This window comes from Macaca mulatta, chromosome 11 (assembly GCF_049350105.2).
Source record: "Macaca mulatta isolate MMU2019108-1 chromosome 11, T2T-MMU8v2.0, whole genome shotgun sequence".
Classification (NCBI taxonomy): domain Eukaryota; kingdom Metazoa; phylum Chordata; class Mammalia; order Primates; family Cercopithecidae; genus Macaca; species Macaca mulatta.
This window is the reverse complement of record NC_133416.1, coordinates 93,938,150-94,010,238: the sequence shown is the minus strand read 5'-3', so window position 1 is coordinate 94,010,238 and position 72,089 is coordinate 93,938,150. Positions and strand designations below refer to the sequence as shown.

General features: G+C 34.6%; 1 long non-coding RNA gene and 1 other non-coding gene across 2 annotated transcripts; both read left to right on the top strand.

Moving 5' to 3' along the window:
• Positions 1–26,459: 26,459 nt before the first annotated feature.
• LOC144332703 (uncharacterized) lies at positions 26,460–52,138 on the top strand. Its single transcript, XR_013400686.1, has 3 exons — positions 26,460–26,511; positions 48,538–48,570; positions 52,068–52,138. It is a non-coding gene; the product is annotated as an uncharacterized LOC144332703 (long non-coding RNA).
• MIR3059 (microRNA mir-3059) lies at positions 28,113–28,171 on the top strand. Its single transcript, NR_128333.1, has one exon. It is a non-coding gene; the product is annotated as a microRNA mir-3059 (primary transcript).
• Positions 52,139–72,089: the final 19,951 nt, after the last annotated feature.

The window sequence follows — 72,089 nt, the reverse complement described above, 5'->3', positions numbered from 1 at the left end:
TTTTACTTCCCCTGTTAAGTTATAAAATAGTTGAAGGGTAACATGATATCTTAAATTTATTCTTCATATCAACTTACAATGAACCTCATACATGGAAATGTTTATACAAATTTAAGCCAAAAAGAAAAATAAAAACTGTTATGAGTGTTCTAATTCACCTTTAACTTTTAGTAACATTAAATTAATACAATGTTTTATAAATAAATACTCAAATGCAATATATTCAAAACTATTTTTTTATCTTTCCCATTTCTGCTCTCTGAAACAGACTCTTTCAAAATGTCCTACCATGGCAAGTACTTCCATTGTCAATGGTCCCTGAGCCAAAACACATTTAATCTTATATTGGCTTATTTCAGCCAACTCTCACATCTACCCAATCATCAAGCTCTATAGATTTTACTCTATTAATATCTTTGTATTAGTTCCAGATTCTCACTCTCACCACTTTAGTTCAGGTATTTATAAAATAAACACTTGAACAAATAAACAAAAGTGCCATTGATTTTATATGCAAAGTTCTGAACTTTTAAGAGTCCTAAGTTACTCATTCAGTCAAATTTTTACGGATTATTCTCTTGAAATGTTTTGCAAATAAATCTATTGTGCAATATAAAGGAAAAAAATAAAATCTCATGGTTAATAATGACTCAAGTAATTACAAATATATATAAATTTCAGGGTAATAAAGAAAAAAGAAATAAGTGAAGTTTAGAAAATAGAAATAAGTGAAGATTCAGAAATAGTAAATTATTTGGTCTAGCAAATGATAAGATTGTGCATTTGAGCACCAATATCCTTTTTCTTTCAAGGGTTACTATCCATGTGGTAAATAAATACCAGTGATTCTATGAGACCTTTCTCTTAACCCCCTTCAAAAATGTTAACTTCCCCTTCCTCCTTCCTGTAGCACTTTCACATACCATTTTGATAGCATTTATAAAACTTTAGTTTATTTATTTGCTCATATGTCTGACATCTGCATGAGACCTTCACCTCCTGGCAAGTCAAGACAATGCCTTTGTACTAGATACTTAGCAAACATAATTTTTAAATAGTTAAATAATTATATATGCATTTATTGATATTTTAATTATATATCATACATCATATATGCATTGCTTGTATAATACATAGCATTGTTATCTATGTTAAATATATATATGATTTTAAAAATGGATGGATGTACTTATGTTTATCCACATGGCTTTATGTTAAGTTTTAGAGTTTTATACTATGTTCAGCAGGATGGTAAATGCTTTGTAAACATGTCCAAGTTAAAGACACAGAGAAGTGACTCACCAGGTTGCTAATCCACAGGAGACTGAGAGATTGTGTCTGTGCCTGTGTGCAAAGCATTTTAAAGAATCAGTTGCAATGTCCATTTCATGGCTCTTTTTACTAAATAGGAAAATCCACTTACTAAACGCCTGCTGCTTTTTATTATGCAATGTATATGTTTTTAAAAGACAAGACTTTGGTATATTTACAAAATTAGCCACTAAACAATTATTTCTGCTTAATAATACTTGACCTACAGATAATCTATTACATTGATTCTTTTCTCTCAAATAGTTCTCTTTTAAATTTCCAAGAATTGGTTGCCTTTGTGTGTTACTTTGTCACATAATGAAGTACTCATGAGACCTCATTATAGAACCAACTCTATTTTCAATCATTAAATTAGTGCTCTTATTAAGATGAAGTATGAAACTGCCTGAATTGCTGCTTTATTCAAAATGCTTTTTAAAATATTTAAAATCCTTTTGAATGGTAAATTAAAATCTTTTATAGTAATAAAGAATCATATTTACAGGTTAAGGAAAGCTAATTGTAATTAAATGGATAAATGCAGTGAATTATTTTATATACAAACTGCACTGATGCAAACATGATTTCTTTTCTACAGGAGAAAAACATGAGAATAGGATAATTATAGTCATTTGAGAATGCAGCCAAGCCAAACAGTGAGACAGATAACTTTTCAAATAAATATATCAAATATACCCATATTAACTGATTTCCTTTCACCTATGTTTAGGCGCATGGTGAACAGGAAAGAAAGAAATAAAAGATAGAAAGAAAGAGAGAAAGAGGAAGGAAGGAAGGGTGGGAGGGAGGGAAGGAAGGAAGGAAGGAAGGAAGGAAGGAAGGGTGGGAGGGAGGGAAGGAAGGAAGGAAGGAAGGAAGGAAGGAAGGAAGGAAGGAAGGAAGGAAGGAAGGGAGAGGGGGGAAAGAGAGAAAGAAAGAACCTTACTTTTTAAGGCTGACTGGGCGTGGTGGCTCACACCTGTAATCCCAGCACTTTAGGAGGCCGAGGTGGACAGATCACTCGAGGTCAGGAGTTCAAGACCAGCCTGGCCAACATAGTGAAATCTGATGTCTACTAAAAATGCAAAAATTAACAGAGCATGATGGTGCACACCCATAGTCCCAGCTGCTTGGGACTCTGAGGCAAGAGAACTGCTCAAACCCAAAAGGCAGAGGTTGCAGTAAGCCCAGGTCATGCCACTGCATTTCAGCCTGGGTAACAAAGTGAGAATCCCACTCAAAAAAAAAGAAAAAAAGATACTTTTAAAAAATGTGAATCTGTTAAACTGACATGTTTGTTTTGGCTAAATAGAATTAATGTAAAATAATCTATACATAAGTATTTTATATAAACTTATACAATGTGGAAACTTTATATAATACACAACATTATATATAAGTACAAGTAAGAGTTTAAAAATACCCTATCCATGAAAGAGCTCAAAATAAAAAGTACACAAATATACACACACACATGCACACACACATACATACACCAGTTACTTTATAAATAATTGGTTAAGATATATGAATATAAATTATTAGATTTATTATACAGTGGAATGATATGCCCTGTGGTGCCTATAAATGTCAAATTTTCTATTTCCTTCCTAGTCAGCAGTAGGAAAATAGGAAGATAGGAAAATATTAATTCCTCAGTAGGAAAATATTAAGAAGTTTTTTGTTTCTTTGTTTGTGTCAGTTGCCTTCTATATTAGTTTACTAGGGTTGCCATAACAAAGTACTACAGACTAGTGGCTTAAAAAGTATAAATTTATTTTCTCACATTTTGAGGGTTGTAAGTTCAAGATCAGGTGTCAACAGGGTAAGTTCTTTCTGAGGGCCAAAAGGGAAGACTTTTTCCCTGGCTTACAGATGGCTGTCTTCTCCCTGTGTTTTTGTATCATCTTCCCTCTGTAGATGTTGTTATGTCTATATTTACTCTTTTAATAAGGACACCAGTCATAGCGGACTGCCTACCTTAATGAGCTTATTTTAAGACATCGGTCATGTTGGATTAGGATCTACCCCAAATAACTCATTTTAACTTACTTATATCTGTACAGTGATATCAAATATAGTCACATTCTGGGGTAATAGGGATTAAGGCTGCAACATATGAATTGGAAGGGGCAATAATTCAGCCCACAGCACGTTGTGCTCTGCCCCCCATAAATGTATGCCTTTCTCACATGCAAAATACTTTCACCCCATCACAGCAGCCCCTAGTCTTAACTCATTCCAGAATCAACTCTAAGTCACAAATCTCATTTAAATGCCAGGTGTGGGTGAGACTCCAGGTATGATTCATCCTGAGGCAAAATTCCTCTCCAGCTATGAACTTGTGAAACCAGACAAGTTATCTTCTTTCAAAATACAGTGGTGGGATAGTAATTGGATGTACATTCCAATTTCAAAAGGAAGAAAACAGAAACAAAAGGGTTATGCATTTCAAGCAAGTCCAAAACCTAGTAGGGAAAATTCTATCAGATTTTAAATTTTAAAATTTATCCTCTTTGACTCCTTTGGAGCCAAATATTATATACTCTGGGCCTATCATGGTAGCAGTCCTATTCTTTGGAGCCTCCCAGGGTGGCAGCCTCATCTCCTCAGCCTTAGGTGGCAGTGGCCTCTTCCTTTGAATCTTTAGAGGAGGCCTTGCCATTTAGAACCCAGGAGGAGGCAGACTTACTCGTAGGCCTGTTGTAGTGGCAGAAATGCCAACATCCACACTGCCTGCAAGGTCATTCAGTCTTTTTTATTAAAGGATAATGCACATTTACAGCCAATTAATCTATAATGCACATTTACAGCCAATTAATCTATTTTTCCATCCTGTAGAATTTTGTTCCATCCATTTATTTTGTTCCACCTCTATTTTTTTCAGTACAAGCTGGGTGTGTTTCAGCATGTATCAAATTCTCAAAAAACTTTTCTGGCCTACCACGCAATTCACAGCGGTCCAAGCCTTCAAACATAAGGACAGTTCAAGGGGATCCTTCACAGGTCTTTCCTGGATAACCACATCTTCACTCCCAGCTTCTGGTGAGATGGTTGAATAGACCCATGAGCCACACATAGTCTCTTTAGCAAATGGTCATTCAGCGACAACCTTGCTGTTTCCTCCAGAACAGACTTTCTGATTTTTTGCAATATGGATAGGTTGAGGATTTTCCATATCTTTAAATATCGGTTCCTTTTTGTTTAGCAATTCTTTCTTCCATTTATCTCTCTCCTTTAGTATTTTGCCATAAGCAACAAGGAGAAGGAATACTATCAATACTTTTTATAAAAAATACAAATCTTCTCAGCTAAATATCCAAATTTATAAAAGTTCTATTTTCCACAAAACACTAGAACACAATTTGGCTAAACTTTGCATTACTGTATAACAAAGGTCATTTTTCCTCCAGTTTCAGTAATGTTGCTGTTTTCTCTCTAATATCTTACCAAAGCATCTTTAACATTCTACCAACATTCATACATATATATATAATATACGTATACACACACATATATACACACACATATATACACACACATATATACACACACATATATACACACATATATATACACACATACACACAAACACACACACACATATATATACACTTTTTTTTTTTTTACATAAACTAATTAGTCTCAAACTCCTGGCTTCAAGTAATCCTCCCACCTTGGCCTCCCAAAGTCTGGGATTACAGGCATCAACTACCATGCCCATCTTTACTTACATTCTATACACAATGATATTTGTATTTTCTAAGAGGATAGAGACTTTTTCTACAGCACTCTTGTTTTTCTGAGTCTTTACCAGAGATTCCTTCAATGACCATATTTCTACCATGAATCTTTCCAAGGAAATGTAGACTCTTTCTAACATACATTTTACAACTCTTCCAGCCTCCACACAAAACCTAATTCCAAAGCCACTTTCATATTTTTCAATGTGTGTTATAGTAGCACCCTACTTCTCAATGCCAAAATCTATATTATTTTGTCTAGGGTTGCTTTGACAAAGTGCCTCAGAATGAGTGGCTTAAACATCAGAAATTTGTGTACAATTCTGTAGGCTAAGAGTCTGAGATCATGGTGGTGACAGGAATGGTTTATTCAGAGACCCATGAGGAAAGGACATGGTCCAGGCCTCTTTCCTTAGCTTGAAGATGGCTGTCTTATCTCCAGGTCTTCATATCATCTCTCTATAGAACTGTACCTAAATTACCTCTTCTTATAAGGATACCAGTCATATTGAATTAGGACTCACCCTAATGACCTCATATTAAATTAATAGTCTCTGTAAAGACGCTATCTCAAAATACAATTACATTCTGAAGTATTGACAGTTGTGAATTCAACATATGAGTTTGGGGAAGGAGACACAATTCAACCCACAACACCTTCCTTCAAGCTCATGTCATATTTATAATCATATATCTCGTAACTAAAGATTTCTAGAAAAATAACTTAAAATTTATACACTCAATTCCAAAATTATCATTTTTTCCCTTTCTCTAATTTGACACCTAAATTTCAAATAGGGAAGATTAAGATTATTAACTATATTTGAGAATAAAACTTTGGTCCTCATGTTGAAAGAATTCATACATAAATTAATCCTTATGGTGTTTAACATATATTCCAGAATCATCTGAAATTCATTACCATTTTCTATGATTACTACATTATCTATGTAAAAACACAGCCAACAATTATTTTTAAATTGTCTTTTAGCTTCCTTCTGCAATTCCAGTTCTATGGATCATGTGTAATGTTTGGTACGTTTTGAGAGGCCTAACATATACATAAAGCAGAAATAATGGGAAACCATTGTACAATGTTTCTTGAAACACTTGATTATTTAACAAAATACAAACAACAGAATGGTATTGATTAGCTATTATTTAATAGTCACTACTCTCTAGTATTGTTCTAGTACTGGGAAATAAAAAGATTAATTCATATAAATAATACATATATTTTCAAACAGTTTAAAGTCTGTATTCATAGAAATTTGATATACCAGGCATATAATTACGGTTACTGCACCATATCTACACCATTGCTGTCACCATAAATTGATATTTATATTAAAACTGCTGTTTCTGCCTAACTGTTCATAGAATACTAACCTTCTATGAAAAAAAAAATAGTCTCTGTTTCTGAGTATAGGCTAAATCATCCTCATCAGATCATAAGAATTGACATCAAATACTAAGCTTTAGATTACAAAATTTTTAATAGAATAAAGCTAATAATGTCATTCTTAACTGTATTCTAGATATAGAGAGCTCAGCTAAATCCTAGGTGAAATGATCCGTAAGTGTAATTTTAACTACCAATTATAGAACAACTATTATGTGTCAGGAATTCTGCAGTTACACCATACATGACACACACATACACCCACACACACACACACACACCCCCACACACATTTATGTATGTGTTATTGAGTTCAGTTGTGTATGTTGTTCCCTATACCAATAAAAAATTAATCCAAAGATTACAAAATGCTCAAAATAATGTGCAATATTGTGATTGGTTTTAGTGAAATTATCTACTGAGTCATTATGAATTATTTTTGGATAGTATTCAAAGCATAGATATGGACATTGGTGACACAAATATGTATAAAATGATTTCTGCTTTCTAGTTGTTTATAAATTGAGTACATAATATAAATAAAGAAAACTAATATCCAGTGAAACACATTAATATGATATCAAATGAGCACTGTATTCCACAGTATACATAGGTTTAGGTATGGTTGCAGTAACATGAAAAAAAATATTGCATATGAATGCAGATCTGAAAGGAGTAAAGTGGGGAAGTTTTACCCTATCTAGTTTTCAATATACCTTCGTAAAGGCAAAGTGAATTAAGAATAGCAGAATAGATTCATAATTTTGTTTATAAGCCAGAGAGATAATTCACACTTTTGACATTCCCCTTGTCACTTACATACAATTTGAGTCACACTTAACATTTTTTCTCTTGATAATTTATCTTTATGATTTCAAGTAAAATAAAACAGGAACATGAAGTTTTGCTTCATTATGTTCTTTCTACACCAATGACAAAGCCCTAAGATATGCTTATTGTGTTAGATTTTGTTCCTTCTCAAAATATCAGAAAATCAATAAGGTACATTTTGTAACAAAATGTCTTGAAGAAGCATAAATCCCATGGAGAACAGAAACATATGTCATAACGTGGTATCTGATTTATATTGAACACCTGCAGACTAGAGTTTCTTGTGTTTGCTTTTCATTTGAAAATGGCAGAAAGGAGCATTGAGCATCATCAATGTGGCTCTTTTATTTGTCTGTTTTGAACCTGCTACTGCTTTATGATGACATGTTTCTCTACTTTGAAAATGTGTTTATTGCTTATTTGTTAACAAGTGAAAAGTAAAGCCTTTAAAATAGGACAAAATGTTTTTAAATGTCAAAAATATATTCAAAGGGCTTCTGCTTTTTCTTAAAACATGTAAAGAAAATATTCAATGTGTTTTTCATTACTTACTTAACCAGGGGAAAATGCTGAGGGACACAGAACTAAGGTTATTTAAGATACCAGCACAGTGATGCAAGAAATTGTCTCTTGGCTAGCCAATTTTCCCAGCACCATTTATTAAATAGGGAATCCTTTCCCCATTTCTTGTTTCTCTCAGGTTTGTCAAAGATCAAATGGCTGTAGATGTGTGGTATTATTTCTGAGGACTCTGTTCTGTTCCATTGGTCTATATCTCTGTTTTGGTACCAGTACCATGCTGTTTTGGTTACTGTAGCCTTGTAGTATAGTTTGAAGTCAGGTAGCGTGATGCCTCCAGCTTTGTTCTTTTGACTTAGGATTGTCTTGGAGATGCGGGCTCTTTTTTGGTTCCATATGAACTTTAAAGCAGTTTTTTCCAATTCTGTGAAGAAACTCATTGGTAGCTTGATGGGGATGGCATTGAATCTATAAATTACCTTGGGCAGTATGGCCATTTTCACGATATTGATTCTTCCTATCCATGAGCATGGTATGTTGTTCCATTTGTTTGTGTCCTCTTTTATTTCACTGAGCAGTGGTTTGTAGTTGTCCTTGAAGAGGTCCTTTACATCCCTTGTAAGTTGGATTCCTAGGTATTTGATTCTCTTTGAAGCAATTGTGAATGGAAAGCTAGCCATAAGTAGAAAGCTGAAACTGGATCCTTTCCTTACTCCTTATACGAAAATTAATTCAAGATGGATTAGAGACTTAAATGTTAGACCTAATACCCTAAAAATCCTAGAGGAAAACCTAGGTAGTACCATTCAGGACATAGGCATGGGCAAAGACTTCATGTCTAAAACACCAAAAGCAACGGCAGCAAAAGCCAAAATTGACAAATGGGATCTCATTAAACTAAAGAGCTTCTTCACAGCAAAAGAAACTACCATCAGAGTGAACAGGCAACCTACAGAATGGGAGAAAATTTTTGCAATCTACTCATCTGACAAAGGGCTAATATCCAGAACCTACAAAGAACTTAAACAAATTTACAAGAAAAAAACAAACAACCCCATCAAAAAGTGGGCAAAGGATATGAACAGACAGTTCTCAAAAGAAGACATTCATACAGCCAACAGACACATGAAAAAATGCTCATCATCACTGGCCATCAGAGAAATGCAAATCAAAACCACAATGAGATACCATCTCACACCAGTTAGAATGGCGATCATTAAAAAGTCAGGAAACAACAGGTGCTGGAGAGGATGTGGAGAAATAGGAACACTTTTACACTGTTGGTGGGACTGTAAACTAGTTCAACCGTTATGGAAAACAGTATGGCGATTCCTCAAGGATCTAGAACTAGATGTACCATATGACCCAGCCATCCCATTACTGGGTATATACCCAAAGGATTATAAATTATGCTGCTATAAAGACACATGCACATGTATGTTTATTGCAGCACTATTCACAATAGCAAAGACTTAGAATCAACCCAAATGTCCATCAGTGACAGATTGGATTAAGAAAATGTGGCACATATACACCATGGACTACTATGCAGCCATCAAAAAGGATGAGTTTGAGTCCTTTGTAGGGACTTGGATGCAGCTGGAATCCATCATTCTTAGCAAACTATCACAAGAACAGAAAACCAAACACCGCATGTTCTCACTCATAGGTGGGAACTGAACAATGAGATTACTCAGACTCAGGAAGGGGAACATCACACACCGGGGCCTATCATGGGGAGGGGGGAGGGGGGAGGGATTGCATTGGGAGTTATGCCTGATGTAAATGACGAGTTGATGAGTGCAGCACAGCAACATGGCACAAGTATACATATGTAACAAACCTGCACGTTATGCACATGTACCCTACAACTTAACGTATAATAATAATAAATTTAAAAAAAGTCAACATTCAGTAAGTAAATCCTAAAAAATAAAATAAAATAAATCAACAATGTAATACATGAGGACAGTGACTACTATAATATAATATAAATTGCATATAATTAATAAAAAAAAAAAAAAAAAGAAATTGTCTCTTGGTTTGAAAGTTTAAGCAGCGGGCCGGGCATGGTGTCTCACGCCTGTAATCCCAGCACTTTGGGAGGCCGAGGCGGTCAGATCACAAGGTCAGGAGATTGAGACCACGGTGAAACCCTGTCTCTACTAAACATACAAAAAAATTAGCCGGGCGCGGTGGTGGGCGCCTGTAGTCCCAGCTATTGGGGAGGCTGAGGCAGGAGAATGGCTTGAACCCGGGAGGCGGAACTGGCAGTGAGCCGAGATTGCGCTACTGCACTCCAGCCTGGGCGACAGAGCGAGACTCCATCTCAAAAAAAAAAAAAAAAAAAAGAAAGTTTAACTGGTTGTATGAGAGAGCCGTATTACTCGGTCCTGAAGGCAGCTTTTAACAATGAACAGTGGCTCTCTGACCCGACAGCCAATAAGAAATGAGACCTCAGTTGCATAGTCTTAATTCTGTCAACTACCTGAATGAGTTTGGGAAAGGACCTTAAGCCCCCTATAAGAGTGTAGCCTCAGGGCCAGGCAAGGTGGCTCACTCCTGTAATCCCAGAGCTTTGGGAGACTGAGGCAAGCAGATTGCTTGAGTCCAGGAGTATGATACAAACCTGGGAAACATAGTGAAACCCAATGTCTACAAAAAATACAAAAATTAGCAGGTGTGGTGGCTCATGCCTGCAGTCCCAGCTACTCAGGAGACTGAACTGGGAGGAATGCTTAAGCTCCGTGGGTTAAAGCTGCAGTGAGCCATGATCATGCCACTGCACTCCAGCCTGGGCAACAAAGAAAGACCCTATCTAAGAAAAACAAAACAAAAAATGCAGTCCTAGCCCTCAGCATTATTTCAGCCTGCTAAGACCCTGAGCAGAGGACTCAGCTAACCAGTTGTTGTAGGCTAAATAATGCCCCGCCAACAAAGATATCATGTCCTAATCCCGAAAAACTATGAATATTATTCTATATGCCAAAGAGACTTTGCAGAGGAGTTTTAAGAATTTTAAGAAGATATATTATTTTGAATTATTTTGTGGGACACTAGATTCTATCACAAAGGTCCTTAAGAAAGAGAAGCAAAAAGTTCAAGAGAATAGCCATCAACATGAAGATGGAAGCAGAGGTTGCAGGGATGCACTCCAAAGACGGAGGAAGTAGCCACAAGCCAAGGAATACAGGTGGCCACTAAAAGTTGCCACTAAAGAGGCAAGAAAATGAATTCTTCCGTGAGACCATCCGAAAGGAACCAGCCTTCTCCTGACCAGCCTGACTACTGATATATTTAATTCAACTTAATAAAACTAATTTTAGACTTCTAATCTCCAGAAATATAAGAGGATAGATTTGTGTTGTTTTAAGCAACTAAGTTTGTGTTTATTTGTTACAGTCATAACAGGAAATTAATACACCCATACCTGGACTCCTGATCTATGGAAACCACAAAATAATGAATTTGCATTGTATTATTCCACCTTTTTTGTGGCAATATGAAAAAAATACAATGTCTTGTCAATAATTACACTCAACCCATAAAAATATTTAGCTTCCAACTACCTCAGTAATCTCACAATGACCCAAATTAACCAATATTCAAGCCAAAGGCATCAAGTTACAGTCCTCCCAAAATCCTTAGCTTACTTGCCTGGTATTTGGAGTATTCATCAAAGAAAGGCTGGCCTTTTATTTCATTTTCTTTTACTAAATGCTAACATGCCATGGAGGACAATCACAAAACTCAACTTTCTAAAACGTTATGCCTAAATCAGCAATTTCTTGGTTTTATTGAGGTATAATTGAATTCTATAAAATATACATATTTCAAGTATACATTATATGTTTTGGCACATTTATACACCTGTGAAACTGAACAAAATTAAGATAGTGAACATACCTATCACCTCCAAAAGTTACCTTGTATCTTTGAGTTATCTCTTCCTACAAATTCTTCCCAGAATGTGATCACTGATATTTTATCAATATAAATGAGTTTGCATTTTCTAGTTTTACATAAGTGAAATTATATACCACATACATTTTTTATCTGGCTTCTTTCATTCCACATAATTACTTTGAGATTCGTTTGTGTTGTTGTAGGTGTAGTCTTCTCCCCGGACCTGAGATTACTCTCAGCAAAGTCTTTTTATATAAGGGCATTTTTAGAACTTCAGTTGAATACCCGTTTTCTTTTCTATGCCTTGGACATTCTACCAAGGCAGTGAGCTGGGACATTGTGGGACTCACCATATTGTTTCTTATTTCTCTAGGATCACTATCCTTTCTTGCCTGGTGCCCTTAAAGTTGTTTCATTACATATTGTGTATATATTTTTTGTTTTTTTGTTCTTTTCTTCAGTTGTTTCAGGCAATAAAATCATTTATTACTCCATCTTGAGAGGAAGTGGAAGCCTCAAACAGTTGTGCATTCTCATAGAATTTGAATCATTCATTTTACATTTGGTATTTGCTACTTGGAAAAGCTACTTATCCAAAAAAGAAACCACCACCACCACCACCACCAACAACAACAACAACAAATCCATGCCTAAGTTAATGTCATGGAGCTTTCTTCCAGTTTTTTCTAGTGATTTGATACTTTTAAGACTTACATTGAGATCTTTAATACATTCTGAGTTAATTTTTGCATATGGTGAGACATAAGGGTCTACTTTCATTCTTCTGCATGAGTATATATAGTTTTCCCAGCACCGTTTTTTGAAGAGGCTGTCTTTTCCCCATTGTGAATACTTGGGTACTTTTGTCAAAATTGATTGACTATAGATGTGTGAGTTTATTTGTGGTCTTTATATTACTCCTACTGTATGTATCTGTTTTTATTCCAGTACCATGAAGATAGGTGGTGTAGTGCCATCGGTTTTGTTATTTTTGCTCAGAATTGTTTTGGCTATTTGTGGTCTTTTGTGGTTCCATTGAATTCCAGCAAACAAAAGTAAATATTCACAGATGAGATTCCATAAAACTAAAACATTTTACAAATCAAAGCAATCAACAGAGAAAAGAGACAACCTACAGAATGAAAGAATATATTTGCAAACTCTACATTTGATAAAATATTAACATTCAATATATAAGGAAGTTAAATAATTCAACAGCAACACACATACAAAAAAAATGTTTTTTAATGAGCAAAATACCTGAATAGATATTTCTCTGAAGAAGAAATACACATGGATATAAGAAAACATGATCACTAATCATCAGGGGAATGCAAATCAAACTAAAATGAGATATGACCTTACTCCAGTAATAATAGCTACTATTCAAAAATGAAAGATAGCAAGTGTTAGTAAGGATGTGGAGAAAAGGGAACTTTATGTACTTCTGGTGGGAATCTAAATTAGTACAACTATTCTGTAAAACAGTAAGGAGGTTCCTCAGATAATTAAAAGTAGAACTACAGTGTGATCCAGCAGTCATACAATTTGATATGTATCCAAAGGATATGTATCCACAAATGAGTGGATAAAAAAACACCATGGTATATGCACACAATGGAATACTATTCTGCCATCAAAATAATGAAATTATGACAGTTACAGCATCATGAATGAAACTTAAGGCCATTTAAGTTACATTAAATAAGCTAGGCACAGAAAGACAAATACCACATGATCTTACTCACATGTAGAATCTAAAAGTTGTTCTCATAGAAGTAGACAAAATAACAGTAGTTACCAGAGGTAGGGAAGGGAGTGGGGAGGGAGGATGATGAGAGATTGTCAACAGGTGCAAAGCTAGAGTTAGATAGGAAGAATAGCCTGTGATGTTCTGTTGAATAGTAGGATGAGTAGAGTTAACAATAATGTAGTATATATTTCAAAATAGGCAGAAGAGAGGTTTTTAATGTTCTAGTATAAATAAATAAAATGAAAAATGTTCAAGGTGATGAATACTCTAATTGACCCAATTCGATCATTACACAATGCATCCATGTATCAAAACAGCATGTTTTATTCCATATATGTGTTTGTGGACGTTTGTGAGGTGTTCCTTAGAGTTACCAATTTTGCATAATAAAATAACTACCATATATAAATTTAAATATAATTCAACTTTTCATTCATGACTCACTATATTCATTTCAATATGAATATGGTTATATGCAGAAACCTATGAAGCCAGAGTGACTGTGTTTGAATTTTTATTTTGGCACTTACCTGAATAATATAAGAAATTTGCTAAGTGTTTTGTGCCTTAGTGTTCTTATCTATAAAGGGAAGAGAAAAGTCATAAATGTATTTTTCTCAAAAAGTTAGGCAAGGACTTAATGAGTTAATAAAAACATACAGTAATAAGAATTGTACCTAAGAATTGTGCTAAGTAAAAACTAAACAATGTCAGGGATTTTTTTAAAGGATTCAGACATAAAAATATGCTCCCTAGCTTTATTTTCTAACATTTTGCAGCTTATCAAAATTCTTTTGATTTATCTTTATCCAAATATGTGCTTCTGTGGTAACCTGCCAGCTTGGTCTAATAAAACCTTTACTGGTATATGATTGCAAAGTTTTATAGCAATTTATTTTTGTGACACCAGTGTAAGGCCAAAGGAACTTTGGGTAATTGAAATGCAGTTTGTTGAGTTTCAGTAGAAGCTCATGATATAAGATCTCAATCAACAGCTCTGTCACCTATCATAAGAAAAATGTAAAGCGTCCCATGGATTGTGCTCAATATAATATGTTCTTTGGACAATTTTGAAAAGAATCTGTTAGAGAAAGACATTTCCTGACTTACTTTTTCAGCTCACCCTCGGGGTACTATATGTGATATCCATTGGTTCAACTGTTAAAATTGAGGTGAGGCTACGGTTTTAGCTGAACTGGAAACTGAATTACTACTTACTGTTAGACAAAATGGTTATCTTTCAGTGCCTTGAGGTTAAAGTCAGTGGGAAGGCACAAATCTAGGGTTCTGTATTGTTGGGAGCTGTCTCTACTGTGGTAGGCGTATAGTCCCATTGTGACAACCCTTTACATTTTTAAGCATAAATATCTATTCTAAGAAGAACAAAAATCCACATATTGAAAATATTAAACTCTATGCAGGTATCACCTGGAACAAACATTTTCAAATCACTCAGGTAGCATGAAAAAACTAAGCTTTCCATGGGGATGTCTCACGGAGAAATGGATGAAGTGAATACAAATCCAGACCCCAGCATTTACACACACACATCTCTGCTTTACAGTATTGTCTTTACTTCAGGTGAAAAAATATATGCTACTTAATTCAATGCACAAAGTACGTTTTCAGCTATTTTTAATATAGTAATTGATATAGAATTTTTTGTATTATACTTTCAGTTCTGGGGTACGTGTGCAGAACGTGCAGTTTTGTTACATAGGTATACACGTGGCATGATGGTTTGCTGTACCCATCAACCTGTCACCTACATTAGGTCTTTCTCCTAATGTTATCCCTCCCCTAGTCCCCTAACTCCCAATAGGCCCCGGTGTGTGATGTTCCCCTTCCTTTATCCATGTGTTCTCATTGTTCTACTCCCACTTATGCGTGAGAACATGCAGTGTTTGGTTTTCTGTTCTTGTGATAGTTTGCTGAGAATGATGGTTTCTAGCTTCATCCATGTCCCTGCAAAGGACATAGACTCATCATTTTTTTATGACTGTAATTTATATAGAATTTTAAAGATATATTCTAACTTTTAAATAAACGGTAACAATTTTAATATAATTTAATTTGATTTGAGAAAGGCTTATTATGATTATGTTATACATTTGAAGTAAAGTAACTTTTCCTCCCATTGGAAACCTAGCTGCTGCTTAGATTTAGGAAGTTATCTTTCAGGGTTTTGAGGGCAAAGTCAGTAGACATGCCAGAACCAAGGACCTTATGTTGCACCTGCCCTTATACTATGTACTCCATACAGATATATCATCGTTTTATGAATTCGAAGATGTTGTTAGGGAATGTGGTGTGGCAAAATAAGAATAGTGCACCAACTTAGAAAGAAATAGTTCCTGTTTCTGCTATGACAGTTGTGCTGGAAGTCATGTAACTTTTTAGTTTTAGTGTATTTCCCTCCTATGAAATATAGTGATATGCTATTCAGTTTATACTTGATACAGCAGCCGTTAAAATTAAATGAGACAAAATATGCGAGACTATTTTAAGAAATGTAGAATTCCAAGGAAAATCAGTTATTAGTGTTATTTAGAGGGGAGCATATCGCTGTGGATTGAATTATGCCCCCAACTCAAAAAGAAAATCCTATGTTGCAGGCCTAATTCCCTATGTAATGTAATGATATTAGAAGACAGAGGCCTTTGGCTGGTAACTATGGTTAGATGAGGTCATGTAGGCGGGACTCACATGATGTGATCAGTTCCTTTATAAGAAGGGATACCAGAGAGCTTGATCCTGCTGTCGCTCTCTGTGTGAACTCACCAAGGAAAAACCTTGTGAACACACAGAAAGAAGGTGGCTATTCATAAGCTCCAACGAGAACACTTTGAAACAATGGCCAGCCTTGATCTTTGACTTCTGGCCTCTGGAACTGTGAGAAATAGATTTCTGTGTTTAAACTGCCCAGACTATGGTATTATATTATGGCAACCCAAACTGACTAATACATATATTTTAAGATAAGATGAAATAAAACATTAAAAACAATTAAAATTATAAATATATTTTTAAATATTACTGATTATGATTATATTAAAATAATCACGAAAATAGTTTACTAGACCTGGCACAGTGGCTCACGTCTGTAGCTCCAACACTTTGGGAGCCCAAAGCTGGCCAATTGCTTGAGTCCAGGCGTTTGTGGCCAAACTGGGCAACATAATGAAACCCCATCTCTACAAAAACTACAAAAACCCTAGCAGGGCATGGTGGCAAATGCCCTTAGTCCAAGCTACTCAGAGGCTGTGGCCAGAGAGTCACCTGAGCCAGGGAGGTTGAGGCTGTTGTCACCAGTGATGGCACCACTGCACTCCAGCCTGGGTAACCAGAGTGAGACCCTGAAAAAAAAAAGGAAGGAAGGAAGGAAGGAAGGAAGGAAGGAAGGAAGGAAGGAAGGAAGGAAGGAAGGAGAGAAGGAAGGAGAAAGAGGGCGAGAGAAATAAAAACAGAGAGAGAAAGAAAGAAAAAAGAAAGGAAAGAAAAGAAAGAAAGAAAGGAAAGAAAGAAAGAAAGAAAGAAAGAAAGAAAGAAAGAAAGAAAGAAAGAAGGAAAGAAAGGAAGGAAGGAAGGAAGGAAGGAAGGAAGGAAGGAAGGAAGGGAGGGAAAAGAAAAGAAAGGAAAGAAGAAAGAGAAAAGAAAGAAAGAGAGAAAGAAAGAGAAAGAAAGGAAAGAAAGAAAGAAAGAAAGAAAGAAAGAAAGAAAGAAAGGGAAGGAAGGAAGGAAGGAAGGAAGGAAGGAAGGAAGGAAGGAAGGAAGGAAGGAAGGAAGGAAGGAAGGAGGGAGAGAAGGAAGGAGAAAGAGGGCGAGAGAAATAAAAACAGAGAGAGAAAGAAAGAAAAAAGAAAGGAAAGAAAAGAAAGAAAGAAAGGAAAGAAAGAAAGAAAGAAAGAAAGAAAGAAAGAAAGAAAGAAAGAAAGAAAGAAAGAAAGAAAGAAAGAAGGAAAGAAAGGAAGGAAGGAAGGAAGGAAGGGAGGGAAAAGAAAAGAAAGGAAAGAAGAAAGAGAAAAGAAAGAAAGAGAGAAAGAAAGAGAAAGAAAGGAAAGAAAGAAAGAAAGAAAGAAAGAAAGAAAGAAAGAAAGAAAGAAAGAAAGAAAGAAAGGGAAGGAAGGAAGGAAGGAAGGAAGGAAGGAAGGAAGGAAGGAAGGAAGGAAGGAAGGAAAAAGAAAAGAAAGAAAGGAAAGAAGAAAGAGAAAAGAAAGAAAGAGAGAAAGAAAGAAAGAAAGAGAAAGAAAGAAAGAAAGAGAGAAAGAAAGAAAGAAAGAAAGAAAGGCAAAGAAAATAGTTCACTAAGTGTTAATTAAAATGTTATTAGTTTTGGAGTGAGAAAATTAGAGTGTCATAGTTCAGGAAATCAGGAATGATATTTCTCTGCATAGTAAATCTGTGAAATCATGCATATTATATTACTAATGTTATCAGTCAGGATTCTCCAGAAAACCATAATCAACATAATACAGATATATAGAAATGTTGATGTAGATATAGACATATTACAATATTGATTGTAAGGAGGCGGCTCATACGGTTGTGGGGCTAACAACTCCAAAATTTATGAGGCAAGCCATTCAGCAGGAACCTCATGCAGGAATGATGTTATAGATTTGAAGCAGAATTAATTGTCCAGGAAACTCATATTTACTCTTCAGGCTTTCAGTGATTGCATGAGGCCATCCACATTATTGAAAGTAATCTGCTTTACTAAAACAATTTTAAAGTCAACTGATTGTAGGTTTTCACCACATCTGCACAATGCCTTCACAGCAACTTTCAGATTAGTATTTTATTAAATTATTGACTACTATAGCGTAACCAGGTTGAATATATATATATATATATATATATATATATATATATATAACTACTCATCACTGTGTTGTATAGAAATTATTTGAGAGACTCACCATGAATGAAAAACTAAAGTCTTATTGGATACATTAACATAGGTAAAGGAAAAAAATGACCATTATTTTTCAGACCATCATGGAAGCAAAGAAGGCGAGTCACAGAGGAAAATATTGACGAAACTCTTCTCAGCACTGTCCAGTGGACAGAAAGTTTGATCAAAACATCACTATTTTTTTTAATATCTGTGAATGTCTACCCTAAAACAGAGATGGATATATTGATAATACATAGCCTAATTCCATTATACAGTCAATTTGTCTATTTTTTCTTGTTCTGACTTCTTACTCTACAATAAATATAGTTATTTGGTTTCCTAAATAGACTATTTTCAGGGAAAAAATATCTGCTTCTCAGGCTGCAATCCATGTGCCAGTTTTATTTTTCATGTCCCTTTACAAAATTGCCATTCTGATTGTGTGCATTCATCTTTTAAACAGCTTTGTTGAGGTATAATTGAGCTATAATATTGCTACACATATTTAAAGTCTACAATTTGATTAGTTTTGCCATATGTATACACTAACATATGTAAAACTAACATCACAATCAAGATAATGAATATGTATCTCACCCCTATTTGTAATGCCCCTATGCAATCCTTCTCTCCCTTCACTCCTGCTTGCTAGCAACCACTTATCTGCTGTTTGTCTAAAGATCAATTTGCCTTTTCTAGAATTTCTATATGACATTATCGAGTACATGCTCTTTTGATCCATCTTCTTTTACCGAATACAATTATTTTGAGACTTATTTATGCTATTGCATAAAACAAGAATCCATTATATTTTTCTGAGGAGTCAAATTCCATTGCATGGAAATACCACAAATTCTTTATTCATTCATCTGCTAATGCATATTTTGGTTGTTTTGGTTCAGGGCTATTATAAGAAGAACTTCTATGAATGCTTACATACAAGTCTCTCTATATGAATACGCTTTCAATGTCCTCGAGTAAATATTTAAGAGTAGTAATTATTTGTTTACATTTTTTAAACTGTCAAATTATTCTCCAAAGTTGTGTGATTTTTACATCCACACTAACAGTATATGATGGTCCAGTTGCTTCATATTCTTTCCAACACTTAAAATGGTCAATCTTTTTAAATCTTAGGCAGAAGTTTATAGTACTTTCTCTCTGTGGTTTAATGCATTTTCTTAATGACTAATGATATCAAGCATCTTTTCATCCACCTGTTTTCTATTCATATCTTTTTCTAAAGTGTTCAAACCTTTGCCTACCTTTTAAATTGAGGTTTTCTTTTAATATTGAAGTTTGAAAGTCCTTTATATCTATATATTTCACAAGTCCTTTATCAGATATATCCTTCGAAATAGCCTCCCATTCCGTGACTTTTCAGTCTCTCAACATTGTCTTTTGTAAGTCAAAAATTTTAATATTAAAGAAGTCAACTTTATAAATTTGGTCTTTGTAAATCATGCTTCTGGCATTGTATTTATGAAATCTTTGTCTAACTCAAGGTTATAGAAGTTATTTCCCGTGTTTCCTCCAGAAGTTTTATTGTTTCAGGTTTGACATTTAGTTCTATGATCCATTTGAAAGAAATTTTTGTGTATGGTGAGAAGTATGAAATGAAGTTTTACTTTTTGCATATGGATGGGCAATTAATTTTTCCAGCAAGATATTTAAAAAGGGTATATTTGTTCAATGAAGTGCCTTCATACCTTTGTCAAAAATCTGTTGTCTAGATATGCGTGGGTCTACTTCTGGACTTTCTATTCTGTTATCTTTAATGGTCATTCTATCTTAACTCTTTGTCTATCTTGAATGCTGAAAGAAATTAAGGAAAAACTAAATAAATTGAGAGAGAGCCTGTGTTGATGTGTTGGAAGATTAAATATTGTTAAAATATTGATATTCACTAAATGAAATGAATCTATAAATTCATTCATGTGTTCTAATCACAGTTCCCACAAAGGAATTTTATGGAAATTGACAAGCTAATTCTAGAACTATTAACGAAAATCTAAAAGACCTAGAATAGCCAAGGCAGTTATTAGTGGCAACTTGCTTGCTTTGACTACTCTAGACAACACTAGAGGATTAGTGTTATCTTATTTTAAGCCATTTTAAAACTGAAATAATCAAGAGAGTGTGGTATTTGTGTATGTATTCACTTTTTATGAAATTTTATGTTTAAAATCCCTAATAAACTGTGAAACATTCATGAGACTAAATGTCACTAACTGAATGATTGAACACTAGACACAGGATTGAATTAACTCAACAATATAAGCTTTATCTCACAGAGACAAATTGTAAGTGCAACAGGCCAAAAATATCTCTTTAGAGTACGAAGTAACTTTTCGATATAAAATATATAACGGCTTTAACTTGGCGATCATTACAATTTAATTATCTCATTCAATCTGGTGATACATCATTATTATATTTGATATGTTTTTATAAGTCTCTGTGTCTCATCTTGCTCCTAGACATATGAAAATAAAATAAATAACATTTATTCTTCATATCTTAAAACATGTATTGAATATATGGTTTACATCAGTTAAATGCTGAATTAAACCTGGTCCTAAGAAAACTTTTGAGATTTTATAAGCCTAATTTTGCAATATACTCTATTTCCTTATTTTAATAGTATTCTCACATTTTATAGCAATTTACATGACAAAATCTGAAGGAGGATAGGCTTGTGTTGATATTTTGTCTTTCTTAAGGCTTTAATTTGCTTATTGACATGGTATAATTTACTACAAATCATCAATAAATTAAGCAATGTGTTTTGAATTTTCTAAGACACTACCATCTGTAATTTGTATTTCTATAAAGAAGTTCATGGAAAATAGCAGTTATGCTAAAGCTATTAATTAGAGTGGTAGAAATAAGAAACTCAGGATATAAATATAAGTCACTTTAAATCCAGAGCTAGTCTGTCTTGAGATGTCCATTACTTAGCTGAGTGCAGGGGCTGGATTCAGAGAGTGGGAAGGAAAAGCCAAAATTTCAATAGTTTTTACCTATTCTTAATCTTCTTCGATTTTGTTCTAAGTCTACATCTTCATAGGATATTGGATTTTTCTACATCTGCACACTTACCTGGTTAATATTCATTAAAGAACAACAGTATTCTCACAAATTGATAGACATAAGAAATCAAGAAAAAATGTAGAGGACAAGAAAATCTCTACAACCACATGATTCTTAATTTTTTTAGATAGCTTTAGTGTGTTGTAACTGAAACACTGCAATAACTTAAGTTTGTAGAATGTCCCTCAGTGAATATTATCTAGTAGATTGTCTACCTGGACATTTTGCATACCAGTGGATTTTGTTGGAACTGTTTTTCAAATCAGTGATGAACCTATTCCCTCCATTGGTTCCTCTCCTGGCACTGGTGTTCTAAGTTCCTAATCAGTAAGATGTGCTTACTGTGTTCTCATCCCCTTGGTTTTTGATGTGCAAAGTTCTTATGGTATGAAATATTGAGGTAACTTACAACCCTTTCACAGCACTTTAAACAAACACGAGTTCTCATAGATGCTGGCTGGCCAGGCCATATTCCTTAAAGTTTACCATTGAGGTTCATTTCTAACTGTTAAAATCTAGCATACATGTCTGGCCTGAAGTTTATGAAAATTAATTCCTTCCAACCCTGCCCTATTAGCCTTCAACAATTGTTGACTAGAGTTGGTGAAAAAATATATACCACCTCTTTTATCCTTAGGTTCGGATGTCCTTGTTCTATATCTACTTGCAAAGCTCCCCAGAGAATTGAGGTCAAGTTACCTACATTAGTAACTAGCAAAACAACACAACCTGTATTACCTGTCTTTTTCTCTTGTATTTCTTTCTTATTTCCTTAGTAGACTTTATTATAATATCTTCCCAAATATAATATTTTTACTTGAATTGTTATCTGCAATCTTTTTCTGGGTAAAGCTGAAAGACTACCATGGACAAGTTTGTTTGGTTGTATTTTTATTTGTTTGCCTAGGCAAGCATCTCACACTCAAATGCCTTGGAGGTCAGTCAAAAAACAATAAAAGTAAAGCAGATCTAGTTCAAAATAATTGGGAATAGTGGGTAGAAAGCATAGCTTGTGACTAATGATATTCAAGTTCACTTTTAAGACACCATACAGTACAAATAAGAACAAGTCTTCAGGCTGAATTCAGCCTCATCTATGTAGGGACTTTTCTGATAAGAGTGATTGGTAGTTTTAGCTTTTTCAGCTAAGCTATAACCTTCCTTGGACATATGTTCCTGCCTTTGATATTCCACTTTAGCTCTTGTGAAAAGATTGGCCACATTTGAATAAAGTTACTAGAGGCTTACTTAAACCAAATTATTTCTTCTCTCTCTCAATAGACTCTTCTCAAGAAGCCTACTTCCCATTTGTCTAAATTTTGACAACATACACCTCATTTCAGTTTACTCACATGGGAACTAAGAAGATGAAATCAACAATTCAACAAATACATTGATTCCTACTATGCTCAAACCATATGCGAGATATTCTTTTAGAGATTCAAGATGACCAAAGTTGCTCCTATAATCAAACTGAATAAACCTTAATCCTCCCCATTCAACCCAGGCAAATCTATATTCTCAGTGCCTATTAACATACATGTAATTCGGCTACTGATATCAATTAGAATTTGTGCCACAGCTAAATGGGACTCTATTATTACTGAAGAAAATCTTTCCTTCAAATAGGTAGAAGTTATTAAAATTTATGCAGTGATAGTCACAAGTTTTTATTTTTGCACTGCACAATCTCCAAAACTTTGCCATCTGATGCAATGTTTTTCATCTACTTAGAACTAAGATGTTTAATATAAAAGCCAGATTTATCTTTAATTATTTATTAGGGGGAGGGAAGTTGTAAAAGTGACATTTTTAAAAATTAAGAGAACGTTTTAAAATCTGATACATTGTTTCGTTTTTTTTCTCTGTTACCAATTTTATAATTTTTTGAGAGCAATGAATTGCCTTTTAAAAGGAAAAATCATATCAAAGTAAGAAGTAGTACATTACATTCAATGACAGATACTACTTCTTTATAAAATAATTGAATGAAGGTATAGGGTTTACATTAGAAATCCTGCAGAAGCAAAAGTTTCTATGTATTTTATGTAAATTAATTCAATATAGTACCATTAACAAGACACAGGACTGGTCATCTGTTAAAGTACTCTAGAGGTTGCATATTGTCTTATTTCTATATAATACTAAATATTAAATAAAATATTTAAAGTGCATATATTATTTAGAAGAATGGAAAGTTAGTAAATAAATATTTGACTACTGAGAAAAACCACTATTCAAATACGTCCGATTACTCTTAACATTACTTTAAACATGTTTGTTTGCAGCTATTTTTGCTGACTAGAAGATTATTGCTGCAATAAGAGTAGTTTAGGCAGGTTTGCGATATGTAAACGAGAGGGGGTAAGTACCAGAATGTGTGGGTAGAAAAAAAGAAAACAATGTGTCAGCTAATTTTTAAATAAGCTTGGATGTAATTGAAAAAAAAAAAAAAAGGTTAAAGGAAAATATATTCCTTTCAGCTTAAATTTAAAATTAAGCACTCAACACTTTTAAATATTAATAACTATTGTGAACACCTACTAGCTTCTTTGGCTGAATTATCTACTAACATACTACATTTTAAAATTTTCTTTATTTCTTGATAATTTTGTTAAGATATGACCTTATAATTGTTTAAAAAATATCCAACTCTAGCAAGATAGTCAAATTCACATCTTATACCAGTTAAAGTCTCTATAGATAGTCATTATTGATTACCATCTCCCTCTAATATGTTTCTTTGCCTTACATGATATTACACACTCTGTATTTCTGACCCTGACTACTCATTCTCCTACTCTGATTTCTAAAATTCAGCATGGCCTCCAGTTTTGTTCTTGGGGCTCCCCCTCTTCTTCTTATACATATCTCTTGACCTCATGTAGTATTTTCATCACGTAATTCCTAAATGTTAAAGTCAATTATCCTTGAATAGGTTGGTGTGTTAGGTACATGAGCCAAAATTCTTAGAGATTCAACTTTCATTGAGGAGTAGACTTGGAAATAAAATGTTTAATTTCTGTCTCTTTGACGGGCTTCCAGTTCCTATAATCATAAATTCTTGATATTATTCAGAGGCCAGAGGCAGATTTTAAAGTAATTATACAATTAGACTGTTTGTTACAGTTCTAATTGTCTATATTATATGAAAATGAGTTGATGACACTGTCCTAATGACTAGATTAGTGTGCCTAGTAGTCAATTACTTAGTATGACTCTTTAGCCTATTAATAGGTCAAAGCTTAGCACTTTTTCTTTGAGTTACACATGGCTTGGTCAAAGGAATTTTGCACATATTTACATCTCTCTAATCAAATATCCACTGATAAATTGATAAATAATAATGCAGTGAGTAATACAGGGCTTGGTTCCTGTTTGCTTATAAATTTAGTATTGATGCTAATCAAATTAACTCTCTTGGCATTAATTGTGATAGGTAACTTATGTGCTACAGAGCTAACTGTTAAAGACTTTAGCATCCCACATTCATTGTGTGGATAGTTTCTCTTCTGCATTTGTCACAGTACTTTGTGCCATTCCTTCCTCATATGTGCAGCTCAGGTCTATAGTCTTTCAAATTGAACATATCAGCAAGCTATTACTAGCTTTTTTTTTTTTTTAATTTCCTTCCAGCTACCAATGAACATAAAAGACTACTGGCAGTTTTTAATTTTACTTTAGACAGCAAAAGACATATCTGCATCTTTAGAATGCCAGATATCTCTCTAGCTGTTATCAATTATATTAATTAAGAGAAAATTATAGTGAAATTTGCTCTGAAAAAGAAAAAGAACATTGCCCTAAAACATTTGTTAGCATATAGCTGTCCATAAGCTATTGTGTTTTTCATAATTTAGCTATGTTTCATCTAATTTGTGACAAAATTTTAGAGGACTTAGAGAAAATACTATTTTAAAGAGAAGTAATTGTGAAATTATTTGTGAGTAGCCAGTTTAATATGAATTTAAACAACCTCCACACAAGTACAGGCTGATTAAATAGTTGAATTTAGTAATTGTTTTGAAATACACACCTAGTTGGACAGCGATTTAAATTCTCTTACAAGTTGCACAGTCCAGAAAGTTTGTAAGCCATTTAGGAAAATGCAACTTATGGCTCAATGGCATTTCTACTAACATTTAGAAAATTATAGTTTGAATTGGAAATGATTTTAAGTGTAAATCAGTGTTTAAAGAGATTTTACATACATTAACTCATTTAATCCTTACTGAAATCCTGCAGGATGGCCGGGCGCGGTGGCTCAAGCCTGTAATCCCAGCACTTTGGGAGGCCGAGGCGGGTGGATCACGAGGTCAGGAGATCAAGACCATCCTGGCTAACATGGTGAAACCCCGTCTCTACTAAAAATACAAAAAAAAAAAAAAACTAGCCGGGCGTGGTGGCGGGCGCCTGTAGTCCCAGCTACTCGGAGGCTGAGGCAGGAGAATGGCGTGAACCTGGGAGGCGGAGCTTGCAGTGAGCCCAGATCGCGCCACTGCACTCCAGCCTGGGTGACACAGTGCGAGACTCCGTCTCAAAAGGAAAAAAAAAAAAAAAAAAAAAAAAAGAAATCCTGCAGGATAAGGAGCACCGGAGGATGCTCTGAGTTTATCAGAGATTTATCCAAGATTACACAAGCAGTATTGAAGTACAGATTCAAACTCAGTTCATCAGGTTCCCAGTTTAGTGCCACCCTCATCGCTTCATTTATATTTAAGCACCTAGTATGAGTCATTACCTGGTAAGTACATCAGAGGATGGAAACTGAGAACACAATTCTGAATAGGACAATATTTTTGCTTTCAAATGGCTTTAAATGTGGCAAGTGAAACAAACCAGTAATTAGATCATGGTATTTTGTTAAATTATCACATCCAGGGTGGGTATAAGGTGTCTCTATAGCAACTCAGAAGGAGTCATTACCTATATTTGGAGGGGGCACAGAGAAGATACCTAAGATGATATTTGTTGATCTTCCTGTAATTAGTCAGGTCTATGGAGATGAAGGACTGTTCCAGAAGAGAAGAGTGAGGAGCATGTAGAAGGATCAGAGGTAAGAGAAAATGATTATTGCTGTTTCTTAAGTAATTCACTGTATTTGAAGTTTAGTATTTCAGTGAGAAATAGTCCTAACTGAACAGGTTCTCCAGCCTTCTCAGGAACATTTGGGGGTTTCTGGAGATGTTTTTATGTCAGAATGACACAGAAGCAGTATTACCAAGATTTAGTGAGTGTGAGATTTCATTACAGGGGTAGTCCAGTACAGTGGGTAATTTTCCCACCCTTAAATTATAATTGTGGTCTTCTGAGCAACATAAATAGCATAAATTATAATTTCTGTTGCTCCTGAGCAACATAAATAACAGATCACCAAAAGCCTCGGAGGATAAATCAGGACATTTGAGCTGTCTTCAGAGGCATTTAAAGGGTTTTAAGGTCCCTGGGCCCCTAAAGGGTTTTAAACAGAGATTTAACGCAACAACATTTCTGCTTTAAAAGGATCCTTCTAGCTGCCTTGTGGAGAATGGGTTAGAAGAAATGAAAATCGACAGACAATACCACAAGTGCTTGTTTTGCCTTGAATAGGAAAGTCTAAGAGAGCATGAGAGATTTGGCCAGCACTAAGGGAATTTCATTGCCTTGACTACCCACTGGAAAATGCGGATGCCAGCTTTCTGTGAACAGAGTGAATGAGAGGGGATGAAATGTGCTAGAAGAACAAACTCCAGCAATAATCCTCACCGAGGCTGGAGCAAAAACCACTTCAGAAAATGGTGATGCTCCCTTTTTTAGAAATAGACAGCTCCATAATTCTGCCTTATTAAAACAAACGCCTCAAATCTTTGTTTGGTTTAAGTTCCTGAAGCTGAATTTCTATTTCTACAACTGAAAGAAATCTTTATTGATTCATATGGGGGTATTTAGTCATTCCATATCTTGATTCTGACACAAATTCTTACCAGAGACAGGGACTCTGGTTTTTGTAGTTTTATGAAAAAGAAGATACTTTTCTTCTTTTTATTACGTATCTTCTCACTTATTACGTTTCAGTTTTTTTAAACGGAGTCAGATTTACTCATTCATTCATTCATGCACCATTAATCTAAACATAATTTTTATAGGCATTGAGTTAAGCGTTCAGCAGTTGCAAATCATGCTAAAAGTTTGGTTTTCTAGGCCAATGTTTCTAGCATTCATGTATTTTTGCCTCTATTTCCAAGGGTTACTATTATCTTGTTGTTTAACTTCCTTCAAAACTTAACCACACTGTAAAAACTCATGCCTACTATATTGTAAAGTTTGAACTCCAAAATAAGAAGTAGAAATGCAAAGTCAAAATTATATTCATAGAAATATGTGAATATCTTCTGAAATTGGTACTTCATTTATACCAAATGTGTCTTTAGTTCTTCAAAGTAAAAAATACTTTGATTACACAGAAATTTGTTCATTCTCCAGATGCCAACTCCTTCATTTACATGACCATTTTGAATCTAAATATATATTCCTTTCTTGGTATCATTTAGTTATTCCAGACCTTCCATGTAATTTTAAAAGATGAAACGTCTTTCAATAGATGGTGAAGAGTCTAATTAAAAAAAAAAAAAAAAAAACAACTTTATTTTACACAGGTGTAACACAGGTGGTACACCCTTTCCTCTCTGCCCCATAGGGTGTAGCTCTAACTACCCTCTAGGGAAGAGAAGGTTGGGTGAACAGCCTTACTATTTCTCCAGCTCAGTAATTATCTTCAGGCACATTCTCTTCACTGTCCAGGAGTACTTAAGGAAATTTCAGGCTGATGCATGCAGAATGGATTTGCATCATGGTTCTTCTTCCACAAGCCACTTCAGCTTCTTCCCCAGAACCAACACACATTTTAAGCTTATTACGTTTCAGTTTTTTTAATTGTTGGGTTTGGATCATTGTCATAAAATTGTTTATACTGTGGTGGAGGGGCCTCAGATGTGGTATAGCTATTTTTAAAGTGACACACATGAAGGAGAGTTTTACCACACAGAATCTCAGAGTGTGTTCCACAAAGACACACCCACATCCATACTCACAGACTCCTAACTCTGGATTTGTTATGCTAAGAATGTCCTGGGTTTCATAATAAAGCACCGTGAAATAGTGAATAATGAATAATGGAGAATCTAAATCACTTGTAATTTTTTTTTTTACCTCATTATGAGAAGTACTGAGAGCTGGCATTTATCACCAGTGGTTGCTTCAATCCATTAAACTAATCCACGGAGAGGCAGAGTTCCACTGGAGTTTTAGATGAACCAAAATGTACCATGAACTTGGATGGAGTGAAAGAGGAGAGATTTTGAAAGATTCTTCGGTTTCTTTCTTGAAACACTGTACAAGTGTGCTACATATACTCTGTTTACCTTTCCAGGTTCCCCGTTTATTCTTCCCCACCCTGCTTTGGCACCAGAAGACCAACCTTTACTGTCTTTATCAATCTTTTTTTTTTTTTCCTTAGCATCCTATTGAGTCTGGGTAATGGAAGCTATCCTCAGGAGAGAATACGGTAGAGTAGAAAGTAGTTGAGTTATTTAGTTCCGTGGTTGTCTCCCTGACTGGCCATAAATTAGCCCTTGCTGAGTTTCTCTACCAAATTTTAAAGCCCTTGTGGAGCAGTACTCCACTGTAATTGTAGCTACAGTACCAGCTTCAGCCCGCTGTAAATTTCAGTACGTGTTCCTTCCCACTGCCTCAAGCCAAGTAATATTCCTATCTCCTGCGGTTGCTCAGCTCAGGGTGCTTCCATATGCCTTGTTGGTTTCTTTGAACTTGCCCTCATACTTTGAAACTGCCCTTGCATTAAAGTCCCCTAAATCACTACATTTTGAGTGTGCCACTTTTTCCTGCTAATACCAACATTCATACTACTTAATACTTAATAATAATTTAATTGAGTAAGAACAAAAGATAGCCACATTTAACTGTGAAAAATAAAAGTAAATTTAATTTTACACCTGTCAAATTCCAAATGCCTGACTAGTATTTCAGGAGTCAGCTGTCTGAGCAGTAATCCTATAGAGATGGAAGACTAGTGAGGTATCTGGGATGGATATTGATTTGCAGTTTAATAAAATTCATGAACCTGGAAAAATCTGGGCTTCATTTAACAATCTGTAAAATTAAGGAAATGTATTCATTATTTTCTCTGTGCTTTCATCCCTGTGAGTCTTTATTTCATACTATCCGGCTAATTAGCAAAGCAGGAACTTAAGGGACCCAGAAATCTATCATAGCCAGAAAACGTATGTGAAAGCTGAAATGTCTTATTTTGTGCCAATACTTTCTAAATGTTTACATCAAGTGTAAAATAATCTCTTCAAGAGAAAGTTGATTTTCCCCTGGGATACATCATCTTTTAAAATATAAAATGTATATGTACCATAAGTTATTAAATCACTGAAATATGCATTGCTATTTTCAACAATATATAATTGAGAATATATTTTCTTTGTATATAACCTATCTCTAATGTTAAAAAAATTTTTAAGTTACACAGTATGGCTATTTCCCTAGTTCTTTGTGAAGAAATGCTTATATTAACTCTGCAGTACTTATTGTGTTTGAATGGAAGCCAAAGAGTGACCTGAGACTGACTCCGAAATGACACTTCTATACACACACACACACACAGACACACACATACACATATACACAGGCATACACACATACACACATACACGCATACACACATACACATACATACAGACATACACATACACACATGCATATACACATATACATACATACACACACGCATACACACACATACACGTAAACACACACATACACACATACACACACACATATATACATACACACATTTTTCTTGGAATAATGAAAGTGTTACATATTTCGCTCTTTGAAATATTATGCAAATGTCCATACTGTGTAATAGGTTTAGTTTGGGAATAACAAATCACCTGTGAACACTAATCAAGATGGAAGATTTAAGATATATTAGTATTCTTTTGTTATTATTGATAACATGTTAAAGTTGTTTCTATCTTTTCATATTTATTTACAATTCTATTAAAATACTCTGAATATATACTAATTTACTATGCTAAGGAGTGTTTGCCATTTTTCTACCAGGATAATGCTGCATAACAAACCTCTAGAAACTCAATGGCTCAATAATTATTCATTTAATCTCAGTAGTCTTCAGGTCCACTAATTTCATTTAGGCTAAACAGACTAAACTGGATCACAGGGTTTGGTTCATATGTATTCATTCTGGTAATCTGACTACAGCAAAAATGGCTGAGTCATGTCATACTCATGGAGCAAGGTGGAAGCAGAAACACATAAGTGCAACATTTCTTAAGGCACTATTAAGCAGAAACACATAAATGCAACTTTTTGTTAACTCTGAAGTTTCATCTGCCCTTTCTTGAATGGTTAAAGCAAGTCAAAGAGCCATGCTTAATATTAATCAATTAAGGAAGTATACGCTACAAATACCAAACATGCAGCATGCACTGGAGAAAAAGGAAGAATTTTTACAAACAATGCAATATACCAAATAGGGAGTGCAAAGAGACACTTATTCTCAGTTAGTTTTAGTTAATCAGCAAATATTCACTATGCTTTTGTAGTCTTCAGAAACTTGTATCAGGGAGTGTACAGTGTGAGGTAAAAAATATATGAAACAGGAATCCTTGATAACCCTAAGCCCAGAAGGTGACCCAAGAAACCACAGAAATAAGAATAAATATATAAATTGACTACAAAGAACCATAGATTAACTCTACCTTATTAATTTTCAATGTCTAAATAAATAAACCTTACAAATTAAAGGTAAATAATCAAATATGTGAAAATAATGTTGTTTAAATACAATACAGAAAACAATTTTGTAAGCTGTTTTACTTGTTTACTTTTAAATATATAGTCTAAAACTATGGAAGAATTAAACTCCACTGTTCATGATACTTCTTTATTATATTTAGTATTCTAAAGGGAGATCCTATTCAAAAGTAGCATCTCAGGATTGGAAGAGTCCTTGGATGACATGAAAATCTCAGGCAGTTGGGAAGGAATAAGAGGAAGATGAATCATTGTGCACAATCAAAACTATTCTTGCATTACATTTCTGAAATCTTTGGGGGTGCTTTCTACGTGTAGTGTCAGAGACTAATTCTGGGTAGTCATTTTGTATTCTGAGTTAAAAGTAAATTTTATTTTGCCTCTTGCCAATTATACAAAACAATTTTCAAGCATTACTTACATTTCAGATAAATAAAATGCCACCAAACAAAACATGTTGGTTTTCCAATTTTTAAATTAATATTTCTAAGCCACTTTTTGTTTAGTTACTGTTATGCAAAAAGCGACAAATTACTACATTCAGTGTGTTATTTTAACATAATATTATGCATTATAGCTTCAAAAGACAAAAGAGGATCATATAAAAAAATTATACAACAATTTCTATGTTTGATAACTTGGAACAACCTAAAATAAAATCAAATAATTTAAAACATAATCTAAAACCATTTTAAATGTCTTTTATTTTAAATTGTTTTTATCCCATCCACCAATGATGGGCACTTAGGTCTTTGCTATTGTGAATAGTACTGTGATGAACATAGGAGTGTATGTGTCTTTTTGGTAAAACAATTTATTTTCTTTTGGGTATGGAGAACATAATCCTAAGCGAATAAACCAGGAAGAGAAAACCAAGTACTGCATGTTCTCACTTATAAGCGGGAGCTAAACATTGAGTACACGTGAACATAACGATGAGAGCAATAGATAGTGCAGACTACTAGATAGGGGAGGAAGAGAGGTGGCTGTGTGTTCAAAAACTACCTATGAGATACTATGTTCACTACCTGAGTGACGGGATTTGTATTCCAAACCTCAACATCACACCATATACCCATGTAACAAACCTGCAAATGTACTCTCTGTATATAAAAGTTAAAATTACTTTTTAAAAATTGGATATAATAATTTTTACTAAAAACTGTGTGCATTCAAATCACAAATCCCTAGCATTTATGCCTAAATTACCTGTTTAGACTTAATGTCATTAAGAATAAGACTAGATTGATATTTCTTTTACAAGGAGAATTGCTCTTTTGAAGGCCATGGAGACTTTGAGGCTTTTCTGAAATCCTGTGAACTCTGAGAAACTTAATATAGAAGTCTTATTAAAACATACATTGACATTCTACTGTACAAACAACTCTAAAAGATGCACTGTGCAGAAATGGTTTTATGCATAAAAACAACAAAATCAGAAGTGGCATTAAATTTCAAAAATACTTATTTTTATTTGTTCTAATTTAATATTCTAATTAAATGCATCATCAATTATCTTCTTGGTTAATAAAAGCTTACATTTCGTCTTTCAATTTTTTTTTCAGTGTTATAAACACACTTCTACAAAATTCTTTTCTTCAATTTGGCTTTAAAATTTTCTACTGAGCAAAATCTGCAAAAGAAAGCAAAAGCATTATAAAAATATAATGAATCCTATCTTTATGACCATGATTATTTTTACAGCTTTTGAAGTATCACAAAAGTAGTATTTTTTCAAAGAAAAAAGATTCTAAAACTCCACACTTTCTCATAATAATCTGAAATACAATTAATTCTATTGTCCTCATAAAAAGAGAACGTAGCTTTCAACATTGTCTGCAAGGAATTTGGAAAAGGATTGAAATAATGAAGTGTTCTTGCTAAAATGAAAATGAACATTTTGTTTCAAGTATCTTTGTAATTTCAAAAATAATGATTGTGAATCAGCAACAGCTACGGACTTGGGGTTAAAAATGGAGTACTCAGCATCCTTAGAGAAGCTTTTTAGCTATGAATAGCTCATAAGGAATATTATATTATAAATAGACTCTCTCAATTTAAAGAAACATATATATATGTGTATATATATATTCTGTATATATATATGCCTTAGGACTTGAATGTGTGTGTGTATGTGTGTGTGTACATACATAAATAAATATATATACATACACATGTACACACACACAAATAGTTGTTCCTCAGTGTCCAAGGGGGATTTGTTCTAGGACAACCAGGCAGATACCAAAATCCATAGATGCTCAAGTTCCTTATATAAAATATTGTAGTATTTGTATATAACCTGTACATATCCTCATTAATAGTTTAAATAATCTCTAGATTACTTACAATATCTAATCCAATGTAAATACTATGTAAATTGTTATTATTCTGTATTGTTTGAAGAATAATGATAAGAAAAGCCTGTGCATGTTCAGTACAAATGCAACCATCCTTTTTTTCCCCCAAATATGTTACATCAGCAGTTGGTTGAACCCACGATTGTAGAACCCATGCATATGGAGGGCTAGCTGTATATACATATTCTTCCTAAGTGAAAATACATGCCTTATTTAATTTGAATGTTATTAAAAGAGTAAATGAATAAAATTAATTGATATCTTAATATATAAATTTTAATTTAAAATTGGATAAAAATGTATTCGAATTTGGAAGTTTACTCTTTAACTGGGAATAAAATACAGACTTGTAATTATAACAGCATATCCTTAGGGCAGGTACTACAAACATTGAAAAATGTTTGGTTTACAGTTAACTTTATATCATTTGTAGCTTATTTGTTTGCTTTCCAAAAGGCTTTTGTCTCAATCACAACATAGATTTTTTTTATTATTTTTTTGCACAGGGCAGCATAGCTGAATTAAAAATCTGCTTTACACATCTTAAGGAGAGTAATAAGACAAAAATTAGAATGACAACAATAAATAAAAGTGGACACTCTAACGACAATGATTTGATGGCATTTATTCAATGCCTACTACACTAAAAATCTTCCTTTTGTCTCTTTCTGCTATAGCTATAAATAGGTATTTCATAAAATTTTAAGATAAAAGAGCTTTTTCCCAGTAATAGCATGGACACCATAAAAAAAGATAAAAGGGACTTTATGTCAACCTCTTCAGTTTTAGAGATTCATAGGACCAGCTAATTTTGTGGCAAGTTTGGAAATTCAACTCCAAAGTCCTAATTAATAAGCCCAGTCTTGGACTTTATTTTTACAATTGAAATGCATAGACATATGTGTCATATTCTTAACATTTTCTATTAATAATCAGTCCTGAAATTGTATTGATACAGAGGCCAACTTCTAAAAGCAGTAATAAAATTGAACAATATGTAAAATACTCCTCATAAGAGTTGGATGAATGTAAATTGAATTTCATACTTGAAACTGACTATAAAATGGAATGAATGGCATGATTCATTTAACAAATATTAATTGAGTACCTGCTCTGTGTATTGGCTTTGTGGATCCATTATTGAACAAAGCAGGCAAAAATCCTCACCTTTTTGAAGATATTTATTCTAGAAGGAAAACAAATTAACCAAGGAACTATATAAAATATGCAATATATTGAATAGCAGCAAGTGATAACATTTTTTAAAAAGTTAAGGAAATGTTAAGTCTAAGAATTAAAATAAAATTTTTAATTGGGATAGTTAGGCTGGAATACCTCCCTAAAAATATTATTTAAAACATTAAGATATGGCTTTTGTTGCCATTGCTTTTGCTATTTGAGTCATGAAGTCCTTGCCTGTGCCTATGTCCTGAATGGTATTGTCTATGTTTTCTTCTAGGGTTTTTATGGTTTTAGGTCTAACATTTAAGTCTTTAATCTATCTTGAATTAATTTTTGTGTAAGGTGTAAGGAAGGGATCCAGTTTTGGCTTTCTACATATGGCTAGCCAGTCTTGCCAGCAGCAAGTATTAAATAGGGAATCCTTTCCCCATTTCTTGTCTCTGTCAGGTTTGTCAAAGATCAGATAGTTGTAGATGTGTGGTATTATTTTTGAGGGTTCTGTTCTGTTCCATTGGTCTATATCTCTGTTTTGGTACCAGTACCATGCAGTTTTGGTTACTGTAGCCTTATAATACAGTTTGAAGTCAGGTAGTGTGATGCTTCCAGCTTTGTTCTTTTTGCTTAGGATTGTCTTGGCATTGCGAGCTCTTTTTTTTGGTTCCATATGAACTTTAAAGTAGTTTTTTCCAATTCTGTGAAGAAAGTCATTGATAGCTTGATGGGAATGGCATTGGATCTATAAATTACCTTGGGCAGTATGGCTATTTTCATGATACTGATTCTTCCTATCCATTAGCATGGAATATTCTTCCATTTATTTGTGTCCTCTTTTATTTTGTTGAGCACTATTTTGTAGCTCTCCTTGAAGAAGTCTTTCACATCCCTTATAAGTTGGATTCCTAGGTATTTTATTCTCTTTGAAGCAATTGTGAATGGGAGTTCACCCATGATTTGGTTCTCTGTTTGTCTGTTATTGGTGTATAGGAATGCTTGCGATTTTTGCACATTGATTTTGTATCCTGAGACTTTGCTGAAGTTGCTTATCAGCTGAAGGAGATTTTGGGCAAAATTGACAAATGGTATCTAATTAAACTAAAGAGCTTCTGAACAGCAAAAGAAACTACCATCGGAGTGAACAGGCAACCTATGGAATGGGAGAAAATTTTTACAATCTACCCATCTGACAAAGGGCTAATAGCCAGATTCTACAAAGAACTTAAACAAATTTTCAAGAAAAAAATCAAACAATCCCATGAAAAAGTGGGAAAAGGACATGAACAAACACTTCTCAAAAGAAGACATTCATGCAGCCAACAGACACATGAAAAAATGCTCATCATCACTGGCCATCAAAGAAATGCAAATCAAAACCACAATGAGATATCATCTCACACCAGTTAGAATGGCGATCATTAAAAAGTCAGAAAACAACAGGTGCTGGAGAGGATGTGGAAAAATAGGAACACTTTTACACTGTTGGTGGGACTGTAAACTAGTTCAACCGCTGTGGAAGACAGTGTCTTGATTCCTCAAGGATCTAGAACTAGAAATACCATTTGACCTAGCAATCCCATTACTGGGTATATACTCAAAGGATTATAAATCATGCTGCTATGAAGACACACACACATATGTTTATTGTGGCACTATTCACAATAGCAAACACTTGGAACCAACCCAAATGTCCATCAATGATAGACTGAATTAGGAAAATGTGGCACATATACACCATGGAATACTATGCAGCCATAGTATGTCCCTATAATGGATATGAACTCACGAAGCTGGAAACCATCATTCTGAGCAAATTATCGCAAGGACAGAAAACCAAACACCGCATGTTCTCACTCATAGGTGGGAATTGAACAATGAGAACGCTTGGACACAGGATGGGGAACATCACACACCGGGGCCTGTTTTGGGGCAGGGGGAATGGGGAGGGATAGCACTAGGAGAAATACCTAATTTAAATGACGAGTTAACGGGTGCAGCACACCAACATGGCACATGTATACATATGTAACAAACCTGCACGTTGTGCACATGTACCCTGGAACTTAAAGTTAAAAAAATTAAGATATGAAGGAAATACAAATATGTGTGAGAAGAGAATTCAGAAAAAGGGAAAAACCAGAGCAAAGACCTTCAGGTGGTGTGTGACCTTAATGCAGTTTTGAAATTATAAAGGCAGAGTAGGCAATGACTGAGGACAAATGTTGTGGTAGATGAGGTCCATGAGGAGCAGAAAGTCAGATTATAAGTAAGTTTACAGAACAAATAGAATACTCTAGCATTTACTTTGAAAAGGAAAATGGTGATCAAGTAAAGCCTTTTCAGTAGAGTGGTATTGTGATCTGTCCTAAGTTTAATCAGGGTCACTGTGACTTCTTTATAAAATAGACTAAAAAGCAAAAGAAAAAGCAAGGAAAAAACAGAGAAATAGGTAGAAGTTTATTTTAAAAATTAGATAAGAGTCAGTAATGACTTGGACTAGTGTACAAGCAAGAATAGGTGAGATATATTTTGAAAGAAGTGTTAGTAGTTTTTACTGAAGTTGTGTATGTGAGAGAAAAATAAAAGACTAATGGAAGGCTCATTTTTTTTTTAAACTGGGCAACTGGAAGGAAATAATTGTTATTGACTGTGTTGGTGAAGACAAAATAGGAAATTTTAGGGGTGGATGTGAAGTTCTCTGTTTTTGACTTATTAAATTTTACATAACTAGCTCATGTACTTGTGCAAGTAAGTTTGGAGCTCAAAAAGGATTAGGAGCTGGAGACATAAATTTGAAAGGCAACAGGACTGGCAAGGAATTTGTCTTCGAAACTGGATGAAATCACTTAGCAGAATCAATATAGAGATAGGGTCCAAAGATTAAATCTTGAGGTAGCTTACAATTTAGGGGTTTTCTAGATGATTTAAGAAAAAAGTAGATTGAGGAAAAGCAGTCAGAAAAATAGAAGGAAAACCAGGCCTATGTGTTATTAGGAAAGAGGCCAAGTTAAAAAAAAAAAAAAAAGAAAAAAAAAGAAAAAAAAAAGATATTTTAGTTTGCTAGACTCATCAATGGTGCCAATTGCTTTCGATAGGCCAAAAAAGGTGATCACTGAAAATTGACCATCGGACTTAATACTGTAGAAACTAATCTTAACAACAAAATGAGCAGTTATGCTGGAGCTGTGGGGATAAAAATTTGATGATAGTTGGCCCAAAAGAAAATAGGAAGAAAAATATTTAAGGAATCAAGCTTAGCAGCCATTTCAATGAGTTTTACTTTGTAAATAGAAGAGAAATGAGATAATAGCTGGAAGAGAAAGTGGACAAGATAATTTGTCTTTATAAAATTGGAAGTTTTTTTTTTTAATAAAATTGCAAGCTAACCTGATGTTGATGGGCATGATCCAGTTGATGGGCAATATTTCATGGTTCAAGAGAGAGATGGGAAAATTACTAGAGCAATGCCCATGAGAAGGAAAGGGATAAAGTTATGTACACAAGAGAAGGACTGTATTTACTTAGGGTCTAGTCCATGCTAATAAAATAAATTAGAATATTCAAGTATAAATGTGGGAAAGTGGATGTGAAGGGACAGTTTGTAGAATTTGTCTTTTAAATGATTTTCTCTCTTCTGTGAAGTAGAGTGGTCACAGCAGAGAGTGGATAATTTTGAGGCAAGAGGCCATAGTACAAAAGAGTTCTTATAGGTACAGTAAAAAAGTGAATGAACTAGAATAATACAATGTGAGTTAGTGCCCGTGATCTTAAAGTAGAGTCAGTCCCGGTTGTTTGGTTTTCCCTGCAGGCTTGTTCACTGGTGGAGGTGCGGATGAATAGTATGTGGAGAACAGTTTTCAATCATGGTTGGGGTGATTTAGTTAATATACTATACAAACATTATAGGAAACAATGTTGCATTAAGGAAGTGATTTTATAGTGATTAGCAATAAAATTTAAGCCGGATAATAAGGGAAGTATGAATGTTAGATGAGGAAGGAGACATAAAGAAAAGTGGTACTGGTTCAGTGGCTTCAAAAGATTCTTGGAGTTTGGTTCTAAGAGGGACTGAGCTGAAAAAATAGAAAATGATAAGACATGTTTGAAATTGGGTGTTAGGATAATAGTAATTGTTAGTAAGCCAAGGGTGTGGCTTACTGTAAAGTCATGGGTATGATGACAGAAGTTAGTTTTGGAGTTAAAATGGGGACCAAGATGATTGAGAAGAAAAATGGAGAAGTTAGATCTTGAACTTTGAATTCATTACCATAGAAGTAGTTTTGGAGAGAGTTACAATAAGTCAAGGGCTAAGATTATCAAAGAACAAAGCAAGGAGACTTTTGATGACAGCAACAGAGAGAGGCTTTTTTATAGAAAAGGTAAAGATAATTGTATGAATATCTCTTCAGGGTGATGAATACAAAAAGACACTTACTCCACTTTGGGTAAAAACATATAAAGTATGCAGAAGAAAGGTTATCATTGGAAAACAACCAGGTTTAAGTTAGAGCAAGTCAGTGTGACAGACATTCAAGGAAGAGATTAAGGATGTAGTTGATTTTGCTAATAACTGAACTTAAGAGAAAAACATGTAGGTGGTGGGAGGATGAACAGTCAGTTTCAGAAGAGATCTTGGAGTAGGATGAGATTTCAAAGATTATATGATCTAATCTTTTGTATCTCAAGATACAAAATAACTTCTTTGCGATATAACAAATATTTTGTCTTTATTTGAATATATTTCCTGTGACTGCCTTCTTACAAGGCAGCCCATTCAAAGAAATGACACATTTTTCCATGTTTACAAATACTTCCATTGACCCCAAAATGAAACAGAAATCTATCCATCACAGATTCTTCATGATTATGATTCTCCCTTGCTTCCTTGCACTCCTCCCAGGCAATTATTTCTGCTCAGCTTTAACCATCAGATTTGAACTGTCTGGCTTCCGTGCCTACCTCCCCCTTTCCTTTCTGATGTGGAGTGTTTACAAATTTTCCAGTTACTTCTTTTAATTCATTGATGGTTTCATCAACTGAAATCACCTTAACAGCTACCATCATCACAAACAATTTCTACAAGGAGAGGCCCAACTCACTGAACCTCTCTCAGGATTAGTCATCTCCCTAACACTTTCACACTCTTTCTTCACACACAGCTTCTCTTCATTTTTGCATAATATTTACTATTACTGTGTTTAAAATATTGTTGACTTCCTTGTTCTAATCTCACATTCATCAGGCAAGATGGAAACCCTGGATAAAATCCCTGAATAGCAAAGCATCCTCCAGTAGATTGGATTCTCTAGAGTTCATGTTCAGCAATCTCAATCTCAATCGGTCTTTCCAAAATACACACAAAAAAATCATGTTTCTTCAGCAAGTTTATTCGACCAAGATCCACAATTAAATAACATCTTATACACACTATTTAAATGTTTTCCTACTCCTTTCCTCCCTCTATTAATCTCAGTAGATTATTTCACTTCTTACCAGAACAAATACAGCAGATGGTAACCACATAATCTTTTTGCTACCATATGTAAGAACTGACCTGCTGCCTCTCTGTCTCATCAGGTCAGGCTACTGTATAATAAAATACTACATATTTAGTGACTTCAACAACAATCATTTATTTCTCACAATTCCAGGACTGGAAAGTCCAAGATCAAGGCTCTGACAGATCTGGTTTGTGGTGAGGGCACTCTTCCTGATTTGCAGATGACGGTCTTCTTTTGTATCCTCATGTGGTACAGGGCAGAGAGAGGGGAAGCAAACTCTCTTGGGTCTCTTTGTATGGGGGTTATTAATCTTACTCTAGTGGGCGCCACCTGATGACATAATTACTTATCAAAGGCTCTAGGGCTTAGGATTTCTCTACATGAATTTTGAGAGGAGGCACAAATATTTAGCTCATACTATGCCCCTTTCCATTACAATGAAGGACACACTGCTCCAATTCAAGTTCAGCCCCTGCACATACATTCGCCTCTACTCCCATTGTTTTTAGCTGTTTTTTGTTCCTGAGTCTTCAACATCTTAATTTCTGTCACTGTCTCCTTCTGATCAAATATGATCTCGTATCCCTAATCTTAAATAAAACGTAGCATGCTTTGTCTTGACCTCATATCTCTTGTTAGCTATTATTTTTAATTTGTCTTTTTATTTCAATCTCCCTTCATAACTAGCTTTTAACAATAGGTTTTATTTTCTTTTTTATAAATGCAACTTAAACTTTCTCAACTTTCATTTAATTTTGCCACACTAGAGTTCTGATTCTATGTCACCAATTATTAATTTGTTGCCAGATCCTACATATTCCCATCCTACCTTAGCTGTCAGCAGTATTTTACAGAATTGACCACAACATTTTTCTTGAGAGACTAGCCTCTTGATCTCCACGTGTAGTGGATACATATTTCGTAAAATTCAAGTGAACACAATATGTAATTCTCTTTATTTTAATTTCATTAGATTTTTCATAACCAGAATTGTCTTCTAACTGCATTCCCATTTTGCTTGGAGGCAGAAAAAATTAACTGAATCAATTCCAAGTAAATTCAAAGGCTTTAAAGATTTCTCAGGTATTTCGGGTTTTAATTCAGTAAAATCAAAATTGTCTCCCCCCTTTCTTCCTTGCTTTTTGGATTGGTTTAACTTCTGGAAAGTTCATACGGTACAATTATATTAGATGGTGTGGCATCTGGGAATCAGCCTTCTATTGTCCTATACTGACATCTATTGCGATGTACAATCATGTCTCACATACCCACTACATTGGCATCTCTTGAGGTTTCTGTATTTCCACCTGGTTTCTTGACATACGTTTTACACTACTCTTTGTTATAATGTCTTCTTATCACAACCACAGACCATTTCAACATCTGCTTGCTTTCTCTCAGCCACATTTTTTTCCTCTCTCTCTTGTTACTCCGGGATCATAGGATACTTGGTATGGCTGCCTTGTGCCTTCCCCTTCTTTAGCAACAAAAATACATCTTAACCCTTTTCATTGGGTTATAGGGGAATTCTAAAAGCATAATTCTTTACACTGTTCCAAAAATAATTAAGGGCAAATGCGTTATCTTTAGATTTCCAAACTATTCTGTGGGTTCTGTCAAAATCTCATGTACTTCTCAATGATAGCAGAAAATACGATGAAAAGGCCCTCTTCTTAGATCCCATCAGCTTTTAAATATTGCTCTCTAATGCATTTTTCAACCTTTCTCTATACTGGATAGAGTAATTATCCTTTAGTGATAATGAGACGGAAAGAGTGATTTAATTTTTCATTCTTCCAAATTTTTGTCTATTATGTCAGTAACAGAGCTTTTACTAAAATGAAAAAAAAAAAAAAAAAAAAAAAAACAAGAGTGTTCACATCTCTGCTCTGTACTTTCACTTAATTACAGCTGGCTGCGCTGGGGGAAAAGGATCACATATTAAAAATTAAACTATTTGATGACAATTAGTGGGAGAAACTTTCCTTTCTGCAGTACGGCAGAATGGTTAATCTCCTCATCTTTTTTTTTTCCCCCTGGAGAAAATAAACAAAACATAAATGCTGAATATGTTAAAACAGGGGTCTCCAAACCCTGGGCCACAGATCAATACCAGTCCATGGCCTGTTAGGAACCAGGCCACTCAACAGGACCTGAGTGGCCAGAGAGCAAGATAAACTTTATCTGTATTTACAGCTGCTCCCCATCAGTGCATTACCACCTGAGCCCCGCCTCCTGTGAGATCAGCCTTGGCATTAGATTCTCTTAGGAGTCCGAACTCTTGTGAACTGCACATGCAAGCGATATAGGTTGCAAACGCCTTATGAGAATCTAATGCCTGATGATCTGTCACTGTCTCCCATCACCCCCAGATGGGACTATCTAGTGTCAGGAAAAGAAGCTCAGGGCTCCCAGTGATTCTACATTATGGTGAGTTACATAATTATTTCATTATGTATTACAATGTAATAATAATAGAAAGAAAGTGTGCAGCAAATGTAACTCACTTGAAACATCCTGAAACCATATGCCTCCACCCCTGGTCTGTGAAAAAATTGTTTTCCACGAAACCAGTCCCTGCTGCCAAAAAGGTTGGGTACTGTCGTAGTAAAATATTCAAATGCATTGATGAACTAAATAGAAAAAGTATTCCAAGACATAATTAAGTTAAAGGATAAAATGAAAGTGACAAGCAGATTGCTGATACTGGTTTCCACCTTGAAAGCCATGGCACATTCTAGTAAACTTGAGTTTTTGTTTTCATAGATTTTCAAAGCAGAGGGTAAAGGGAGAAAGTGTCCAGTGGTGATTGAAAACAGAAAATCAAAAACATAATCCCAGCATAAACCTGGGCTCTCTAAATGGCCTAGCCCCTCCGTGTAAGTGTAAAACAGGAATAAATGTCCACTCATTCAGGGTTTTATAAGGAGCTATACCTATCTTGACTTCTAGTCCTAAATGAAGGGGAAAAAATAATGCTTCTAGCTAAAAAAACAGCCTTTATGTTGGATGGCAGCCTGAATTTCCTCAAATTATGTGATGTGAAAACTTTAATGCAATACTACAGTTTAAAGTGCATCTGGGTTGGTATAGCCCCCAGGCACCTAGCAGAAACAATTGCAATTATTTTTCCCAAAAGAACTTGTCTTCAGTCACCACAAGCAATTATCACAAGCAAAAATTTAGAAATATAAATTTGTACTAACAAAAAATCACAAAATACCTAAGGAAATAAAGTGCCACAAGCTGGAGCCTCCAAATATGGGAACAGAATAACATAACTAAAAAGCAAATATACTTCACAGGTTACAACAATAAACAAAGGTACTGGAAAAATATAAGAAAAGAGCAAAAGAATTTTAAAGAGACTAAGATGATTCAACAAAAGACTCAAGAGAATGGCTTGATATTGAAAATTACTATTTTAGGTCAGTGTCCCTGGAAATAGACTCTTAAATATGGATTAACATGCAAGAAATTTATTTGGGTATATTATCAGAGAAAACCACCATGAAGGGAGTAAGAAAAGCTGGATTGGGCAGAAGGCAAGGGAGATGCAATTGCAATAGAATCTTCAGTTGATAATATCATAAGCTCTGAAGTTAATCACTCCTAAAACTACTACTAAAAACCAGACATATTTTTAGTGTCTCTATTATACAGAACAGCTACCACCCCACAGACTGAATACAATAGTTACAAGGGAAACATGAGATAACAGGCTTAAAATTTCTTTAAGAATTCTAAAAGTTCTATACAAATGGGTTATTTTGACATCTACACAGGAATCAAAAGAACAGCCACTGGAATCAGATAATCTTACTTCACTGCTGCCTTTGACACTCACTAGCTAGTTGACCAAAAGCAAATTACTGTCTCTCTGTGACCAGTGTTTTCATGTCTAGAGTGGCATTAATGATAGCTGCTTCATAGAAGTACTGTGGAGGATTAAATAAAGTGAACACATCTGAAGAGTAAGCACAACATCTATTATATAACAATAGTTTGTTAATAGCTGTTATAATAAAAATATTTTTTAAATGGGAGAAGAAGATCATAATCCTTAATTTAGATTCTGCCTTAAATTGTCTTATATTTACTTTGATATCCTCTTTAACCCACAGTCATGTGCAGAACTTAATTCCTACTCCAAAAACACAACAGTATTTTACTGGAAATTTACGTTTAATGATATCTATGAATTAAGCAATAGCAGGAGATCCTTGGCTCTTTTTCTGGCTCTTTGTATGAATTTATGGTATTAAAAATTGCTCATCTGATCTTTTTATGTCAATATATCACATGTTTAGACAGAGACACTATTTCTGGGGTATTTTAGAATACGTTCAAGCTGATTCCTTTTATCCTACAAATACACTGACAAAACAACAGCTTATAGCGTTGAGATTTGTATTGGCAGAAGCATTTGCTGTTAATCAAATAACTCTGTAGCATATTTGTACATGTTTTTTCATCTGTGCCTTGAAAAAGATGATATGACTTTATCCCTGTTATTCCTTTTTATTTCCTACCCTTAGAACAAATCGAGGTGCAGTTTCTTAATTTGATAAATTCCCTTTTCTCTGGCCCTTTGAAAACAGTAAAATTACTGCTAACTTTAATCTATCAAGTAGCAGTTGGCATAAACATTATATGGAATCCAATCTACAAGCTGATTTCTTTACAGTGATAAACAAATACTTTGTTTTATTTATGTTTGACCAGATTTATTTGGCTCTTCTTTAATGAAAATCTAGGGCTATTTGGCTCCTACGATAAGCTGTCAAGAAGAAAAATCCCTGCTGTAATGTCAATTTGCGAAGCTTGTGGTTCAAAGGGTATTTACAGCACATGATTTATTCTTCCATCACCTAAGATTTTAAAAAGAAACTATACCATGATTAATATCAAAAAAATGAGAAGTGATTTATTTTTACAACTTTGTCTTGAGCAGTATAAAGCATGTTATTTCTGATGGTGCCTATTAGGAACAAAAGCAATCGAAGTTTGTATAAACATTTTAAATCTCCCATTAAAAAGTCAACACCTTAGAAAAAACTGGAACAGATACTCTACTCCCATCTTGGGGAATGATTTCATAGATATTAGCTGAACTGTTGTACAACATTTTTTCAGGACTTTTGTTATGAGAATGTGTCCATTCTTCAAATGCATATCATCCTTTTAACACTGATTGTTTCCACAGTTATTTTTTGTTTTTATATTTAATATATATGCATATAAATTTGACAAAAATAACTTAGTTAAAATAAAAATTAAATAACATTTAAATAGCTCATAAATTTCAAATGCCCTCTCAATTTTGGTAAATAACTTATAGCAGTTCTTAGCATCAACCTAGGAAAATCTTCAGAATTAATCTCCCAGTAATTCATTCATTATTCATTATTCTATTCAGAATCAAATCTTTTACACCCGCCTTCAGTGAAGGAAGTGCTTGGCTTTATTAGTTATAAAAGTTTATTTCCTTTTTTCTCATTTTTATTTTTTTAAATTTTTTGTGGATACATAGGAGGTGTATATCTTTGTGGGTTACATGAGATATTTTGATACAGGCAGGCAATGCGTAATAATCACACCAGGGTACCTGGGGTATCCATCACCTCAAGCATTTATTCTTTGTGTTACAAACAATTAAATGATACTCTTCTACTTATTTTAAATGTACAATTAAATGATTTTTGTCTATACTTACCCTGTTTTGCTAGCAAATGTAATAGAATCTATCATTGAAATTCTCATGGAACATCAATTCTCCTTACAATCTTTTATGTGTTTTCTTTTTTTATTTTATTTTATATTTTATTTTATTTTATTTTATTTTTTGAGATGGAGTCTCACTCTGTCGCCCAGGCTGGAGTGCAGTGGCCAGATCTCAGCTCGCTGCAAGCTCCCACTCCCGGGTTTACGCCATTCTCCTGCCTCAGCCTCCTGAGTAGCGGGGACTACAGGTGCCCGCCACCTCGCCCGGCTAGTTTTTAGTATTTATTTTTTTTTAATTATTTTTTATTATTACACTTTAAGTTCTAGGGTACATGTGCATAACGTGCAGGTTTGTTACATATGTATACTTGTGCCATGTTGCTGTGCTGCACCCATCAACTCGTCAGCACCTATCAACTCGTCATTTACATCAGGTATAACTCCCAATGCAATCCCTCCCCCCTCCCCCCTCCCCATGATAGGCCCCGGTGTGTGATGTTCCCCTTCCCGAGTCCAAGTGATCTCATTGTTCAGTTCCCACCTATGAGTGAGAACATGCGGTGTTTGGTTTTCTGTTCTTGTGATAGTTTGCTAAGAATAATGGTTTCCAGCTGCATCCATGTCCCTACAAAGGACACAAACTCATCCAAAATCACTTTAGCTTTGTTATGTTTTAACTATAAAACCTTATTTATCAAGAGTTATAGTTAAGTACAGAATTATTCTATTACTAGAAAGCTACATGTGAATTAATTTATTCTTAGTCTTTTATTATAAGCATATAATCATTAAATAAGTAGATGCATTTGAATTGATATTGAAAGGCATCTAGGATATAATGCTAAGACAAAAAATAAGTTAGAAAACACTGTATTTTCATAATTATGTAGTGGTATCTATACATAGATTTGTACGCTAGATGATAATGTTAAAACACATTGGTATGTAAAAAGAAAAAAGTGTGGCATAATATGCAGCAAACTCAATAGTAGTGAGTGGGAGTATAATAAATATTCATTTCTTTTGAGACAGAGTTTCACTCTGTCACCCAGGCTGGAGGGCAGTGATGAGATCTTGGCTCACTGCAACCTCCGCCTCCTGGGTTCAAGCGATTCTCCTGCCTCAGCTTCCCAAGCAGTTGGGACTACAGGTGCTCACCACCATTCCAGGCTAATTTTTGTATTTTCATTAGAGATGAGGTTTTGCCATCTTGGCCAGGCTGGTCTCAAACCCCTGACCTCAGGTAATTCACCAGCCTCAGACTCCCAAAGTGCTGGGATTACAGGCGTGTGCCACCGCGACCAGCCAAATATTCATTTTTTACATCTTTGTATCTTACACATCTTTGTGTTTTTCTTTAATAGCCAACATTTCTACAATAAGACATGGGAAGAAGACAGGCATGTAGACTCAAATATTAATAATGAATAACTCCACAAGGTAGAATTATAAATGACCTTGATTTTCTTACTTCTTGACTTTATTTTAAAATCTATGTTCATAACAAGGGTTATTAATTTATGTGATACCAGGTAGAATCATTTTAGTGGATTGATATTTAAAAACTTTTCTCATTTATTGCATAAACACATCTCCTCATAGACTTTTTCTGTGGAAATATGATCTTATAAATAAAGTTAACTTTTATCTGAATAAAATTTATTTATCAATAAACAATCTTAATTGCATGAGCATTGTTAAATCACCAAAGTAAATCTGGTACATCACAACTAAGTTATTACTTGGCCTTCTCAAAAGCTTCTTCAGTTAAATTGCATGAGGATTGAGAATTAAGTGAGTTTTTGTTTGTTTCTTTTTTTTGTTCTGGTGGTCATATCACTACTTTTGTGTAAAGTTGTAAGTAATGGCAGTGAATAACAACATAGATCTTTTCATGTATAATATTATAGAAGTACATTATAAACAATCATTTCCATATATATGAAATAATGAAAATATTAAAAAGTTTTAAAAAATATTCTGTAAGCCCTTGTTTTAGATTACTTCTTCCTTTGTTTCAATAACATGCTTTAATAATCACTCTTTCTTATGAACTATGTGAACATGTAGATTTTGTTTTTAAATTTTTGTATCATTAAGTATGCATACTTTATTTCCTAATAATCCTCTCAAGTGTTTTACTATTAATATCTTTTTTTTAACTTGTGGCTTTTCTTTGCCTCTTCAATCCTCTCTAGCAATATTTAAGATCTCTGATAGCTAATAGTAAATCTGAGAACATTTCCTGGATTCAAGCCAATCATAACATCTTTAAATAATATTTATATATTGCAAGCTTGCCAGCTACTTACCAGGGCATAACAAAAGATAAATATACACTCCTCTACTACCACCACTAAAAGAAGCCAAGTCAGCTGACTGCTAGTGACCTAATTTTTACATGGCTGTTTATAATTCTCATCATCATATTATAGCAATATGATTTATTAATCCTTCTGGCATTTTTCTCCTTGACAGCTTCTCAGCTGCTGTTACATTCTACTTGGATGGGTAAGTACTATATACGATTTTAAAACTGCACATCAAGTTTTATATGTCGAGACTGTATTTGCTTTAAACACTTAGTGTCAACTAAGGTGGAATAATTTGGATTTAACAATATAAAAGATAAAAATTGTTGTCAAGGGCTCAACATAGATGAGAATGAAGATAACATACATTTGAAGATGTCATTACAATAGAGCCTTTCAATATGTTTAACTTAGGGTGGGTTAAAATATAACTCACATCTTAGTTTTTAAAGGCCATAAGATTTTACTTAAAATGGAAAATATACTTTTAAGTCCTCTGCAGACACTTAGGTGTATTCAAATACTTCTGTACAGAAGAAATATTTTTGCTATGATATCTAAAAATTTACACCTTTGTGAATAACACCTCTACGTTTTCAAATTAATTTTAAATTGTCAATAATTAGCTATAATCACCAATACAGGTGATGCTTATTTATCTTTATATGTAACAGCTACATTTTATTTAATTACAGTAAAATTTGATTTGATGTTGCATGCATATTAAACACAAACAATAAGAACAGGGCAAAAACTATTAGAAAGGAGTATGCACATATTAACAAACACCCAATTAATAATTCACTACAGTTGTACTCTAAACAATGTTGTGTTGCTAGAATGTATGACAAAGAAAGGAGAAACATTTAGATTGTATGGTTCCCTGTGTCCAGTAAAACAAATCAACCATTTTTGCTTAATGTGAATAGACACATTTCTTCATGCCAGTGAATAAGAAGGAGTTTAGGCATATAAAATATATTAAGTAATATTGTATTGTCAACCACAGATTTACACAGCAATGTTTTTCAAATGGGCAATTTACATTTTTGGATCTCTCTTGGATCTGTCACCTACATATTGACTTTCCAACTCTATAAATTTATGCCTTAAGTTAGAGAAACGTTTGTTGTAGGAAATAAAGATAATGTGGATTCACGTAACTTCTTTATGACCTAGTTTAAATTTTTTTTTCTTAAATGTTAAGAGGAAGATATAGCTATATTTTGGACATTATCTTGCTCAAATCTCCAATGTTTTAAACTGTCTTTTGTCAAATGATAGAGGAAGTTTCTGTTGTAATTATCTGAATTTTTGAGATGAGCATTTGAAGGAGCTCCGGTTGCAATTGGAAATGATCCATAATCTTTAGACACTGAACATTCTTCTGTGAAGAATTTGAAGTGTGGTTTTGTATTTTCTCTAGTATTCATATTATATTTATTTTAGAGATAAAGCAGTTAATTCCTAAAAGTCTAGGAAAAATGCAACCGTAATGCAACTTAGAATCTTCCACATTTGGAAAGGTTGTTTGAAAAGCCAGAATTCTTCAGCATCTTACTATAAAGTCATAGTTTGCGTCTGCCGTATTTCAACCACAAATGTGACAACAGCAAGGTTGTATACAGAATAAAAAGGGGGCGCTGGGCTAGGCGCGTTGTCTCACGCCTGTAATCCTAGCACTTTGAGAGGCCAAGGCAGGCAGATTGCGTGAGCTCAGGAGTTCAAGACCAGCCAAGACAACACGGTGAAACCCTGTCTCTACTGAAATACAAAAGAAATTAGCCAGGTGAGGCAGCGTGCGCCTGAAATCCCAGATACTCAGGAGGGTGAGGCGGGGAATTGCTTGAACCCGGGAGGCGGAGGTTTCAGTGAGCCGAGATCGCCTACTATACTCCTGCCTGGGTGACAGAAGAGGACTCTGTTTCTACAAAGGGGAAAAAAAACAGAAAAGAAAGAAAAAAGAAAAAAAAAATGGCAGGGTGCGCTGATGATTTTAGCCTCCGTATTTATCCAGTTTTTGTGTCTTTAATCTTGTCTGATCTGACTCAAAATCATTGTCACTTACACCCAAGTTGTTTAAGGATAAGGATGTGATATTCTTCACTGAGATTCAGAGAACTGGCACGTAACTAACAGATAACCAATTAAGTAACAATTGTCACACGGCTCCTTGGTCATTAAAAATTGGGGAAAAGGAGGAAAATCTGGTGTACTCTAGCTTCTAAGGAAGTCAATTCCTCAGTTTAAGTCTTTTCTTTTACAGCATATAATAAATCAAATAAAGTGCAAGGCAATTCCATGATATTCAGATATTTCGACTTTTAAAACACTATTTGTTAAGCTATTAATCACTGTGAAAGATCTTATTAAATTCGGGTGATGTTGATTATTTATTTTAAACAGACAGATAAAGTTTTATGTATTGTGTAAAACATGATGTTTCAAAGTACTTATACATTGTGAAATGGCTGAATCTAGCTAGTTAAAAAAAAGCATTACCTCATATAGTTATCATTTTTGTCGTAAGAATACTTAACATCTGCTTTCAGTGCAGAAGTACAGAGTAGCATGGTGGTTACTAAAGGCTGGCCTGGTTGGGGTGCAGTGATGTTGGGAAAATGTTGGTCAAAGGATGAAAAGTTAGAGTTAGATAGGAAGAATAAGTTCAAGAGATAATGTTGATTTTTAAGCTTTCAGTAAATTAACAAATTATTTATGTTGACATTATAACATGACATTTCACCAATATCAAAGACTATCTTTCATACGTAGCACATCTTATTTTCCTTTTGAACATCACATGAATAAACTAATATGTCACTCCAGCTACTGCATGTATTATGTAGAAGCTCAGGTAGTTATTAATAGTTAGTTTTAGTGGAAAAAATATAATAATCAAGCTATACATAATGCTGCTGTTTAAATCCCCCATATATTATGGTAGGCCAGAGGAGGTGGGGGTCCCAAAAGGTGGCTCTGCAAGTAATAACAACAAATTTAAAGCATTGGATGACCCGGTTTTTGAAGCACTTGTTATTGAGCAAAAATCAGTTTCAGAAAATTATTAGAGATGCCTATAATTTTATCAAAGACCAATGGCATCATTAAAGCATTACAATTTGGGGAGAAACAACAGTGCTGAGGAGGTCACTAAATAGGTGTATGCATCCTGAAGTCAAGAATTTAAAAGAATGATTGAGTGCTGGAGTGCTCATTTGCCATAAACTATTTTGAACCTCGTATCGAACAAATACATGTTCAAATTAAGGAAAAACTTTGCTTTCCTATTTTAATTGTTAGCTAAACAAGAAAAGACTTACACATGCACAATTTGCAAACACACAATTTCAGAAAACTTTTCAGAGAGGAACAATTTAATTACATGCTTTTTGCATATTTACCAATGAAACTTAAGGCAGTCGTTACATTTTATTTGTATTACAACCTCCAGATAACTGAAAAATGTTACAATAGCACTTTAACGTTTTAATTGAAATATTTTAAAAATTAAACTTTTAGAAAAAATGATAAAGAAAAGGAGACTCTCTTTCAGGGGTTGACTCGTGTCACCCCAAACTTATGTATTTAGTTCCCCAATGCCGTAGAATGTAACCTTATTGGGAAATAGTGTCTTTACAGAGGTATTTGAGTTAAAATGAGGTCATAAGAATGAGCCCTTGTTCAATATAATAGGTACTTATTAAAAGGGGAAATTCGGAGATACAGACTCACACAGAGGGAAGACAATGTAAAGAAACACAGCAAGAAGATGGCCAACTATAGCCAAAGAGCCCCTGAGTCTACCAAAACCAGAAGACAGGCCTGAAACTGATCCTTTCCTGCAGCCTTCAAAGGGACATCTTGATTTCAAACTTCTGTCCTCCAGAATCGTGAGACAATAAATTTCGGATGTTTTTAGCCAATCCGTTTGTGGCACTATGTTTTGGCAGCCCTAGAAAACGAATGCATTATCTTAACAAATGTTTATTGTCTAAGATAGACATTTCATTTCCATAACATCCACAGTGGCTTAGGGAATTTATGTAGGAAGTCATAAACTGTAATTATCTACTTATAAATTTCTGAGGAACAGTGATGAAACTAGCAACATTAGTTGTTTGATATTCTTTTTTATTATTATTATTATACTTTAAGTTCTAGGGTACATGTGCACAACATGCAGGTTTGTTACATATGTATACAATGTGCCATGTTGGTGTGCTGCACCTGTTAACTCGTCATTTACATTAGGTATATCTCCTAATGCTATCCCTCCCCCCTCCCCCCACCCCACGACAGGTCCCGGTGTGTGATATTCCCCACCCTGTGTCCAAGTGTTCTCATTGTTCGATTCCCACCTATGAGTGAGAACATGCTGTGTTTGGTTTCCTAGTTGTTTGATATTCTTAAAATCCAGAGTAGTAAGAGACAACGTTGGTAGTCAATTGATATAAAATTACTGAATTAATGTTGCGTGATATGGCTATCAGAGTATAAAATAGTTGTACAGATTTGAACATGAATTCAACCCCAGTATTGCACATATGTCTCTATATTCTTCTCAAGAAACACAAATAATTAGCAGGACAACACCTGGGTTTAGCATTAGAATGTGATGGATCTATATTTTCCATATGAATACCATATGCTCCCTACTAAAATATCTCAGATAATTTTATATATACCAGTTAGTAAGGACCCAGTTTCCATCCCTTTATAACCTCCAAAACCAGAATGAGGAATGGACATTTGACCTATAGTTAATTTTTGAAGTGTGTGAATAAACCAAATTAGGTCTTTTGTTTTTATTTGCTACTCCGAGGGAGCAGAGTAAAGCAATGCTGAGATATGAATAGAGATGTAGAGTCTTTTAGTAATAACGCCAATATATTCTGCTTTAACAAAAGCTCTGTTATTATTTTATGATTGACACTTGATAAATCTCTTAAAAACTATTGACTTGGCAGGATGTGTTACTTTGGGATCTCCAGGTCATTCTTTGAGGTGGTTTTCATAGTGTGCTATGTGTTCACAAAATGTATTGAGCTAGGGGAAAATAAAGCATTTATATATACGTGTGTGTGTGTGTGTGTGTGTGTGTGTGTGTGTATTTTACAATGTTTGCATGTTTACTTTTTCAGCACGTTGGTTCATTATCAAGAAAAGGTCCCACAACAGAATTATAAATTTTCAGTCTTTTGTTGGCGTCTATGGGATGGACCTCAACTTTGGATGCTTAACTGCTGTAAGGACACTGGCTCTGTTTTACTCTGTCCTTTAGGATCTTTGGAAAAAGATGCATGCTCAGAGTCTTCTCCGGCCTGTAGCAATGCTACAGTTCCCTCTTTCAGTTTGCTTCCTGCTTTCTTCCTGTCATGGACAGTTAACAATGCCTTCCCTCCTGCTGTCATCCTCATTTCTCTAGTTCTTGAGCTCACTAGTGGGAGAACAGAACCATTACTAAAAGATGACTGGAAAGTGCTAAAGTGCTCACCCAGCCATAGCATTCTTCTATTTACTGTCCTTGTTATTTATGTTGATATTTGCTTAATCTAAGTAAGATGTAAGAGTTTGACATATGGGGTGATATAGCAACACCAGGGAAATAAATATTATCCACAGTTCTATCATTGAATGGCATGAGATTAATAATACCTGGGCTAAGCATTCTACCCACATCAAATATCACAATCACAGATTTGAATATATTCCTTTAAAATGCACAGTATTAGATTTCATTGAAGCATGGCATGCTACATAAAGAGACTTAAACAATCAGGGACCCAGTTTGAACCCTCTGGCAAACCACATGTGTTCTTTTGTTCAATCTTATGTTATATAAAGCCTTATGGTCACTTTAAGGCAAAAGCAGTCCCAATTCAGTAAAACTTGAATAAATCACCCCATAGAATAATCAAATTCTGAACCTGATTTGAAATGTTTTCCTCTTCCTCAGTAGGGGACTTTGTAATGTAAGACATTACAATGATTCTTCACTCTTAATTAAATGATTCTTTGCTCTTCCCTAGTTCCCCAATCCAAACTAAACTTACTAGCCAAGATTCTTCTAAATCTATGGTGAAGGTAGGGGAGAGAAGAGAGGAAAGTGGATAAGAACATTTTAAAGGTGAACACAAACCTTCTGAGCCAGATGAATTGCTCTAGTCTACTTTTTATTTATTTATTTATTTATTTCTTATGGTGCATTTCTACGGCTGTCTCAAATTTCTCAGATTCCCTCTCCCTTGGTGTAGGCAGGGCCTCTCTTAATTATGTTTCTTCTAATTAATCCTTAATGTTGACATAATGCACCTACAGTCTTAGCTAAAATCTTCAGGTCCTGCAAGGTCCTGCAAGGTCATTCTTTTTGACAAGATTCTTTTATAAATGATTACAGGCCAGTGTGCTTCCTGCTAGATCCACACATGGTGCATCACATTTTTGCACGTTTGACACAAACTGATTACTTTGCACTTGCCACCTTCTCTGTTACTCCTTTAGTTTTTCAAGCATGAGTCAATAACCATTCTACACTGGCCCCATACCCATCAGCAAACACATATCAGATTCTTGATTGGTCAAAGTTTCTCTCACCAACTTGGGATTAATTTTGCACTCAACTTTTGACGTTAGTATATAAATGGGAGGATGAGGAAGGGCAGCGTACACAACTTATTGCTCAGCGCTTTCCAAAGACATCTTCCTTAAATATTATGGCTTATTATTTTCCAACTCTCAACCACCATGTATCTTTGATATGAGTGAGAGGATTCATTTTAATTACCTTATTGAATTTCTATAAATAATCCCTCTATTTTATAATGACTAAATCCAAATTTCATTTTTAACATGCTATTGTATCATTTGATATTCTAGAATTGTGTTTCATATTTTACAATTTTCCTCAACTAACTTATGAGTGCCTTAAGGTCATAAATCATGTCCTGTATTTATTTATTTTTCTTATTGCTCCTGACACAGGTAAGCCATCATTAATATTTTGGATGGATGATTGAGTCAGACTTTAAAAAGAGATATAGGGGAGTAAGGAGCTAGATCATTATGGGAAAAACTTGAATCATGAACGTGATAGTTTTAAATGTCACCAGTTCTTTGACTCTCCTTCCCATCAGGAAGTCAAGTCTGTTTCCACCACCTTGAACCACAGGGCTTTCTGGGAATGTCTCAATAAATACATTGCAGAACAATACATATTGCATAACTTTGAGGCTAGATTATAAAAGGTCATGCAGCTTCTGTAGGTCTCTCTTGGAACACTTGATTTAGGAGAATTTAGTTACCAAGAAATCCAGCAACCCTGAGAATGCCATGTAGAAGGATAATAAAGCAAGAAAGTTGGAAAAGTTTATATTTAATCCTAAGTCATATTTAGAGAAAATGGAAAGAAATCAGGATTTTCTTTGTTCTTTTCCCCCACCTGTCCACTTCCATAATATTTCTCAGTCCAAGGCTCTCTCATTTGCAAAATATTTTTAAATTAAGACATATTTTAAAACGAAAGATCAAATTCAAGATGGGCCTCTGTTAAGGATCCCAAAATAACTAAGGTTAAGTTTTGTAGACTCTCTCAAAGAGTCAAGAAGTCTTTTAATGGTGCCAAGGTTGTCCCTCACAGATAATCTCTGTAAAATAACAGGAGATCTAATAACTTCAAAGACTTTCCCCACAACATCCTTGAGATCTGTGAGTGTGTATTTTTTCTAATAGAAGGAATTACACATTAATTCATTAAAAACCCACATAATTTTAAAGAAATTTTGTCAGGTGGGAATGCAAGAATAGGGACAGTATAACATTTAAAAGGAAGTTAGATGTCAGGATATCTGTGAGCAGAAAGCTAGCTGAGAACATTCAGCTGCAAACACCAATCATTTCTTATGTAAAAGGAAGGATGATTCAGACCACAGAACCAAGATCCAGAAGGCAGACCAAAGGGGTATGATAAATCATTCTCAGGCAATAAGACTGAGCCATCATCAAGAAACTGGCAACAGGTACTCAGCTGGATTTCAGAATTGCTATGAATCAGTGACTCTGATTGCCTCTCATTTTACCTATTTTGAATGGAATTGTATCAATTTTTCTACATGTGAGCCATCATTGTATGTTAGCTATATGGTGGGCAGATAACTTGTCTCTTTAGATCATAGATCTACAGGTTGAGAGGAACAGCACTGAAGGAGCTGTACTGAAACAACCACAAGCACAGAGCTTCTTATGTGCATGGATCTAATTTAGATAACAGGATACTAAAACCTCAAACCTGAGTGTAATATTGCAATATATGAGACACTTGAGAGTCTTGAGAGGGAGTGAGTGTGTTTTGCATGTGGTAAAAGTATAAATACTTGTGATACTAAGGTGAAATGTGCCCTCAAGTCCTTTGACAATTTTCATTCATTTGAGAGGTAGGGGCTATGTTAACTTTCCTTGGACCTGGACAGGACATTGTGACTAACTTGAAAAAACAGAATATAGTAGAAAAAATACTGTGTAACTATAGAGAAACATTTATTCAGCTTGTGCCAGTCTTTCTGAGGACATTGTGTCTTTAAGAAAGTAACCATCATGTAAAGAAACCCAGCTACCCTGAGGCCACCATGTAGAGCAGTGGTCCTCAAACTTTCTGACACCAGGGACTAGTTCCACAGAAAAATATTTTCAATGGAGGCGGTGGGATGGTTTGGGGATGAAACTGTCCCATGTTAGATAAACAAGTATTAGTTAGACACTCATAAGGAGCATGTAACCTAGGTCCCTTACCTGCACAGTTCACAATAGGGTTCTGGTTCTTGCTCCTATAAGAATCTAATGTCCCCGCTGATCTGACAGGAGGTGAAGCTTAGGTGGTAATGCTCCCTTGCCTGCTGCTCACCTGCTGCTGTGCAGCCCGGTTCCTAGCAGACCACAGACCAGTACTGGTCCATGGTCAGGGGATGGGGACCCCTGATGTGGAGAGATCAGATAAAGAAACCATTTACAGAGAGGAGATGTCCATGCAGCCCGTACTGATTCAGTGCTAGTTGTTTAATTCTTTCTAGCCCAGGCCCCAGCTATGCAAGTGATAGGGCTTTTAAGATAACCCCATCCTCAGACATTGTGTGACTACTGCTGCATGAGAGACACAGGTGAGACAAACACTGACTTGCTGAGCCAACTCAACTGCTGAGTTCATGAACAAAATAATTCATGGCTACCATTTTAAGCTACTGTTTGGGGCCTTTATACCACAATAGGTAACCAACACAAGAACTATTGAAATACTGAGAACATTTGTTTGTTTGATTGTTTAGAAAAAACATAAGCAATGGGTCAGTTATAGAGTTTATTTTACCATCATGGTTTAGATCAAGGTTTCTCAACAATGGTGTATTGGCATTTAAAGCCAGACAATTTTGTTGTGGGGGGCTTGCCTGTGCATTGTAGACAGTTTAACAGCATCATTGGCTTGTATCAATAGAGAATACAACCTTCCCATCCCCAATTATGACCAAGAAAAATGTCTACAGACACTGCCAAATGTCTTCTGGGGACGAAATTCCTCCTGATTAAAATAACTGATTAACATAAATTTGCAGAAAGGATAGTAAGGAAAAAGAAACCTGGGAGAGTATAAAACTTTCTAATCTAATTAGCCAAAAATTTATATCAAATTGCCTAATAATAAACTGTGAAGTAGAAACAGTGTTGAAACAAGAATGTTCTAGAATTAGACGCTATTTGCAAAATCATCAAAATATTCACGCTACTCGTACATATATAAGTATACAAAATTAGGTCTCCATTAAGTTATGGATTTGTTGAGGCTCACCTTGAGTTTTATTTCTTGCACTTTTTTCCTCTTATATCATGTTTCAGCTGATTTTTTATGTTATCTTCCATTGTTTCAATAAAAACAATTTTATAAATTAATGACTTTCCAAGAGATGAGATTTTATTTTCTCTCAGAAAACCTCACAACTTAGCATTTTAGGCTTTTGAAATACTTATCAGGAAACAATCACTAATTGAGAATAAGAAAATATGCTATGTATTTCTGACAGCATAATCTACTTCTTTAAAATTTTGAAGATAATTGCAAAGTCACCTACAATTCAGAAAGGAAATAATATTAGAACTGTTAGTTATGGAAAAGGAACAAAGAGGTTAGAATTAAAGGTGAAGGAACACTAAGTTTTAATACAAAATTCATACTTTCTCTTGTAGTATCAATGTTTTAAATTACTGACATGATTATTCTGTTTTTCCAAACTTTATTGAATTTATATTCTTATGTAAGATGTTTAAGAATGAACTGTGTGCAGTTTGTTGTAATTTGTCGTATTTGCTTCAAATTTGTCTTTTTGAACAATTTTTGTAAGAATTATAATTACAAGTTTTCTTCTTATGTCTTTTTTTTTAAAAAAAAATTGTGCTGTAAGGCAATTCTAAGGGAAATCCATTGGCTAAAAAGAGAGAGCGACATTTGATTATTTTTTCTCATTCTGAGGTCAGTTTCAATTGCTAATTGTCACAAACCATGAGAAACCATGATTGTGTCAAAGCAAACTCATTTTCATTATTAGAGCAAATCTATCACTACTACAATGACAACAGCTTAGAGTATAGCATATAGTGCTAGGAGGAGAGAAGAATCAACTGCGTATTTAAAGGGGAACCCTCCCCAAACTAGCATATTTTTGTTTACAGTGGAAGTCCAGGTAAACTAGTGTCTTATCCTAGTCTCAACTTAACTTTCAAATATATGAAACACTATCTTTCACTTGGTAATTGACATCTCCCTATTGTAAGGCATGTATCTGTCGTCAATTGACAGCTAACACTTATCGGAGCAATAGGACATTTGTTGCATAGAGCATTCAAATAGATTAAATCCATTTTTCTCCATTCTACAAACTTTGTATAGTGCAATGACATATGAATCAATTGGTAAACTATTAATAACTTCTAGATGAGTTTATCCCCTTCATTTTTCAGAAGGGAAAGGAATCAAAGAGCTGAATAGATACAGCATGCCAGTACATTTACCCTTTTACTGCTTTTCATTTTAATATTACTATCTTTTTTGCAAGGGCAAGATACCAAATAAGATGACATGATTTATATTTTGCCATGTTAGGTTTCAAAGATTAATGAACACCAACAAAATGAATTTAAAAAAGATAATATGAAGTAGAGTCAACTTATGAAGCAGAGGCAGTAGTAAATATATAAAGAAAAATTGCACTGTTGTCCAACAAAATGGTTTATTTCTTAATTTTTATGTTTATTTGAATTAATTTGGTACAAATTCAAGAGTTTTAATTAATAGTAAATTAATAGTTTGTCCTGTTTAATGTTTATACGTTCCTCCTTTATGGGATGACTGATGGTTTATAAACACCTTTGGCAATTAGTGGGCAGTTTACTGTATCTTTTGGAAAACCAGTGGGACTATTTTTCACAATAGTAACAAACAAATTATAGCATACCAACATATTATATAGTTATCTACCTGAAACAACAGATCTTACATTGTAAGTAGATTCACTATTTTCAAGTAGATAAATTGAAGCAAATAATAACACAATTTATAGTTTTGTTTGTTCTTTCCTTTTCAGAAACACAACAAAACAACTTGATTTAAAAGTACATTTTTGTAAAAGACCAATATTTTCCCTTTTGAAATTTAGTTAACATGATTACTAAACTTTTACCATTCATACACGGAATAATAATCTAAAACTGATGCTGATCTAAGACATCAACTAAGTCTAGCTGAAGTATATTGTAGTGACAGAGTAAAAGGAGTAGACTTCCTTAGATATGTGTACAGTAAATATTGTTTAGGAAAAGAAAAGAGCACAAGAATAATGCTTAATAGCCTAAGTGTAGAAATCTGTCAGATTTGAGATTGAAGCTTGGGTCTGAAATTTTTTTGTTCTGTGATTATGCCTTGATGTTTGCACAAACCACAACATGGAGCAAGATTGACTCTCTAAAAGTTTAAACTTTTTATTCCAGTATAATATACACACAGAAAAACATACAGCTTGGTGGTTTGCACAAACACCAAACAATAATGTAATCAGCACCCAGATGAAGAAACAGAGCATAACCAACAGCCAGAATCTTCCCTTATGCTCCTCACCCATCAGCTACTGCCACTCCCTCTCCAAGAATAGCCTCTACTTTAATTTCTAAGTGGACAAATTGGCATGCTTGCTTTTTTCTTTTTTTGTTTTCTTGGTATGGTAGTTTAAGAAAAAAAATTATAGAATAAAGTATGTTTATATAATAGAAAAGACAGCTGTTATAACTGAAATTCAGATTCTTGAAACCTTGTTTAAAAGATTGTGTGTGGGAGTAAACATGTCTGAATAAATTAGTGTTATTGTTATATCATTACCCGCTTTTAAAAGTAAAGGGCTATTTAGGAATTATCATATATAATTATACAAAGTTTGATTTAAACATAATGAGATAAGTTTCCATGTGACATGGTGAAATTATCACAACTTCTAATGATTTCTCAAATATGCTATATGTTATGAAGTGAACTTAAGAAAAGTTTCTGTTCATTCATGGTTAAAACCCTCTTTTTCTAACTCCTCATATAATAGCTATTATTTTTTTAATATCTTCTTAAATAATTTCTCTCTTATTCTCTTTACATCTTTCTTCTACCCTCCCTCCCTCCCTCTCTCCCTTCCTTCCTTCTTTCCTTCCTTCCTTCCTTCCTTCCTTCCTTCCTTCCTTCCTTCCTTCCTTCCTTCCTTCCTTCCTTTTTCCCTTTCACCTCTTTCCTCACTCCTTCTCTGTATTACTCCATTTTCACACTACTGATAAAGACATACCAGAGACTGGGTAATTTATAAAGAAAAAGAGGTTTAATGAACTCACAGTTCTATGTGGCTGGGAAGGCCTCACAATCATGGTGGAAGGTGACAGGCATGTCTTACATGGAGGCAGGCAAAGAGCAAATGAAGAGCCAATTGAAAGGAGTTCCCCCTTACAAAATCGTCAGATTTTGTGAAACTTATTCACTACCACAGGAACAGTATGGAGAAAACCACCCCCACGATTCAGTTATCTCCCACTTGGTCCCTCCCACAACACATGGGAATTAGGGGAGCTACAATTCAAGATGAGATTTGGGTGGGGACACAGCCAAACAATATCACTGTCTGCCTCCCTGCTTTGTATATATTTACTGTGAATTAACCACATATCAAATACTGAGATAGACACTGAGAACATAACACGAGAACATTAGTATACTTGTCCTCAAAGTGCAACCCATATAAAGAGGTAGAAGAGACTTAAGCCAACAGAAAAGTGAAATGCTAACCTGCATTTTGGTAAAAATACTGGAGTGTTTTCTCTCTGTCTTTATTTTGTCCCTTGATTTCCAAAACTGGAATAGATGTCCTTTATCCATCCAATGGATGCCGATCAGATTTAACTTTCTAACAAAAATTTAGAGTTAAATTTTTGTTAACACAATAATAAAATGTAGTGCTGTTGCATACTATATGAAATTTCTGCAATGCTCATGAGGACTCACATGATGCAATAAAACATACTATGTGTAAACCATTTTCTAATATGCTTCTAGCATACCTGTCTACATCACAGATCAATAATTTGATAAATGTTTAAAATGTGAATTAATAACTAAAGGGGCCTCTAAAATACATAATAGTGTAATACATAAGTCTGTAGGCACTGGAGTCTAAAGTCAAATCTCTGCTCCTTCACTTTCAAGCTATGGGACTTTGGAAAAGTTACTAAAATTATTCAAGCCTCAGATTCCTCATCCTTAAAATAGAGATATCAGTGGTGCTGACTTCATAGAACTTTTTAAGAAAAAAAAAAATGAACTCATACATATAAAACTACTAATACATTGTAAAAGCTCAGAAAATAGTTTAGCTAATATTTTTGCATTTCATTACTATTCATTTCATAACTTTACTCAATGTTTTCATAAAACTACCCTTTCTTGTAGCATATGGTCTTCCAAAAGTTAAAAAAAAATACACATCTTTACTATAGAGATACAAGCCCTTATAATTGCACAAATATTAATTTTATAATATTAATTTGTAACAGATGCATGCATTATGATGTGAGAACCCAAAAAGATGAATGAATATTTTCAGGATAAGATGATACATCTTCAGAGGGTAGGGTCACCCTAATAGTTGTTGGCTGAATGTTCAACAGCTGTTTGAACATATTGTCATTTGGGAGAAAAAAGAACCAATTCATCAAAATCAACAATACTCACAGAGGGAGTTGTACAGTCTCACAGCTACCTTGATATCAAATCTACTCTTTAAAAAGCAACATTTAAAAAATCTGTTGTACATAAGAAGACACAAGTTAACAGTAACACTGTTATTTTCAACGTAAGTAGAATTACTTAATATAATCGTATAAAGAGTATGGTGTGTGTGTGTGTGCGCACACGTGCACGTGCGCGTGTATGTGTGCAACCTTATGTATTTGAGTGGAACAATTCCATAAAGATTAAGTAGAATCAAAACTGGGTCTACAGACACTTTCAGAATAAATAATAGACAATTACAGATGGACTAAAATGTCACAATGGTAAACTTTTAACAAAATTTCTATCCATGAAATGATTTTATCAATGCTTATTATTAGTCTTATAGGGGAAGGATGGCTTTTTGTTTTCTGGCTTAATGTCTATAAGTCGATACGTATTAGGTGATGGAAAAATAAAGACTCTGTTAGGGAATGGAGCCAGAGGAGGCAAAATTGTCTACAATTGGCAGCTACGTTTTTTGTGTGAACTCAATGGAGCTTTTCCTTCCTGGTACCTGACTTGAGACTACAAGCACCCTGACTACTCAATTCTCACCTTCTTCAAAATTAATTTTGTTTCTGCTGTGGCTAAATGAATATATTTTAAAAACTCAAGTTAGTGATTCATGCTTTAAAAAAAAGCCAGTTTTCCAAAATAATAGTTTTGTCATGAGTCACAGTGACATCAGATGGCACAAAAGCTTTGTCAAGTGGATCTTACTCAAGAGATTCCAGCATCCCCTAAATGACTCATTGCTCCTGTGCTGATAAAACACAGCCCAGCATATTTATTTCCTCAAGTTTTTTGAGTTTTTCCTGTTGACTTATACAAACTGTCTGAAGATTTTCTTATTTTTTATGGTTAGGCATTGATTATATTCTTCATGGTTAGAGAACTGATAAACATCTTAATTTTGGAAAACAATTTTTTCCTCCCTATGCCATCCTTTTATTTATTTATTTATTTTTTGAGTTAGAATGTTCTATTTTATTGTTGCAGGGTAAAGAAGAGTAAATTCTGTATGTATACATTGCAAAAATATTTCAACTTTTAAAAATTGTGGATGTATTTTAAATGTATTATATGCTTATAAGTTATTTATTCTCCAAATGTATCTTTTATTATAATATTAAACTAATTATCTTCTCAATAAATAAATGAAATAGGAAGCTGCCACAAATTTAGAATCTAAAGGGTTTATCGTACACGTAGGTACTTATGTAACATTAGAAATTATCACCAGCACATGGCAATATATGAAAATTGAATTATTCTCCATTTAAAATTGTAGTGTCTGCTCCCAGGGCAGGACAGATTTTGTGGGAATATGATCTGTGCAGTTAAACAGTCCCCACAGTTAAAAAGTCATCATAGTTTATGGCTCTGCTGTTGTTGTTTTGAGATTCTTAATAATTGTTCACAAAGGGTTTCACATTTTCATTTTGCACTGGGTTATTCAAATTGTGTGTCTGGCTCTGACACAAAATAACAAACCTTTGAAACATACCAAACTCTCTGCTTTTGTGTAATTTAATATAATAGCAATTTAATTTAAAAATATTGGCTTAATAACTAAATTTGTGAGATGAAAGTCTGTATTGTTTTCATATTTTTCTTCCATTTATCCTTTATTCCAAATTACTAGAGATTTTATGCTACTGAACTAAAAATGTTGTACTACTTAAAAGAAAAAAAAATTGTAAGAACCAAGAACCAATTTTTAATTAGTGTTAACAGTGTAGTGACCAAAATCTTGACTACACATTTGTGATTATTTCCAAAGCTATGTGGTAGATCTGTTTTAGTATACTGACGGAATCCTCTTTCTTGGGCCAATGTGCCCATCTCCCAGTAAATATGAGTATTGGTTGCTAATGTTCAAGTTTAGCCCTTCCCCAGCTCCTAGTACTGGCAGCCAAGATGGCAACTCAAGAGAGCCAGGTGTAGACTTTAACTTAGATGAATCTTTACTGCCTTTTGGCTCTTTCTCTATTCCCATACTGTTTCTCTTCCTACATTGAGTCAATAAATTATTAGTATTGTTTTATAATTAATTTATATTTTTACTTCAAATTTTTGGGGGTACACGTGGGTTTTGGATACATGGACGTTCTTTAGTGGTGATTTCTAAGATTTTGGTGTACTTGTCACCTGAGCAGTGTATACTGTATCCAATATGTAGTCTTTTATCTCTCAGTCCCCTCCCATGCTTCCCCATCTGAGTCCTCAAAGTCCATTATATCATTCTTATGCGCTTGCATCCTCATAGCTTTGCTCCCATTTGTGAGAACATATGATATTTAGTTTTCCATTCCTGAGTTACTTCAGTTAGAATAATGGTTTCCAGCTCCATCAAAGTTGCTACAAAAGACATTATTTTATTCCTTTTTATTGCTGAGTAGTAAAGACACTTTTGTGTGTATACAAGAGTTTTATGCCATCCAAGTGTATTAACACAAATAAAGTCAATTTCTACATTTTTTCCTGCAAATCTAAAAACAAGAAAACTATCTTTTCAGGTGATTATAATGAGGTATTTGGGACTCTCAAGGTCCCTTTAGTGATTCAGAATCTATAGTTAGGAATACTTATCTTAAAATGTTCAAGCAGGGAGGGAAGTTTCCTGCTTGTAATTCCAACACTTTGAGAGGACAAGGTGGGAGGGTAGGCCAGGAGTTTGAGACCAGCCTGGGCAACATAGAAGATCTAATCTCTATAATACATATATACATACATACATGCATACATACATATGCAAAATAAAAGTGTTCAAAACATAATCACAAATCTTCTATATCTGCTTATGGTAAAAATAATGTTTCTTAGGTATATAAATGTCAAGATTTTTTTTCTAATACTTCTGATTCTAAGTACAAAAATGACCTGATTATTATAATTTTATTATCAATATTCATAAATGCTAGAAATACCAAATAAATGATAAATATGTGTATTAGTACATTTTCATGCTGCTGATAAAGACATACCTGAGACTGGGCAATTTACAAAAGAAAGAGGCTTAATGGAGTTACAGTTCCACGTGCCTGGGGAAGCCTCACAATCATGGTGAAAGGCAAGGAGGAGAAAGTCACGTCTTACATGGATGGCCTCAGGCAAGAGAGAGTTTGTGCAGGGAAAATTCCTCTTATAAAACCATCAGATCTCATGAGACTTATTCACTATCACAAGAACAGAATGAGAAAGACCTGTACCCATAATTCAATTACCTCCCACTGGGTCTCTCTCACAGCACCTTGGAATTCAAGATGAGATTTGGGTGGGGACACAGCCAATCCATATTATTCTGCCCCTGGCCCCTTCCAAATCTCATGTCCTCACATTTCAAAACTAATCATGCCCTCCCAACAAACCGTCCCCCAAATCTTAACTCATTTCAGCATTAACTCAAAAGTCCATAGTCTAACATTTCATCTGAGATAAGGCAAGTCCCTTCTACCTATGAGCCAGTAAAATTAAAAGCAAGTTAGTTACTTCATAGATACAGTGTGGGTACAGGCGTTGGGTAAATACAGCCATTATAAATGTGAGAAATTGGCCAAAACAAAGAGGCTACAGGCCCCATGAAAATCCAAAATCTGGTGGGGCCATCACATCTTTAGGCTCCAAAATAATCTCCTTTGACTTTTTTTTCTCATATCCAGGTTATGGTGATGCAAGAGGTTAGTTCCCATGGTCTTGGGCAGCTTCACCCCTGTGGTTATGCAGGGTGCAGCCTTCCTCCTGGCTGCTTTCAAGGGCTAGCATTTAGGGTCTGTGGCTTTTCCAGGTGCACAATGCAAGCTGTCAGTGGATCTACCATTATGGGGTCTGAAGGACAGTGGCTGTCTTATCACAGCTTCACTAGGCGGTGCCCCAGAGGAATTCTGTATGGGAGCTCCAACTCCACATTTCCGTTCTGCACTGCCCTAGCAGACATTCTCCATGAGGGACCTACCCTTGCAGCAAACTTCTGCCTGGACCTCCAGGCATTTCCATACATCCTCTGAAATCTAAGCAGAGGTTCCTAAACCCTAGTTCTTGACTTCTGTGCTCCTGCAGGCTCTACACCACTTGGAAACTGCCAACATTTGAGGCTTGCACTCTCTGAAGTTATGGCCCAAACTGTATTTTAGCCTCTTTTAGTCATGGCTGGAACAACTGGGATGCAGGGCACCAAGTCCCTAAACTGCACACAGCAGGGCAGGGGGACCCTGTGCCTGGCCCATGAAACCACTTTTGCCTCCTAGGCCTCTGGGCCTGTGGTGGAAGTGGCTTCCATGAAGACCTCTGATATGTCCTGGAGATATTTTTCCCATTGTCTTGGGGATTAACATTCGGCTCCTTGTTACTTATGCAAATTTCTGCAGCTGACTTGAATTTCTCCTCTAAAAATGGGATTTTCTTTTCTATCACGTTGTCAGGCTGCAGATTTTCTGAACTTTTATGCTCTGCTTCCCTTATAAAAATGAAAGCATTCATCAACACCCAAGTCACATCTTGAATGTTTGGCTGCTTAAAAACTTCTCCTGCCAGGTCAGGCATTGAGGCTCATGACTGTAATCCCAGAATTTTGGGAGGCTGAGGTATGTAGATTGGCAGAGCTCAGGAGTTTAGGACCAGCTTGGGCAACACAGTGAAACCCCATCTCTACTAAAATACAAAAAATTAGCATAGCATGGCAGTGTGTGCCTTTAACCTCAGTTACTTGGGAGGCCAAAGCAGGAGAAACACTTGAACCTGAGAGGCGGAGGTTGCAACGAGCCAAGATTGTGCCACTGCACTCCAGCATGTGTGATAGAACAAGACTCCATCTCAAAAGAAAAAAAAAAGAAAGAAAAAGAAAAATTCCTCCTCCAGATACCCTAAATCATTTCTCTCAAGTTCAAAGTTTCACAAGTCTCCAGGACAGGGGCAAAATGCTGTCAGTCTCTTTTCTAAAATATAACTAGAATCACCTTTGCTCCAGTTCTCAACAAGTTCCTCTTTTCCATTTGAGACCACCTCAGCCTATACTTTATTTTCCATATTGCTATCAGCATTTTGGGCAAAGCCATTCAACAGTCTCTAGGAAGTTCCAAACTTTCCCACATTTTCCTGTCTTCTTCTGAGCCCTCCAAACTGTTTCAACCTCTGCCTATTACACAGTTCCAAAGTCACTTCTAAAATTTTGGATATCTTTTTCAGTGGTTCCCACTTTACTGGTACCAATTTACTGTATTAGTCAGTTTTCACACTGCTGATAAAGACATACCCAAGACTGGGCAATTTACAAATGAAAGAGGTTTAAAGGACTTACAGTTTTACATGGCTGAGGAAGCCCTACCATCATGGCAGAAGGCAAGGAGGAGCAAGTCACCTCTTACATGGATGGCAGCAGGCAAAGAGAGATAGCTTGTGCAGGGAAACTTCCTCTTATAAAACCATTCTATCTAATGAGACTTATTCACTATCACGAGAACAGCATGGGAAAGACCTGCCCCCATGATTCAATTACCTCCCACCACATTCCTCCCACAACACATGGGAATTCGAGATGAGATTTGGGCAGGGGCACAGCCAAATCATATTATGAGTATTTCAGTCAAATGAAAGATTTTAAAAGGATGACATAGTCTGGTGGTTTTTGTTTTTGTTTTTGTTTTTCCCTTTTGCCATTTGGGGATTCCAGGGCAATTTATTATTTAGGGAATAATAATGTCATTCCTTGAAATAAGAGACTCCATTGAGGTCTCTGTCTTGCTTCTATGGTGGCTAAATAATGTATTATAAATGGGAAATTAATATTTTATTATAAAAACTGGTATAAGGCCAGACGTGGTGGCTCATGCCTGTAAACCTAGCCCTTTGGGAGGCTAAGGCAGGAGGATTTCTTGAACCCTGGAGTTTGCAACCAGCATGGGCAAAATAGAGAGACCCTGTCTCCATTTAAAAACTAAAGAATAAAAAAAAATTAAAACCTAGCATGAAATGAATGAAAAGTTATTTTGTTATTATTTGTTGAACATTACAATTAAAATAGTCCTACAAAACCCAACTTGATATTCTTATGTTAAAACTTACCATCTTCACGCAAATTAATTCTCTCCCTCAAATTCCCTGTCTTGCAATAAAAGTCACATTTTAATTTATCCAGTAAGACATAAAAAGTAGGTTTCTCCTTACATTACCTTCTTAATCCTTCTGCATCTATCCTTGTCTAAGATCATCACAGCAAGAACATATTTGTTTTGTTCTTCATCATACAAAACCTCTTTCTAAGAGTATTTAGTCTTCCCTTTTTGTGTATTGATGGAAGTAAGGCCTATTTTATGTACCTTGTTGTAGGATCATTACAACAAACAAAGAGATGAATTGAATGATTCTTGCCTCTACTTATATCCATTTATTCTACTGTACTAATCTACCTTTAAGAGAACTTCAATCAAAGCATCATACCTTGAAAAGGAATTCTAGATTGTGTTACATGACATCCTCTTTTCTCAGATAAGGATATAGTAGCTCACATAAGTGGAACTACTGTCTTATGACTTCTGTAATAGTATTGTCTTAAAAGCTCCCGATCCCCATTAATTATTTGTTACACTACATTGTATCTCCTCTTATATTTTGTCAAGCTCTCTAAAGTAACTTTGTGCTTCTTAAACATCAACGCTAAATTTTCTTTCCTAGAGTCTCCCAAATTTGTTTATATTTCACTTATTAAGCTTAATTCTAGATTATACTTTACCCTGATCCTTATAATTTTTATTTAGGCACATTTGTTCACACATTACTTATAAAAATTTTACATTTTTGCCTTTCATAATACTTTCTTTACCTGGGATCCATTTTTTATTCTCCTAAATGCATCCTAAACTCCACCAGTTTTTCAGAGATCCAGTAGATTTTCAATTCTATTGTGAAATCTCCCCTAACGTTTCACTTTCCCTTCAGGTTTAACAATTCTTTGTAGTGTGCATCATGAAGTTTAGCATTCAATTATGTGCTTTCCCTTGACTAACCCAGCCTCTTAGTGGCAAATATCACAACCAATTGTATTTCATTTAAGTATTTGGAGGAAATGGATAGCTGGATAAATTAGATAGATAGATAGATAGATAGATAGATAGATAGATAGATAGATAGATAATAGACAGATAGATAGGTAATTAGGGAGTTTAGAAAACCTTGGAAGACCAAAGTGTCTGTTTTGAAGTCTATGCTGACAGGGACAATGTTTTAAAAATATTGAGGCTATTCTGGAAAAGGCAATACTTACTTGCCCTGAACAAATCCCAGAATCAAAACAATGGTCTCACTTATTTGAATATGATAGGTGGGGCCTGGATAACATGCCTCCACCTTTTTACAAGAAAAGGTTACAAAGATGAATTCTTTATAATTTGAAAAGGTGGGAGACAAATATGGAAAGTTAACAAAAACAAGCTACTGCTTAATGTTAATGAAGAACAAGATATGAAAAATATTTGTGACAGTGACATGGCTGACATTGCAGGTGTGTCTATCTTGTTATCCCAAGAAGCATTTAAGTCTTAGTGGTAATATATCATGTGTTACACTCTTTCATACAGACAAGCTGGATTCAAAATTCTGCTCCATAGTGACTTGAGGCAAGAAAATTAATTTTACTACATGTTGCCAATCATGTTTACTCTCAACAAATGTTGGATAATAAAATTTGCCATATAAGGTGATTGTTATAACTGAAGGAAATAGCTTAAGTGCCCTGTGTAAATAGTAGGTGTTCAAGACCTTGAATTTTTGTCCTTCTTTCTCCCTCATATGTTTTTCTATCGATATTTATTAATACAATGATGAGCACATAAAGTTAACCGAGATATTTCCTCTACTTTCTGATCAATAGATTTATTAATAAAAATTATAAAATAACTTGAAAGTTAGTTATAGTAAACATGTATTTGTTTTTTGTTTTTTCCATCATACAAAAACCCCTTTCCAATAGTATTTACTCATCCCATTTTGTGTTTTGGTCAAAGGTAAGGGCTGTGTCACATAACAGAAGCCAGAGAGGACTATGTCTATCATTCTCTATCCAAGCATAGCCAAAGGCTGACCCATAGCTTGTATTAGGAGTAACGTTTTTCTTCCAAGGTGGTAAAACTTGATACCCAAGAATACAGATAACTTGTTCAATGGGATAATAATTTTTTCATACATTCTTTAAAAAGTAAATGAAATAATTCACAGAGAGTACTTAGAGTCTTGAATATAGTAAAATATAATTTTAATTAGCTCTTATTAATTTATTTCCTTGTCCTAATTATTACCATTATATAATTACTGTAAAAGTCATACTGTCCTTGGTTACTTTAAGCAAATTGTGGTCTAAAACAGTTGTGTTTATACGGAAAGAAAGTAACAATAAAAGTAAGACAGTGGCTTCTGGAGCTTCCTTGGTACCTGTTTGTTCTGTCTCCTATAAATTTTGAGAACTTATGATAGATTCCCAATATTTAAGCCCTTTTGATGAAGTTAGCCAGAGTTAGAACCTATTGCTTATATACCAAAATCTCTAAGTGATTAAAAATGTGAAATAAGTTTGTCTTTGAGATTTTAAATAGAGGCATACATAGGAGATAATGTGGGTTAGGCTCCAGACAACAGCAATAAAGTAAATATCAAAATAAAGATAATCACACATTTTTTAATTTCCCAGTGTATATAAAAGTTATATTTTCTACTATACTGTTGTCTATTATGTGTGCAATAGCATTACATTAAAGAAACCAATATACCTACTTTAATTAAAAAATACTTTATTGCTAAAAAATGCTAGCAATCATTTGGGCCTTCAGTGAGTTGAATTTTTTTTGTTTTTGGAAGGACTTGCCTCAATGATGATGTCTGCTGATTGATCAGGGTGGTGGTTGCTGAAAGCTGGAGTGGTTATAGTAATTTCTTAAAACCAAAAAAACAATTAAGTTTGCCACATCTATTTACTCTTCCTTTAACAGACGATTTCTCTATAGCATGTGATTGTGTTATATAGCATTTTACCCACAATAGAACTTTCAAAATTGGAACCAATCCTCTCCAATCCTGCCACAGCTTTATTAATTATGTTTATTCTAAATTTTTTGTTGTCAATTCGAAACTGTTCATAGTATTTTTTCCAGCAGTTTGTTCCATCTCAAAAAAGCACTTTCTTTGCTCATCCATAAGAAGCACCTCCTTATCAATTTTCATGTAATCACGAGATTTCAACAATTCAGTCACATATTCTTCTAGCTCTAGTTCTCTTGCCATTTTTACCACATCCACAATTACTTCCTCCACTGCAGACTTGAACGTCTAAAATTTGTCTATGAGGGTTGGAATCAACTTATTTCAAACTCCTATTAATACTGATATGTTGACCT